This window comes from Salvelinus namaycush, chromosome 38 (genome assembly GCF_016432855.1).
Source record: "Salvelinus namaycush isolate Seneca chromosome 38, SaNama_1.0, whole genome shotgun sequence".
Lineage (NCBI taxonomy): Eukaryota > Metazoa > Chordata > Actinopteri > Salmoniformes > Salmonidae > Salvelinus > Salvelinus namaycush.
The window spans coordinates 16,235,311-16,307,399 of record NC_052344.1 but is presented as its reverse complement, the minus strand read 5'-3'; the positions used below and the strand labels follow the sequence as shown (position 1 = coordinate 16,307,399).

The 72,089-nt window shown below is 43.8% G+C and overlaps 1 protein-coding gene across 1 annotated transcript; it reads right to left on the bottom strand.

Moving 5' to 3' along the window:
• Window positions 1–41,231: 41,231 nt before the first annotated feature.
• Window positions 41,232–67,061, bottom strand: LOC120031932 (guanine nucleotide-binding protein G(i) subunit alpha-1-like). Its single transcript, XM_038977790.1, has 9 exons — window positions 66,605–67,061; window positions 57,321–57,363; window positions 52,805–52,946; window positions 52,415–52,572; window positions 51,200–51,328; window positions 47,905–48,034; window positions 45,899–46,052; window positions 43,020–43,240; window positions 41,232–42,146 (listed from the first exon to the last, which is right to left on the bottom strand). The coding sequence occupies exons 1-8, from the start codon at window positions 66,720–66,722 to the stop codon at window positions 43,050–43,052; spliced, it is 1,065 nt and encodes a 354-aa protein (XP_038833718.1). The 5' UTR covers window positions 66,723–67,061; the 3' UTR covers window positions 41,232–42,146; window positions 43,020–43,049.
• Between the last annotated feature and the right edge of the window lie 5,028 nt (window positions 67,062–72,089).

Here is a 72,089-nt window from a genome sequence, read left to right as displayed (position 1 = left end):
AGGGGGAGAAATGTGTCAGGGAATGATAGAACTGTGCTTGGCTCATTACAGACCTATTTGAAGTGGCCTATTTGGAGAGAACGCTGTCAGGGAAAGTGTATATATTTTTTTAATGGGTGTCAGTGGGTAAATGGCATCTGCTATCTGTGCCACCCATTGTCATGCCTTTGGGGATGGGATGGGACAGGGCCAATGATACGCCCTACGGCTATCAGTGGCGTGTATTCATGGATGCCACAGGAAGCCAAGCTTCCCCAAATATTTGACAAATACATTAAGATTTCTCTTTCATCTCTCTCTGTGTTTCCATAATCTCCAATAAATTTGCTTATTGTCTATATCTCATCATTAAGGACTGCACTGCTTTCAGATCAGTTTGTGTGGCCCATTCCAAATCAACATCACAGCCCATGGACTTTGGAGGAGTTCATGTGAAGAATTTGCTAAGATCAAAGTGAAGGTCAGTGCATATGTGCACGAGTACAAACGTACAGGGACACACACTGATGATACGCACTAGAGAGCAGTCGTTCATGGGTGCTTCTTGAATTACGGTGGCATTTGGGCATAGCATTTGGGAAAACATTTGCTGAATTTTTCTAGATTGTTATTATTTAAATGAATTTGAGTACTGTACGTCTTCAATCAATCAAGTTTATTTTATATAGCCCTTCGTACATCAGCTAATATCTCGAAGTGCTGCACAGAAACCCAGCCTAAAACCCCAAACAGCAAGCAATGCAGGTGTAGAAGCACGGTAGCTAGGAAAAACTCCCTAGAAAGGCCAAAACCTAGGAAGAAACCTAGAGAGGAACCAGGCTATGAGGGGTGGCCAGTCCTCTTCTGGCTGTGCCGGGTGGAGATTATAACAGAACATGGCCAAGATGTTCAAAATGTTCATAAATGACAAGCATGGTCAAATAATAATCAGGAATAAATGTCAGTTGGCTTTTCATAGCCGATAATTAAGAGTTGAAAACAGCAGGTCTGGGACAGGTAGGGGTTCCATAACCGCAGGCAGAACAGTTGAAACTGGGACAGCAGCAAAGCAAGGTGGACTGGGGACAACAAGGAGTCATCATGCCCGGTAGTCCTGACGTATGGTCCCAGGGCTCAGTTCCTCCGAGAGAGAGAAAGAAAGAGAGAAGGAGAGAATTAGAGAGAGCCAAGATGTTCAAAATGTTCATAAATGACAAGCATGGTCAAATAATAATCAGGAATAAATGTCAGTTGGCTTTTCATAGCCGATCATTAAGAGTTGAAAACAGCAGGTCTGGGACAGGTAGGGGTTCCATAACTGCAGGCAGAACAGTTGAAACTGGAACAGCAGCAAGGCCAGGTGGACTGGGGACAGCAAGGAGTCATCATGCCCAGTAGTCCTGACGTATGGTCCTAGGGCTCAGGTCCTCCGAGAGAGAGAAAGAAAGAGAGAAGGAGAGAATTAGAGAGAGCATACTTAAATTCACACAGGACACTGGATAAGACAGGAGAAGTACTCCAGATATAACCAACTGGCCCTAGCCCCCCGACACAAATTACTGCAGCATAAATACTGGAGGCTGAGACAGGAGGGGTCAGGAGACACTGTGGCCCCATCCGATGATACCCCCGGACAGGGCCAAACAGGAAGGATATAACCCCACCCACTTTGCCAAAGCACAGCCCCCGCACCACTAGAGGGATATCTTCAGCCACCAACTTACAATCCTGAGACAAGGCTGAGTATAGCCCACAAAGATCTCCACCACAGCACAAACCAAGGGGGGGGGGTCTTACCATTACCACCATTACCATTACCACATTACCATTACCTTACCACGTCTTACCATTCTAAATCAACTAATATGGTATCTACATGACTTTAAATAATTGTTACCATTATGATAACATTGTGCCACCATTAGGAATAGTAACACCAATGATGGTAACACCAATGAGATATTTGAGGTAAATTAGGATTTTCGAAAATGGCGGCCACAAATGCTCAAATCTAAGGTCATCAGTCCTTTCCAAATAATTGAGTTTAAAGTTATGCTAGACCATACTTGCGAACATTAGAAAAAGATGAAGTGAAAACTTTTTCTCTGTCTTAAAATGCACATCAGCAAATTAAAGTCGTTGATGTAGTTGCACGTGATCAAACGCTACATGTTAACTGTTTCCTTTAGATAAAATGCACATTTAGCCCTATGCTGACCTGCACAGCTGGCCGTGGTTATATGTAGGTACAAATTCTGTATCAGCCAATTATATTTGTGAAAACAGTTGAACGCAATCCAACACTTGTTCATGAAAGCATCCTTAACAGAAGTCCAACAGCACGTTCAAATAGCTTACAGTTTAGAGTGGCTAGTTATTGTCTCAGATTGGGGCAAGGATTGGAATCCCACATGAGTTCCCCCCCTATATTTATTTTATTTATTTTTTATTTAACCAGGTAGGCTAGTTGAGAACAAGTTCTCATTTGCAACTGCGACCTGGCCAAGATAAAGCATAGAAATTCGACACGTACAACAACACAGAGTTACACATGGAATAAACAAAACATACAGTCAATAATACAGTAGAACAAAAGAAAACAAAAAGTCTATATACAGTGAGTGCAAATGAGGTAAGATAAGGGAGTTAAGGCAATAAATAGGCCATGGTGGCGAAGTAATTACAATATAGCAATTAAACACTGGAATGGTAGATGTGCAGAGGATGAATGTGCAAGTAGAGATACTGGGGTGCAAAGGAGCAAGATAAATAAATAAATACAGTATGGGGATGAGGTAGGTAGATAGATGGACTGTTTACAGATGGGCTATGTACAGGTGCAGTGATCTGTGAGCTGCTCTGACAGCTGGTGCTTAAAGCTAGTGAGGGAGATATGAGTCTCCAGCTTCAGAGATTTTTGCAGTTCGTTCCAGTCATTGGCAGCAGAGAACTGGAAGGAAAGACGACCAAAGGAGGAATTGGCTTTGGGGGTGACCAGTAAGATATACCTGCTGGAGCGCGTGCTACGAGTGGGTGCTGCTATGGTGACCAGTGAGCTGAGATAAGGCAGGGCCTTACCTAGCAGAGACTTGTAGATAACCTGTAGCCAGTGGGTTTGGCGACGAGTATGAAGCGAGGGCCAACCAACGAGAGCGTACAGGTCGCAATGGTAGGTAGTGTATGGGCCAATTTGTTGAGTAGAGTGTTGGAGGCTATTTTATAGATGACATCACCGAAGTCGAGGATCGGTAGGATGGTCAGTTTTACGAGGGTATGTTTGGCAGCATGAGTGAAGGATGCTTTGTTGCGATATAGGAAGCCGATTATAGATTTAATTTTGGATTGGAGATGCTTAATGTGAGTCTGGAAGGAGAGTTTACAGTCTAACCAGACACCTAGGTATTTGTAGTTGTCCACGTATTCTAAGTCAGAGCCGTCCAGAGTAGTGATGCTGGACGGGCGAGCAGGTGCGGGCAGTGATCGATTGAATAGCATGCATTTCGTTTTACTTGCGTTTAAGAGCAGTTGGAGGCCACGGAAGGAGAGTTGTATGGCATTGAAGCTCGTCTGGAGGTTAATTAACACAGTGTCCAAAGAGGGGCCAGAAGTATACAGAATGGTGTCGTCTGCGTAGAGGTGGATCAGAGAATCACCAGCAGAAATATGAAATATGAATATGAAATGTATAATTACATTTACTGTGTTAGTGTGTTGAGAAGGGAGTTGCAGCCAACATCTTGAAAATTAAGATTGAGAATATATTGAACGAGGAGTTGCATAATTCCTATGAAAAAAGAAAGACTCGTCGTGGCACACACCTTCATTGTCGTGCATTATTTACATATAACCCATAGCCCCTCATTGATAATCCTTCACATATATTACATAGAACTTTGTGACATATGCACTAAAATACACTTAAATGTTGTATAGACCTCCATTATTTTATTTATCGTGAAAGCACATGGATGTGTGTGAAATGGATTAGCAAAACGTGGGATTTGGTCATACATGCAAAAATGTGCCTTTTTACTTTTGTCTAACGTTAGCAGCTAGTAGCGTAGTCAAGGATGCATCATGCAATATTGGCACTCAAATCGAGACAGACCAATTGGAACAAAAATAAACCTTTGGAGATTTAAAATATCCCTCTGGTGGCCAAGTTTACCTATTTTAAGAAATGCCATTGGTTGCTGGATATAAAGTCTAATATCTTTGATAAGCTGCTGCAGAATTTGTTACTGGAAATAATCAATGCCACCTGGTCGGGTTAGCGTAGGGATACATGTACCAGGTTACGTAATGGGAACAGCTAACGCGAGGTGTTTGATCATGTGTAACTACGTCAACTATTTGAATTGGCTGCATTTTGAGACAGAGAGAAAATGTAAACTTTTTATCATGTTTTCAAGTATAGCCCCATAGTATCCACGACTTGTACTCACCACCAGCCGCAGATTGTTTGTTTGTGGACTGATTCTTAGAGAGTGTGCTCACCGGTCCCGTGTGCATAGTTATCCAGCAGATGTGCCCGCTCAGTAATTAGAATTAGAAGATATTGAAATGTATTGGCCATTAATATTTAAACTATTGATAAGGGGGTATTTATTTGGGAGTGACATGTTAATTGTTTAGGTACATTTTTGATTAGTTGCTACTGTTAGGGGCTGGTTCCACTATTTCTCTCTCTCTCACTCTCACACACACACACACACACACACACACACACACACACACACACACACACACACACACACACACACACACACACACACACACACACACACACACACACACACACACACACACACACACACACACAATCTTGCATAGTCTCACTATTTGATATACAGTGATATACAGTGCATAACAGAAAGTATTCAGACCCTTGACTTTTTCCACATTTTGTTACGTTACAGCCTTATTCTCAAATTGATTAAATACTTTTTTCAATCAATCTACAGACAATACACCATAATGACAAAGCAATAACAGGTTTAGACATTTTTGCGAATGTATAAAACATTTAAAACTACGTTATTACGTTATTTATTACGTTATCTACGTTATTTACATAAGTATTCAGACTTTTTTGTTTTGAGACTCGAAACTGATCTCAGGTGCATCCTGTTTCCATTAATCATCCTTGAGATGTTTCTACAACATGTTTGTCGTCCACCTGTGGTAAATCCAATAGATTGGACATTATTTGGAAAAGCACACATCTGTCTATGTAAGGTCCCACAGTTGACAGAGCAAATACGAAGCCATGAGACAAGTTGTAGGAACATCTCAAGGATGATCAATGGAAACAGGATGCGGCTGAGCTCAATTTCGAGTCTCATAACAAAAGGTTTGAATACGTATAACGTATTTCTGTTTCCTTTTTGAAATAAATGTGAAAACATTTCTAAAAACCTGTTATTGCTTTGTCATTATGGTGTATTGTGTGTAGATTGATGAGGGAAAAAAATATTAAATCAATTTTAGAATAAGGCTGTAACTTAACAAAATGTGGAAAAAGTCAAGGGGTCTGAATACTTTTTGAATGCACTCTTAAGGAATTGTCCGTAGAGCTCCGAGACAGGATTGGGTTGAGGCACAGATCTGAGGAAGGGTACCAAAAAATGTCTGCAGCATTGAAGGTCCACAGTGACCTCCATCATTCTTAAATGGAAGAAGTCTGGAACCACCAAGACTCTTCCTAGAGCTGGCCGCCCGGCCAAATTGATCAATTGGGGGAGAAGGGCCTTGGTCAGAGAGGTGTCCAAGATCCCGATGGTCACTCTGACAGAGCTCCAGAGTTCTGTGGAGATGGGAGAACCTTCCAGAAGGACAACCATCTCTGCAGCACTCCACCAATCAGGCCTTTATGGTAGAGTGGCCAGACGGAAGCCACTCTTCAGTAAATGGCACATGACAGCCTGCTGTCACTCTCAGACCATGTGAAACAAGATTCTCTGGTCTGATGAAACCAAGATTGAACTCATTGGCCTGAATGCCAAGCGTCACGTCTGGAGGAAACCTGGCACCATACATACGGTGAAGCATGGTGGTGGCAGCATCATGCTGTGGGGATGTTTTTCAGCAGCAGGGACTGGGAGACTAGTCAGGATTGAGGGAAAGATGAATGGAGCAAAGTACAGAGAGATCCTTGATGAAAACCTGCTCCAGAGCGCTCAGGACCTCAGACTGGGGCAAAGGTTCACCTTCCAACAGGACAACAAGCGTAAGCACAGAGCCTAGACAATGCAGGAGTGGCTTCGGGACAAGTCTCTGAATGTCCTTGAGTGGTCCAGCCAGAGCCCAGACTTGAACCCAATCGAACATCTCTGGAGAGACCTGAAAATAGCTTGAGAGGATCTGCAGAGAAGAATGGAAGAAATTCCCCAAATACCGGTGTGCCAAGCTTGTAGCGTCATACCCAAGAAGACTCAAGGTTGTAATTGCTGCCAAAGGTGCTTCAACAAAGTACTGAGTAAAGGGTCTGAATATTTATGTGATATTACATTTTTTCATTTTTAATACATTTTTATTTTTAATAACATTTGTAAAACCTGTTTTTGCTTTGTCATTATGGATTATTGTGTGTAGATTGATGTGTAGATTGATTTTAGAATAAGGCTGCAATGTAACAAAATGTGGAAAAAGTCAAGGGATCTGAAAACTTTCCTAATGCACTGTATATATGCCTATAGTGGCATCCCCTTTTGCCCTCAGAACAGCCTAAATTCGTTGGGGCATGGACTCAACAAGGTGTCGAAAGCATTCCACAGGGATGCTGGCCCATGTTGACTCCAATGCTTCCCACAGTTGTGTCAAATTAGCTGTATGTCCTTTGGGTGGTGGACCATTCTTGACACGGGAAACTGTTGTGTGAAAAACCCAGCAACGTTGCAGTTTCTGACACACTCAGACTGGTGGATTTAACAAGTGACATCAATAAGGGATCATAGCTTTCACCTGGATTCAGAGACGCTTACAAAGCTCTCCCTCGCCCTCCATTTGTCATCCTCCTGATTCCTGCTTACAAGCAAACATTAAAGCAGGAAGCACCAGTGACTCGTCTAGAAAAAAGTGGTCAGATGAAGCAGATCCTAAACTACAGGCCTGTTTTGATAGTAAAGACTGGAATATGTTCCGGGATTCTTCCGATGGTATTGAGGAGTAAACCACATCAGTCACTGGCTTTATCAATAAGTGCATTGAGGACGTCGTCCCCACAGTGACTTACGTACAAACCCCAACCAGAAGCCATGGATTACAGACAACATTCACACTGAGCTAGAGTTTAGAGCTGCCGCTTTCAAGGAGCGGGACTCTAACCTGAATGCGTATAAGAAATCACGCTATGCTCTCCGACGAACCATCAAACAGGCAAAGCATCAATACAGGACTAAGATCGAATCGTACTACATCAGCTCCGACGCTCGTCGGATGTGGCATGGCTTGCAAACTATTACAGACTACAAAGGGAAGCACAGCCGGGAGCTGCCCAGTGACACAAGCCTACTAGACGAGCTAAATAACTTCAATGCCCGCTTCGAGGCAGGTAACACTGAAACATGCATGAGGGCATCAGCTGTTCCGGACGACTGTGTGATCACACTCTCTGCAGCCGATGTGAGTAAGACTTTTAAACAGGTCAACATTCATAAGGCCGCTGGGCCAGATGGATTACCAGGACGTGTACTCCAAGCATGCGCTGACAAACTGGCAAGTGTCTTCACTGACATTTTCAACCTCTCCCTGTCCGAGTCTGTAATACCAACATGTTTGAAGCAGACCACCATAATCCCTGTGCCCAAGAACACTAAGGTAACCTGCCTAAATGACTACTGACCCGTAGTACTCACGTCTGTAGCCATGGAATGCTTTGAAAGGCTGGTCATGGCTCACATCAACACCATTATCCCAGAAACCCTAGACCCACTCCAATTAGCATACCGCACCTACAGATCAACAGATGATGCAATCTCTAATGCACTACCGCTAACTGCTCTTTCCCACCTGGACAAAAGGAACACCTACGTGAGAATGCTATTCATTGACTACAGCTCAGTGTTCAACACCATAGTGCCCTCAAAGCTCATCAGTAAGCTAAGGACCGTGGGACTAAACACCTCCCTCTGCAACTGGATCCTGGACTTCCTGACGGGCCGCCCCCAGGTGGTAAGGGTAGGTAACGACACATCCGCCACACTGATCCTCAACACGGGGGCCCCTCAGGGGTGCGTGCTCAGTCCCCTCCTGTACTCCTTGTTCACTCATGACTGCACGGCCAGGCACGACTCCAACACCATCATTAAGTTTGCTGATGACACAACAGTGGTAGGCCTGATCACCGACAGCGATCAGACAGCCTATAGGGAGGAGGTCAGAGACCTGGCCGTGTGGTGCCAGGACAACAACCTCTCCCTCAACGTGATCAAGACAAAGGAGATGATTGTAGACTACAGGAAAAGGAGGACAGAGTACGCCCCCATTCTCATCGACGGGGCTGTAGTGGAGCAGGTTGAGAGCTTCAAGTTCATTGGCGTCCACATCACCAACAAACTAACATGGTCCAAGCACACCAAGACAGTCGTGAAGAGGGCACAACATAACCTATTCCCCCTCAGGAGACTAAAAAGATGTGGCATGGGTCCTCAGATCCTCAAAGGGTTTTACAGCTGCACCATCGAGAGCATCCTAACGGGTTGTATCACTGCCTGGTATGGTAACTACTCGGCCTCCGACCGCAAGGCACTACAGAGGGTAGTGCGTACGGCCCAGTACATCACTGGGGCCAAGCTTCCTGCCACCAGGACCTCTATACCAGGTGGTGTCAGAGGAAGGCCCCCCCCCCCCCCATATTTTACACCGCTGCTACTCGCTGTAGTTATCATCTATGCATAGTCACTTTAATAACTGTACCTACATTTACATATTACCTCGACACCGGTGCCCCCGCACATTGACTCTGTACCGGTACCCCCTGTATATAGCCCCGCTATTGTTATTTACTGTTGCTCTTTAATTATTTGTTATTCTTATCTCTTACTTTATTATGGTTTTCTTAAAGCTGCATTATTGGTTAAGGGCTTGTAAGTAAGCATTTCACTGTAAGGTTGTATTCGGCGCATGTGACAAATAACATTTTATTTTGACGTGATTTGATTCATCTGGTCAGTCTATATCATGGAAGAGCATGTTTTGTACACTCAGTGTATATATACATTGCTCATTCTGATATTTCTTAATATTTTTGAGATTATGTTTGTATTGCTAGGTATTACTGCATTACTGCTATAAACACAAACATTTCGCTGCACCTGTGATAACATCTGCAAATCTGTATACGCGACCAATATTTTGATTTGATTTGTAATATTTCATCATGTGGTCTAGTAGGCAAACAGATCTACAGACAATTCCACCCCATCATCCAGTTTGCAGGCATCTTAAATAATAAACTAACAATTCAACGTGTCTCCGGCAGTTTAAAAACACTGGATAATTGAAATAGCTTCCGACAAACCCTACGATCTTTAATTACTAACACACTGTGATAACGTTAACAAAGAGGTAAACACTAATCAACACACACAGAGTAATGAGGAGATGGACATGTAATTGGAGGCAAACAGCAGAAAACCTGGGTTCAAATACTGTTTGAAATGCTCCAAATGCTCTTGGAGCATTTGCTTTAGCCTATGTGGAGCACCAGGTGGGTGTGGTTTACACTTATGAGACAATTTTTTCATGGTTCCATTTCACCAGGCAAGCTCAATCAACAAGAGCTTATGTTGTTGAAATTATTTAAAGTACTATTTGAACCCAGCTCTGAACAGCAGAGGCTTCCAAGAGACCGCCCTCATTTGAGCTATGAAGTGAATTTAAGTATATATAACATAGCAGTGGCTTGAGGTAATAGGGAGAGCCCCCCACTGTTTGCTTGCAAGAATACAGGAGAGGCAGGCACTCAGTGGTGAAGTGGTTTTCTCTTCAGTCAACAACAACAACTGCAGAGCAGGAATACCAATGAGAAATTCATAACTAGGAAGGCTGCCAAAAAAGAGCTCTCAAAGTGTTGTTGTATAAATGGGTTCTGAAGTCCTCTCTCTCTCTCTGTGTTGTATAAATGGGTTCTGAAGTCCTCTCTCTCTCTGTGTTGTATAAATGGGTTCTGAAGTCCTCTCTCTCTCTCTGTGTTGTATAAATGGGTTCTGAAGTCCTCTCTCTCTCTGTGTTGTATAAATGGGTTCTGAAGTCCTCTCTCTCTGTGTTGTCTAAATGGGTTCTGAAGTCCTCTCTCTCTGTGTTGTATAAATGGGTTCTGAAGTCCTCTCTCTCTGTGTTGTCTAAATGGGTTCTGAAGTCCTCTCTCTCTGTGTTGTATAAATGGGTTCTGAAGTCCTCTCTCTCTGTGTTGTCTAAATGGGTTCTGAAGTCCTCTCTCTCTGTGTTGTATAAATGGGTTCTGAAGTCCCCTCTCTCTCTGTGTTGTATAAATGGGTTCTGAAGTCCTCTCTCTCTCTGTGTTGTATAAATGGGTTCTGAAGTCCTCTCTCTCTGTGTTGTCTAAATGGGTTCTGAAGTCCTCTCTCTCTGTGTTGTATAAATGGGTTCTGAAGTCCTCTCTCTCTGTGTTGTCTAAATGGGTTCTGAAGTCCTCTCTCTCTGTGTTGTATAAATGGGTTCTGAAGTCCTCTCTCTCTATGTGTTGTCTAAATGGGTTCTGAAGTCCTCTCTCTCTGTGTTGTATAAATGGGTTCTGAAGTCCTCTCTCTCTGTGTTGTCTAAATGGGTTCTGAAGTCCTCTCTCTCTGTGTTGTCTAAATGGGTTCTGAAGTCCTCTCTCTCTGTGTTGTCTAAATGGGTTCTGAAGTCCTCTCTCTCTGTGTTGTCTAAATGGGTTCTGAAGTCCTCTCTCTCTGTGTTGTATAAATGGGTTCTGAAGTCCTCTCTCTCTATGTGTTGTCTAAATGGGTTCTGAAGTCCTCTCTCTCTGTGTTGTATAAATGGGTTCTGAAGTCCTCTCTCTCTGTGTTGTCTAAATGGGTTCTGAAGTCCTCTCTCTCTATGTGTTGTCTAAATGGGTTCTGAAGTCCTCTCTCTCTGTGTTGTATAAATGGGTTCTGAAGTCCTCTCTCTGTGTGTTGTATAAATGGGTTCTGAAGTCCTCTCTCTGTGTTGTATAAATGGGTTCTGAAGTCCTCTCTCTCTCTGTGTTGTATAAATGGGTTCTGAAGTCCTCTCTCTCTCTGTGTTGTCTAAATGGGTTCTGAAGTCCTCTCTCTCTGTGTTGTCTAAATGGGTTCTGAAGTCCTCTCTCTCTGTGTTGTCTAAATGGGTTCTGAAGTCCTCTCTCTCTATGTGTTGTCTAAATGGGTTCTGAAGTCCTCTCTCTCTGTGTTGTATAAATGGGTTCTGAAGTCCTCTCTCTCTGTGTTGTATAAATGGGTTCTGAAGTCCTCTCTCTCTGTGTTGTCTAAATGGGTTCTGAAGTCCTCTCTCTCTGTGTTGTCTAAATGGGTTCTGAAGTCCTCTCTCTCTGTGTTGTATAAATGGGTTCTGAAGTCCTCTCTCTCTATGTGTTGTCTAAATGGGTTCTGAAGTCCTCTCTCTCTGTGTTGTATGAATGGGTTCTGAAGTCCTCTCTCTCTGTGTTGTCTAAATGGGTTCTGAAGTCCTCTCTCTCTATGTGTTGTCTAAATGGGTTCTGAAGTCCTCTCTCTCTATGTGTTGTCTAAATGGGTTCTGAAGTCCTCTCTCTCTGTGTTGTATAAATGGGTTCTGAAGTCCTCTCTCTCTGTGTTGTATAAATGGGTTCTGAAGTCCTCTCTCTCTCTGTGTTGTATAAATGGGTTCTGAAGTCCTCTCTCTCTGTGTTGTCTAAATGGGTTCTGAAGTCCTCTCTCTCTGTGTTGTCTAAATGGGTTCTGAAGTCCTCTCTCTCTGTGTTGTCTAAATGGGTTCTGAAGTCCTCTCTCTCTATGTGTTGTATAAATGGGTTCTGAAGTCCTCTCTCTCTGTGTTGTATAAATGGGTTCTGAAGTCCTCTCTCTGTGTTGTATAAATGGGTTCTGAAGTCCTCTCTCTCTCTGTGTTGTATAAATGGGTTCTGAAGTCCTCTCTCTCTCTGTGTTGTCTAAATGGGTTCTGAAGTCCTCTCTCTCTGTGTTGTCTAAATGGGTTCTGAAGTCCTCTCTCTCTGTGTTGTCTAAATGGGTTCTGAAGTCCTCTCTCTCTATGTGTTGTCTAAATGGGTTCTGAAGTCCTCTCTCTCTGTGTTGTATAAATGGGTTCTGAAGTCCTCTCTCTCTGTGTTGTATAAATGGGTTCTGAAGTCCTCTCTCTCTGTGTTGTATGAATGGGTTCTGAAGTCCTCTCTCTCTGTGTTGTCTAAATGGGTTCTGAAGTCCTCTCTCTCTCTGTGTTGTCTAAATGGGTTCTGAAGTCCTCTCTCTCTATGTGTTGTCTAAATGGGTTCTGAAGTCCTCTCTCTCTGTGTTGTATAAATGGGTTCTGAAGTCCTCTCTCTCTGTGTTGTATAAATGGGTTCTGAAGTCCTCTCTCTCTCTGTGTTGTATAAATGGGTTCTGAAGTTCCTCTCTCTCTCTGTGTTGTATAAATGGGTTCTGAAGTTCCTCTCTCTCTCTGTGTTGTATAAATGGGTTCTGAAGTCCTCTCTCTCTGTGTTGTATAAATGGGTTCTGAAGTCCTCTCTCTCTGTGTTGTATAAATGGGTTCTGAAGTCCTCTCTCTCTGTGTTGTATAAATGGGTTCTGAAGTCCTCTCTCTCTGTGTTGTATAAATGGGTTCTGAAGTCCTCTCTCTCTGTGTTGTATAAATGGGTTCTGAAGTCCTCTCTCTGTGTTGTCTAAATGGGTTCTGAAGTCCTCTCTCTGTGTTGTCTAAATGGGTTCTGAAGTCCTCTCTCTCTGTGTTGTCTAAATGGGTTCTGAAGTCCTCTCTCTCTCTCTGTGTTGTATAAATGGGTTCTGAAGTCCTCTCTCTCTGTGTTGTATAAATGGGTTCTGAAGTCCTCTCTCTCTGTGTTGTCTAAATGGGTTCTGAAGTCCTCTTTCTCTGTGTTGTATAAATGGGTTCTGAAGTCCTCTCTCTCTGTGTTGTATAAATGGGTTCTGAAGTCCTCTCTCTCTCTGTGTTGTCTAAATGGGTTCTGAAGTCCTCTCTCTCTGTGTTGTATAAATGGGTTCTGAAGTCCTCTCTCTCTGTGTTGTATAAATGGGTTCTGAAGTCCTCTCTCTCTCTGTGTTGTATAAAAGCAGCCAGGATTAAGTGTCGAGCTATGTGGTATTCATTTTCAATGAAGAATCCTGTTTTTTTTAACCATATACGTATGGATGTGAGGGTTAAGTACACATTAGTCTGGGATCAAAGGGAAGATGAGGCTGTGAAGTTACTCTAAATGCTAGCAAGCTGTAAATGTGTACGTCACTTGTAAATCCAGATGATAGAGTCTGGCTGCTGCAGCAGGGTAGTACAAAACACAGGACATCCAATATCAAGATCAGTGTTCCAATGCATTAAACTAACCGTGTAAGTTCCCTGTCATCTTGTAATCCACACGAGTCATACTGCCAAGGGGCCTTGTTGAAAAGATGGTGTGTATGATGCAGGTGACCCCAGCTGCAGTGAGTCTTCCCACCCTGCGGAGGGCAGTGTCTCAGCAACGGGCTGTTTTCACCACCATCAGTATAACCTCACAATCATGAATCTGTCACAGCCCCTGAATTCTCTGTTATTTTCCCTTCTTTGACACATAAGCATTATGTTGTGGTGTGATGTCTGTCACAAAGCCAGACATGATAGGAGAGTGTTTTAACGTGGAGAACAGCAGCACTTTGCAGGTGTGTCCAGTCGAGCCAGTGAGTATGTGTTAGCTCCAGCTCCAGAGGAACAGCACTCAGACAGGGCGTAACTGGCATTTCAGAAGGATAAAGAGAGAGCGTGATGGAGACAGAGAGAGGGAGAGCGAGAGGAGGAGAGGGAAAGCAGGGTATGGGGTACTGAGCAGTGAGCACTCAACTGGCTGCTTCTTACTTGAGTGGAGTTTCATGGCCCCCTCTCTAAGTACCACCTCTCTCCCACCTGAGTTCCCGCCTCACATGTTCTTTCTCTCCCCCTCTCACCTCTCTCTAGCTTGCTGTGTTTGTCTCCACCATTTCTCACATCTCTCTTCTTCTGTTTCTCCCTCCTATTCATTGTGTAGGGGTGTTTATCAGAGAGAGGCTAAGATAAGAACTGACCAGCATGAATGTTTTGGGTTGTTGTCGGTCCTGAGGTATGCTCTCAAAATACAGTTGATGTTTCTGTCCCTGATGAACTCACTCACCATCATCTGAGTTTATCCCCCTGAACTATTGACAGGAAGAGAGAGGGAGAGAGAGAGACAGGGAGATTAAGAGCACGTCAAGGGGTTCTGAGCAGTGCACTCACCTCACCTGCCTCTCACTTGAGTGGCCTTTCATAGGCTCCTCTCCGAGTGCAACCTCTCGCCCACCTGCTTCCATGCCTCAATCTCTCTCTATTTCTCCCTCTTCAGAGCTTGTTGATTTATCCCCACCATTGATCACGTCTCTCCGCCTCCTCTGTTTCTCCATGAAGAGGGGTAAGAGCAGAGCAGAATGAGTGTTGTGGGTTGCTGTCCGCGCTTTCAGAATAGTATTGATGTTTCTATCTGTGATTAACTCTCGGTCTCTCTCACCTCAGCTGCTATGGATGTGCTTTATATCAATATCCCTAACCTCAGTGAAAGTGATAGCTCTTTTTGAGCAATTTGGAGCTTAGGCTATCAGTCTCTTTCTATCGGAAGTGGTTCATTCAAACGGGCCCCCTCGCGAGGCTGATGATGATCTAGCCCCGGCAGAAGGTCAGACTAACAATTTCAGCTCGATGGGTGGAAATGTCATGATATTATCCACACAGCCTGCAAAGGTCACATGGATCTGTGACTCTAAAACACAGACGGGAAACACAGAGAGAGGAGAGGAGAGGTTGGTCTGTAGGCCGTCTGCCTGAGTGCCTGTCGCCACTTCAGTCCACTTCTAAAGAGCTCTCTTAGAGCAAAGTGTGCCATCGCCATAACTTCTCCCTCCTCTGCCCTCATTCAGAGCCATTTCACTCTCATAAACAACAAGGGGCGAGAGTGATGGTCGAGACTAGCCTAGCGCCATGCATAAAAGATGAGCTATGAAAGAATGTGTGTGGCTGTAACATAGAGAATGATAGAGGCCTCTAGTGGCCAGAAGGCTGTATCAATATGAGCAGTGCCATTGAGGGCGTCCACCATTTCAATGTAGTCAACTGGGTGGGACTTTCAACTTCATTGATTAATCCCTCCTGCTGACCCGGTTGGAGTCATGTCCAACCGGGTCATCAGGAGGGATCAGCCAATCGTGAAGAAGAACATTTACTACTTCAAAATAGAGATTGCCTCAACTCTGTGTCTGAGAGAGAAGAGAGGACAGCATGGACTGCTGAGTGTTGTCTTTCAGGAGTTTCTGAAACGGAAGGTAAAGTACAGACAAGGTGAGGAGAGACGAGGTAAAGTAAACCCTGCAGAATGTGGGACCAAAGGCACTCACACACACACACACACAAGGATGACTATGTGTGTGTGTATATGCGCGCATGAAAGATTATGCATTCCCCGCCCGGCCACAATCCCCATCTCTCAGGCCCACACAGGAGGAGGGAGAGAGAGAGGGAGGGAGGGATGACAGATCTCTCTCCCCTTGAGTGTCAGGGCCCTGGTCCCTGTGTGTGCAGATAACACACGCCGGGCTAATTAATTACCCACCGCTGCATACATCGTCCAGCACAAACATTCATAACAGTCACAGAGGCCTTCAGTACTGGGAGAGCCCCACACACACTGCAATTGCCTCAAGACAAAGTCACCCCACTCCTCCCCTCTGCAACTGGCAGCCTATGTCCCTAAAATGGAGAGGTGCTGAGGTGACATTTCTCTGTTAAATCCTGTTATTTATCAATAGAACAAGCCGATATGAGCCATATAAATTTACTATCTATTTTTCACAAGGATAGCGCTTCACAGGGGCGGAATTCTCTCTCCATCCATCCAGAAAGCACAGTAATGTATAGCTTCAAAGTGTGAATAAATGTTTGCGGCTACACTTGTTATTTACCAAGGCTGCTTGGTTGCTATGCTGTGTCAGTTTGATCTTTCTGTGTGATTGTGTTGGCTCAGCCTCTCCTCCTCCTCTTCCCACTCGTCTAGCAGTGAATCTTCACCATTATATACACTACCATTCAAAAGTTTGGGGTCACTTAGAAATGTCCTTGTTTTTGAAAGAAAAGCACATTACTTTTTGTCCATTAAAATAACATTAAAATGATCAGAAATACAGTGTAGACATTGTTAAGGTTTTTTATGTAATATCTACAAGTCCTCAACTGGCAGCTTCATTAAATAGTACTGCATATAGGCCCTCAACTAGCAGCTACAAATATCTACAAGTCCTCAACTGGCAGCTTCATTAAATAGTACTGCATATAGGCCCTCAACTAGCAGCTACAAATATCTACAAGTCCTCAACTGGCAGCTTCATTAAATAGTACTGCATATAGGCCCTCAACTAGCAGCTACAAATATCTACAAGTCCTCAACTGGCAGCTTCATTAAATAGTACTGCATATAGGCCCTCAACTAGCAGCTACAAATATCTACAAGTCCTCAACTGGCAGCTTCATTAAATAGTACTGCATATAGGCCCTCAACTAGCAGCTACAAATATCTACAAGTCCTCAACTGGCAGCTTCATTAAATAGTACTGCATATAGGCCCTCAACTAGCAGCTACAAATATCTACAAGTCCTCAACTGGCAGCTTCATTAAATAGTACTGCATATAGGCCCTCAACTAGCAGCTACAAATATCTACAAGTCCTCAACTGGCAGCTTCATTAAATAGTACTGCATATAGGCCCTCAACTAGCAGCTACAAATATCTACAAGTCCTCAACTGGCAGCTTCATTAAATAGTACTGCACATAGGCCCTCAACTAGCAGCTACAAATATCTACAAGTCCTCAACTGGCAGCTTCATTAAATAGTACTGCATATAGGCCCTCAACTAGCAGCTACAAATATCTACAAGTCCTCAACTGGCAACTTCATTAAATAGTACTGCATATAGGCCCTCAACTAGCAGCTACAAATATCTACAAGTCCTCAACTGGCAGCTTCATTAAATAGTACTGCATATAGGCCCTCAACTAGCAGCTACAAATATCTACAAGTCCTCAACTGGCAGCTTCATTAAATAGTACTGCACATAGGCCCTCAACTAGCAGCTACAAATATCTACAAGTCCTCAACTGGCAGCTTCATTAAATAGTACTGCATATAGGCCCTCAACTAGCAGCTACAAATATCTACAAGTCCTCAACTGGCAGCTTCATTAAATAGTACTGCATATAGGCCCTCAACTAGCAGCTACAAATATCTACAAGTCCTCAACTGGCAGCTTCATTAAATAGTACTGCATATAGGCCCTCAACTAGCAGCTACAAATATCTACAAGTCCTCAACTGGCAGCTTCATTAAATAATACTGCATATAGGCCCTCAACTAGCAGCTACAAATATCTACAAGTCCTCAACTGGCAACTTCATTAAATAGTACTGCATATAGGCCCTCAACTAGCAGCTACAAATATCTACAAGTCCTCAACTGGCAGCTTCATTAAATAGTACTGCATATAGGCCCTCAACTAGCAGCTACAAATATCTACAAGTCCTCAACTGGCAACTTCATTAAATAGTACTCGCAAAACACCAGTCTCAACATCAACAGTGAAGAGGCGACTCCGGGATGCTGGCCTTCTAGGTAGAGTTGCAAAGAAAAAGCCATATCTCAGACTGGCCATTAAACAGAAAAGATTAAGATGGGCAAAAGAACACAGACACTGGACAGAGGAACTCCGCCTAGAAGGCCAGCATCCCGGAGTCGCCTCTTCACTGTTGACGTTGAGATTGGTGTTTTGCGGGTACTATTTAATGAAGTTGCCAGTTGAGGACTTGTAGATATTTGTAGCTGCTAGTTGAGGGCCTATATGCAGTACTATTTAATGAAGCTGCCAGTTGAGGACTTGTGAGGCGTCTGTTCCTCAAACTAGACACTTGAATGTACTTGTCATCTTGCTCAGTTGTGCACCGGGGCCTCCCACTCCTTTTTCTATTCTGCTTAGAGCCAGTTTGCGCTGTTCTGTGGAGGGAGTAGTACACAGCGCTGTACGAGATCTTCAGTTTCTTGGCAATTTCTCCCATTTCGCCTTCATTTCTCAGAACAAGAATAGACTGACGCGTTTCAGAAGAAAGTTATTTGTTTCTGGCCCTTTTGAGCCTGTAATCGAACCCACAAATGCTGATGCTCCAGATACTCAACTAGTCTAAAGAAGGACAGTTTTATTGCTTCTTCAATCAGGACCACAGTTTTCAGCTGTGCTAACATAATTGCAAAAGTGTTCTCTAATGATCAACTTGGATTAGCTAACAAAACGTGCCAATTGAACACAGGAGTGATGGTTGCTGATAATGGGCCTCTGTACACCTACGTCGATATTCCATTAATTAAAAATCTGCCATTTCCAGCTACAATAGTCATTTACAACATTAACATTGTCTACACTGTATTTCTGATCAATTTGATGTTATTTTAATGGACAAAAAATGTGATTCTCTTTCAAAAACAAGGACATTTCTAAGTGACCCCACATTTTTGAACGGTAGTCCGAGGCTCCAGGCTCAATTTTCCCTTTTCATTATCCAGAAAAATAAATAATCAGTTGCTTCCCATTTGTTATGTTTGGAATACTTCGTCCTGTAGATCTTCACATAATGAGTGAGGCAGATAAGAGGGTGTGTGTGTGTGTGTGTGTGTGTGTGTGTGTGTGTGTGTGTGTGTGTGTGTGTGTGTGTGCTATCTTGATGCAAAAACAGACATAATGACCTGAAATTGATGGTTTATCAAGTTCTACAGTATAGGGAGATCAAACAGTGTGGAAAACACACATGTAAATGGTAAATGGTTACAGAATGAAAAACACATTACATTGCTGCTCTGTCCTTGGATATTCAACCTGTCCTCATCAGCTCCACTATATCCTAAAGAACACAGGGTCTCTTGCTAAGCATGGACTCTGACAGCCAGGGCCATGTTTGGACTGTTCCAGGCCCTTAGCTGTGAAATGGCTTTATTCAAGTGCAGGAGTGGGGATCTCTGGGCCACAAAGCCCTGAGGCTCAGTAGTGGGGATCTCTGGGCCACAAAGCCCCGAGGCTCAGTAGTGGGGATCTCTGGGCCACAAAGCCCCGAGGCTCAGTAGTGGGGAAAAGACAGTGCCTTCAGTCAATGTCTGAATTCAGAGAGAGCCCTGTCAAGGTTGCTCCCTCTCAGGGATGTCTGTCTGCCTCTCTCCCCTGTGTAGCCTCACTCACAGAGGTAGATAGACAGGGTCCATGACATGCATCCATAACAACATGAGGTGCAGAGAGGCAGAGCTGTCTCAAAGGTGTGTGCTTGTGTGTGTGTGTGTGTGTGTGCCCACTTGCTACTGGCTTTGCATAGTGATGTGTTATTCAAGTCCTTATTCCCCTCCTGATGCCTGTCTACCTCGATCCTTGACTTTCCTCCAGTGAGAGAGAGAGAGAGACAGAGACAGAGAGACAGAGAGAGAGACAGAGGCCGGCAGTCTGAGTCTCAGTGCACTAATCCATTGAGATTAGGAGTGAGATAGGGGATCATTAACAGTACAGCCGTACACTGATCCCACAACACTGACCCCAGAACAGTTCCATTATAACCCACACCAACAGGACGAAACGGTGCCAGAGTTTTTCACTGGCATCCATTTTATTTTTCCTTTCACCTTCCTCCCTCTTAAATCTCTGCCTCTCCTCCAGAACTCTCATTACAGATCTGCATCTGCCTTGTCTGTGCCGCTGCCAACTAACGGATTCTCACTCCACTGAGTTCTGCACTGGCAGGCTCTAAGGACTCTCTCTCCCAGACCCACACACTGCTGTCTCTGTCAAGGAGCTGTGAGGGGTACAGCTGAGGTGTATGTGGGGGTATGCTGGACAGGTAAACCTAGACCTGATTGGTTGAGAGATGGATGGTGCACTGGGATAATTCTAGTCTGCACATCTAAAGTGACCAATCGATCTATGGAGAGACGGAGGAGAAAAGAGGGAGGGTGGGACAGAGAAGAATTGAGTGTGTGGAAGAGAGTGAGCGAAAGAGGCAAAAAGAGAAGGGCAGTGAGAGGAAGAGAGCAGAGAGAGGAAGAGAGCAGAAAAAGAGAGAGAGAGGCAGAGAGAGAGGCAGAGAGAGAGGCAGAGAGAGAGACAGAGAGAGAGGCAGAGAGAGAGGCAGAGAGAGAGACAGAGAGAGAGGCAGAGAGAGAGGCAGAGAGAGAGGCAGAGAGAGAGGCAGAGAGAGAGGCAGAGAGAGAGAGGCAGAGAGAGAGAGAGAGAGAGAGAGAGAGAGAGGCAGAGAGGCAGAGAGAGAGAGAGAGAGAGAGAGAGAGAGAGAGAGAGAGAGAGAGAGAGAGAGAGAGAGAGAGAGAGAGAGAGAGAGAGAGAGAGAATTAGATATTATTGTATACTTGGAGGTACATAGGCCGTTTCACTGCTGCATACTATGCAAATTGCTTTCAGGGAGTAATCCATACTGTTAACACAAGCTGCTCATATTTAACACCATGTCATTACAGCCCGAGGGAGATGATTAGAAAATGAAGCATTACACAGAAGTAACAGTCAGACACATAAAGTGCATACACACAAACGCATCGATATCACAAGCCTGCCCTTGTCCCTGTAAGTGTGTCAGGCATGGTGTGGGCTCTACTGCTCTTATCCTCTCTCTGTGTGTGTGCTCACTACTGAACACAACGCATGTTCCCCTCGTGCTCCACTGATCCATGAAACACACTGGCCACTAGCAGCCAGACTCCTGGCTAAATCAACAGATGCAGCTCTCTCTCGCTCTCTCTTTGCAGGCAGAGCGTTTAACCTTTTCCTTCTCAGAGACAACCTATGAGAACAGAAAACTCAAATGAAAATCCATTCTCTCCTCCTCTGAAGGACCTTGGTCTGTGGTGAAATCTCTCTGAATGGGTGGGTGGAGCACCGATTCATAAAGGAAGGCTGTACTTGAACATTCAAAATATAAAGCAAAGGTAGGCTATCAGTTGGGACATCTGGATCATATTCAATCAAAACCTGCTGTCTGTGTTAAATGTTTATGGCTCATAATCTGTATTTATCTACTGTTCAACAGGTACAGTAATCTCATCATGTATATTTGATGATGTGACGGAAGGTATCTATTACAAGCCATCTCAGTAAGAGGCCAACAGCACACTTGGTGTTGCCTGATGCCCAGCATCACCTTCCACATTCAGTCTCTCTCAGGCTGTCACACAGGAAATGTTAGTAGCAAAGCAAATCAGAGCAATTTTCAAGGGATTAGGTTTTCAATTTCTAAAATGTCAATGGAAATTCAAATAGACTTGGCTGAGGGAGTGAAGAGCCCATGCCGCCACCTGGTGGCTAACATAAGCAGGTAGGCTCTGAAATACTGTGTGCTATACTGTGTGTAATCCTGAAGAACACATCTATGTAACATTGTGACACACCCACGTGCACACGCAAACAAAAAAACACACACTTGTAAACACAGTATGACCCTGAGCGTTCCCCATACTCCCTGAGGCAGTGGATGAGTGCATCATCGATTCAGCAGCATCTCCACACCGCCATCACCAAAACAGACTAGGACATCTCCTATTGATCTGTGTCCCCTGTACAGCCCCAGCCATGTGACTGGCCTATCACCATGTGAATTAAAGATACATTTCATAGCCATAATAAGATATTATCACTGCCTAGAGCCAGCCACTGCTTAATCCATTTAATATGCTTTCCTAATTACTAAAATGCGGGCAGAGAACATTACATCAGAATGCTATTAATTTTTTTAATGTGACCAGCGCACTGAAACAACTCATAGGCTGTCCCAAATAGCACCCTACAGTATATCCCTATGGGTCTTGGTCCAAAGTAGTGCAGTATACAGGGAATAGGGTACAATTTGGAACGCACACATATTCCTTTTTGAGATGTGCCCTGCACACTAAAACAACACATCGTCCATTTCATTCTCAGCCCTGTGTTGCACCTGTGACAGGGTTTTCAATGAGCGTCTGACAGACCAAGGAGGATTTCTCAGAAATGGGAGGCTGTTGTGGACTGATTGATAAACAGTAAGACATGATCCCCTTTGTGGGAAACAAGTGGGTATTGTGGAGCTGTAATCAGATCGATAAGGAGGACTGTGTGAGACAATATACAACATCCCACGTACGGATCAATGGCTGTTTACACCGACTGCACACACACACACACCGCACCCACACCGACCGCACACACACCCACACAAAGACACATGCACACATACTTGATAGGATCAACAGTCACTAGTCACTAGTTGAAACTACAGGTAAGATGAGAACCAGTGATAAGTGATTGATTTGAAAACATTTCTTATTTGCGTAACTGGTGCTGCTGATGCACACTGGGTCAAAGCTTCTGTTGGTTGGGATTGTAGGCTACTACACAAATCAGAGTCTATAGTTGGCATAACATTTTTGCTTTGCAGAGATAAACAGATTTTTCTAAGGGTCTGACATCATAACCTGTCAAGTGTTCTTGTGAGTATGAAGTGTAAACTGGTTTACATGACAATCACTGAAATGTTGTTCCTTATTTAATGGACATCTGTTAATTAAGTTTCTCAACTACTTTCCACCAGAATAAACAACCTTGTGAAGAATTCCACTTCAGACCTGTAGCTGGAACACATCTACAGTGATGAATTGAAATGATACTGCAGCAAATGGGTACATGCATTAGTGAACACTGTAGCGAACCATAGCAAACTGTTTCAAAAGTAAAATGAGTTTCTATTGCCAATTCAGGTAGGTCCCTCCCCGTTTGTTTCCATTTGGTTCCAAGTGAATACACTCCTGTTCCCACAGAGGCTGTGGTGTCTAGTTTCCCTCTCCCCTGGGTGCACGTTTTGGTTTTTGCCATATCACTACACAGCTGATTAAAATAATCAAAGATTGATAGTTGGTTATTTGAATCAGCTGTGTAGTGGCAAAAACAAAAACATGCTTCCAAAGGGGGGGACCAAATTTGGTAAACCCTAGAGTGGAGGACAGTCTGTTTGTTGGCGAGTCTCCCATGAACGTCCTTGGTTGATGTGCCGTTTCCACGGGCAACCAGGGTCCTTACCACATGGAGAGAGGGTTGCTATGCCAGAAAGCCAGAGCGGGCTCAGATAGTTACATTCAAAATATAAAGCAGAGGTAGGCTATCATTTGGGTAATCTGGATCATATTCAACCAATTCTTCCTGTTTGTTTACATGTATTTATGAGCCATGAACATTTATCTCCTTCTCAAGAAGTACAGTAATCTCATCATGTATATTTGATGATGTGAAGGAGGGCATCTATTACAAGCCCAAGCATCACCTTCCACATTCAGTCTCTCTCAGACTGGCACACAGGAAATATTAGAAGCAAGGCAAAACAGAGCACTTTAAGGGATACGTCTTCGATTTCTAAAATGGAAATTCAAAAATACTTGAGGGAGTGAGGGAGTGAAGAGCCCATACTGCCATCTAGTGGCTAAGATATAAGCAGACATGTCCATGAAATACAGTTTACAAACATTAAGAACACCTTCCTAATATTGAGTTGCACTCCCCTTATGCCCTCAAAACAACAACTTGTCAGGGCATGGACTCTACAAGGTGTCAAAAGCGTTCCACAGGGATACTGGCCCATGTTGACTCCAATGCTTCCCACAGTTGTGTCAAGTTGGGTGGAGGACAATTTTCTTTTTTTATGTAACCCCTTTTTCTCCCCAATTTCGTGATCACGATCTTGTCTCATCGCTGCAACTCCACAACGGGCTCGGGAGAGGCGAAGGTCGAGTCATGCGTTCTCCGAAACATGACTCACCAAACCGCGCTTCTTAACACCTGCCCGCTGCACCAATGTGTTGGAGAAAACACAGTTCACCTGATGACCGGGGTCAGCCTGCAAGCGCCCGCCCCACCACAAGGAGTCGCTAGAGCACAACGAGCCAAGTAAAGTGGATTTAACAGGTGACATCAATAAGGAATCATAGCTTTCCCCTGGTCATGGAAAGAGCAGGTCTTCCTAATGTTTTGTACACTATGTAGATCCTCTATGCTGTGCATGTAATCCTGTGAACAGAATATAATAGGGGAATATATAGTGATTGATAAACAGTAAGACATGATCCCCTTTGTGGGGGTATTGTGGAGCTGTAGTCGATGAGGGCTGTGTGAGATAAAATACAACACTCCACATACGGCTGGCTCACACACACACACACACACACACACACACACACACACACACACACACACACACACACACATTGGGATCAACAGTACACAAACAATAGTCACTTATTGAAACTACAGGTAAGATGAGAACCACTGATGAATGATTGATTTGAAAACATTGAGCGTTTTTTCCCCCAATTTGCGTAACTGGTGCTGCTGATGCACACTGGGTCAAAGCTTCTGTTGGTTGGGATTGTAGGCTACTACACAAATCAGAGTCTATAGTTGGCATAACATTTTGCCTTGCAGAGATAAACAGATCTTTCGAGTTTTTTTCTAAGGGTCTGATATGAAGTGTGAAGTGTAACCATGAAGTGTGAACTGGTGTACATGACAACCACTGAAACTGTGCTCCTTACCAAGTGAAAAGACATCTGTTCATTTTCTCAACCACTTTCCACCACAATAAACAACCTTGTGAAGAATTCCACTTCAGTCCTTCAGCTGGAACACATATGGTGAGGAATTGAAATTGTACTGTGGCAAATGGGTGTATGCATTAATGCTCACTGTAGCAAACCGTAGTAAAGCGTTTAGAAACAGAAACAAGTTTCTATTGGTGAATGAAGGTAGGTCCCACCCTGTTTCGTCCTGTTTACATAGGTTTGGTTCGTAGTAAATAGACACCTGTTCTCACAGAGAGGCTGTGGTGTCCAGTGGAGGACAGTCCGTTTGTTGGCTCCCATGAACGTCCTTGGTTGATGTGCCGTTGCCACTGGCAACAGGGTCCTTATGACATGGAGAGGGCTGCTATGCCATACAGCCAGAGCGGGCTCAGATAGGAGGCTTTAAATAGCCGTCTGTAGATTACTACTCCGCTCTGGCTGGCCAAGACAAGGGTTAACTGCCTAGGGCAATGTGAGCACCCTGCAAGCAAATAGCCCTGCCCTGTCTGGCCTAAACAACTCCCTGAAATAACCCTGACTTGCACACCTCTAGCCCTCTCATTGATGCCCAGTTAGGGCCAGAATGGTACGCACATTTCAGTAGCCTGATAGTCTGTTTAGCAGAACGGGCTGAATGTGTTTTTCTTGCTTTATTGCCTGTTGACAGATTCTGATGAGATAATACCATATTATGAGTCCTATATCAGAATTATTATTATTTTTACACTTGCTATATTGCTGTGAAGGCCTAGATCATAGTTCCGACTAACTGCAGTTCTATTTGCAACAGGCCACCATAGCTTCGGGGGGGGGGGGGGGCTTGTCTGTCTCTGACATTGGCTTGGTGTCGATTTACATCCTGAAGCTATTTTAAAACAAGCGTTTTAGTCGTTTCCATTAATTGCATGGAGTCCTTTCCACTCACCACACTGCAGCCCTAGAGACCAATTAATGGTTAGAAGACCCACAGGGTGGGACCATTAGTAGATGCTTACCATGCATTAGCATCTCCTTCTCAATTCCCCCTAAAAGGCTGTTATGTTATTTGAAGGTTATTTTTGTGTTCAGGATGACAAAAGTTTATAATGTAATCCTATTTGGACGGTGAATTTAAACTTGGATCTGAACCATCATCTTCCTTTGATGTCGTTATCAATCTAATCTCACACAAGCCCTTTTCTTCAACCCTCACACTAAAAAACAGCCGACTCATCAAGAAATGATGAAGACAGAAAGATGGCTTACTGTTAACACATGAACGGGTGCTCTGAATAGCAGGAAGCGTCTCTGCAAACAGAAAACAATTATTCCAAGGTGGTTACAGAAGGGTGAGAGGGATTTAATAAGAGTTTACAGTTCTGACGCGAGTTGGGATAGGAGGAGACGGCCGTGCAGTCTCAATCACCACGCTCATTAGTCAGAGCACATTATAGAACTATTGAAAAGACACAGGACATATTAATAACCATTCAACACTACTTCACAGACCAGTTCGGTCTGAGATCCCATTGTTTACTAAATATATTCTGTTTTTCTTGAACTATACATATTGTCCACTGAATGAATAGATTATAAAAATGCACTAGAAAAATAACTTGAAAAAAAATGTAAAAACACATATTTTGAGGGGGATGACTCAATTATTGGCACTTCATTCTTGGGATTGGTTGAATGCTCCAGTGACAATGCTGCTGATTTGTTATGTTTACAGCAGCATTTATAGGTCAATCCTTTCCTGAGAGAAATCAATGCTGTCATGCTGATGACGATAGCATAGCCGTGCCTTTAATTACATACAGTGAGAAGTTCCATCTCTCGACTCCAGGGTGTGCTATAGCCTATAACCAGGTGGTTTGCTGTCGAGTCCACAGCCACTGTTCAAGCCTGTCTAAAACCGTAAAACTGTACTGTTTCACAACAAGTGTGAAAGTGCCAATCTATTTCAATCCATCTCAAACTCTGATTTCAGGCTAAACATTTAGCAATCATTGCACCTCGTTATCAGACTCAGAACATTATGATTACTGTAGTTTTACCTTGGAAAGGACCCAAACCCACCATTAGCAGCAGCCTAAGTGCTAGACACCCTGAGCACTCAGTGAATGGTTTACAATAACACCCCAAACCTCTCTCTTTCACTCCCTCCTACCTCTGCTCAGGTCTACAGACACAGCCTGGTCTCATAGCCTAGGCGTACCATAGTAAATGTAAAACTGGTCACTCAAATTAGTATGATCGGTTACGTTTGGCATGGTTACATAAGACAGAAGGTTGAAACCCCCCTAGAGTCGACCGACGCACTGGTGCATCAATCTAAGTTACATAACAAAACAATCCCCATCAAATCAGTCAGTTGAAGCTTGAGATATGTTGTTTTGCATTGCATGTGTCTCAATCCACCTCATCTTCCAGTGTCGCGCTTCTGTATCTGTGGTGAAAGGTGGCAGAGCTAGAGCTGTGTTTCTCAGACAATGAGACATCCTGAAAATTGGTCTTCAAATCAAATGCTATTTGTCACATGCGCCAAATAGAACAGGTGTAGAACGTATAGTGAAATGCTTACTTACAAGCCCTTAACCAACAATGCAGTTCAAGAAAGAGTTAATAAAATATTTATTAAATAAACTAAACGTTTTTTAAAAATCTAATCAATGATTACATAACAATTACAAGGCTATATACAATGGGTACCGGTACCGAGTCAATGTGCGGGGGTACAGGTTAATCGAGGTAATTTGTAAAGTGACTATGGGGGGGTTCAATGTAAATAGTCTGGGTGGCCATTTGATTAGTTTAGTTGTTCAGCAGTCTTATGGCTTGGGGGTAGAAGCTGTTAAGGAGCCTTTTGGTCCTAGACTTGGCGCTCCGGTACCGCTTGCCGTGAGGTAGCAGAGAGAACAGTCTATGACTTGGGTGACTGGAGTCTGACAATTTTTGGGGCCTTTCTCTGACACCGCCCAGTATATAGGTCCTGGAGGTCAGGAAGCTTGGCCCCAGTGATGTACTGGGCCGTGCTCACTATCCTCTGTAGCGCCTTCCGGTCAGATGCCGAGCAGTTGCCATACCAGGTGGTAATGCAACCGGCCAGTCTTCTCAAGTAAATGTATGTAGCGTCTGAACGGTTTGACCTAAAAACTATTATGACCACTCTATGGAAAGAGGAGGTTCTCGTGAGGTGCTCTACGACCTTCACAAGTGTCACGGGACTCGTCTGAAGGTAACCGGTACCGGTTTAAAAAACGGAATGGAAGTATGAAGGTAGTTTTGTGCCTACCCCCCAAAAATATACACTGTATACATTTCCTGAGATTTAGGACAGACACTTAAAAACCTTGTTTCTTATGATACATTTTTTTACTCTACTTTTTGGCATTTTTGAATGTTATTCAATGCGTTTCTATGGCCTTTAGTAGTAAAGGCCAAAATCAATATTTTATTAAATAATAGGTTACGATTTTTTGCTTCGTAAAGCAGGTCCTAAAATTCAAACTCAAATAGCTAAATTATCCATAGTATGGTCATCTTAAAACAACTTCATATTTCAGCTTAGCACCCCCCCCAACATCTTAGACCATCAATTAAGGAAAAAACAAAAAGATAGGATGGTTGGTCGGGTGTATAATGTGAATGTCTGGCAAACCAAATTTTGCATGTTCAAATCTCAACAACTTTAGCAAATTTTCAACGTAATACTTTTTAACTACTTATCATGATCGGTACCCCTTCCCCTTCCCCTTTAACACAACTCCTATACTTACCCTTAGACTAGCTAACGTTAGCCAGCTAGCTAATGTTAGCATTAATCACCTAGCTAAAGTTAGCGTTAACCACCTAGCTAACATTAGCCACAACCAATTGAAATTTGTAACATATCATACGTTTTCAAATTCGTAATACATTGTACCTTTTGCAAATTTCATAATGTATCATATGAATTGTAATTCGTATATCATACGAAATGGATGATGGACATCCACAAATTAATACAGACCATAAGAAATGTAACATATCTTAATAAAAGCAGTGTCTTGGATTTATGCACAGAATAATACGAAATGCTCTGACACCAGGTTGACAGACAACACTTCCCGGAATAACCACCAAAGAGGCCCGTAAACAATCATGCAATGCCATGAATAATGAAAGTAAATTGCTATAGACATTAAAATAGACGTGGGAGCTGGACAGAGAGGTTGATAATTACTGGCTCTGTGTTATGTAACGGTAGCCTATTTTTCCTTTTTTGTAATTAGGCATCAGGTTCCAGTGGCTCTAAATGGTCAATTATCTTCTGAAATATAGATGGGCTCCTCTCTGGCTCCATGCAGCCATTAGGCCCTTTATCTATTCATGATGTATAGAGGATGAATATTAATTAAGGATCTACGTGTTGGAACACATCTGGCTGCATTAGCAATTCCATTATCCTCCTTTACAGTATTGGATGTTTTGAATAATTTACTACATTTGTAAAGCTCTTTTCATTATAGAGCATAGTCTCAAAGTGCATAAAATGTCAACGAAACAGAAACAAATGGAAACAACTAGACAGGGTAACCAACGCAAAGACAGCGGATGCTACACGGGACAAGGACACCAAGGAGCACAGCTATCAACAGAAGGCCGTCCTAAAGAGAAAGGTCTTTAGGCCCGTTTTAAAGGAGCCTTCAGGTAGTAGTATTTATTAGGATCCCCAACTAGCAGCTGCCGAGGCAGTGGCTAATCTTCCTGGGGTCCAAACAGGAATCAAACAAATAAAATACATAGCACTACATTTACATTAGAATTGAGTCATTTAGCAGATGCTCCCATCCAGAGTGACCCACAGCTAGTGCATTCATCTCAAGACAACCAGGCGAGACAACCACATATCACAGTCATATCACTACATAATAAAATACACAGTGCCCGTCATGTTTTTGAATCTGGTTTTATTGCTATCTTGAGTTGCCTGGGGTGGCAGAGTTCCATGTAGTCATGGCTCTATTTAATACTGTGCATTTCCCAGCCTCTGTTCTTGACCTGGGGACTGTAAAGAGACCTCTGGTTGCATGTCTTGTGTGGTACCAATGAGTGTCTGAACGGTGTGCTAACTGCTTGAACTGACAGTTCTGTACAATCAACACCTCGCACAAGGCCAATAGTGATGCAGTCAATTTCTCCTCAACTTTGAGCCAACTTTGACATGCATGTTGACATTCGCCCTACGTGTACATCTAAGTGCATACGTGCTGCTCTGTTGTGGACCAACTTCAATTTGCATATGTCCTTCTGCAATTTGCATATGTCCTTCTTTGCCACACAACTGGGCAGTAGTCTAGGTGAGACAAAACTAGGGCCTGTGGGACCTGTCTGGTTGATTGAGATGTCAAGAAAGCAGAGCAACGCCTTATGGACAGACCTCTTCCTATTTTAGCAACCCTTGAGTCCATACGTTTTGACCATGACAGCTTGCTATCTAGGGTTACACCCAGCAGTTTAGTCTTGCTCAATGGCCACATTATTCAATAATAGATCTAGATCTAGATGAGGTTTAGGTTTGATTTGTCCCAAATATGATGTTTTTAGTTTGAGCTATTTAGCACCAGCCTATTGTCATGACTGTCCTGTGAGGATCTGAATGGGTCAGATCAGCTCGGAAATGGATGACAATAACCAGTCCCTCTCTCACCCACAGAAGAGGGGAGGAGGGAACTGCTGCATGTTCCACAGCTCACACCCTGTCGTAAATTAAAGGAGAGGGGATCTAGGGTTTTCCCTACCAGTATTAACCAAAGGAATGTCTTTGTTAACAGAGTCTTCCCGCCGAAACTCTAACATGTTCTAAAGCGAATACTGGAACAATATTTCTAACATAAGAACATGGGGAATGGTCAGAAATGACCTATAGAAAACAAATGTCATATTGGTTTTTATTTTGTGATGTCATTAAAAAGGTTATAAAGGAAATACTGTAACTTGGAAAGTATATCCCCTTTATCTAACAAGTTTCCATCCTTAACATTGTCTATGAAATAGGACACACTATGAAAGTGTTTTTGTTAAGATAGTAATGTTATTTTAGGAGGTATAAGATAATCGATCTCCTATAAACTGTGGATAGTAAGTAGCCACGCCCCGAGTGAGGTCAGAGAGCGAGTCAGACTGACGGAACCATCCCCTTCGGCCAGGATGCATAAAAGGATTGGTAACAGAAATTAACATAAATTTCTTGTTGTGGAGTGTGAAGGAAATAAACTCGCCTCCCAGACTAGACCAGAACATCACCGGGCTGCAGCTACGAGTGTAAAGTGGTGCAAACACTATCAACATGAGGTGGAGAGAGGAGAAAACTCCCCTCTCGGACAATCGCTGGTACGGCTGATTAGCTGTCATGAGTCAAATATCTAGAAAAGGGAATCTAAGTGGGACCATCCTACTACTCTTCAAATCATCCTACTTTACTACTCTTCTCAAATCACCTTATTACGCTACTCTCATCACCCAGGGGGAACCATTGACATGGCTGGCTAGCTATCTTCCCAGGAGCATCGTCCAGAGTGAACAACAGTAGAAGAGACGGGTCCGGACCCTTTCGGACAATCCGAGCCTTACAAGTGTGACGCTGAAAGGCCAACCCACCCCCCTTCCTAAGGAGGGCTGGTTCCAACAGAGATAAGGCATTCACATGTAAATACATTCATGATTTTTTACTCCAAACGGGCAGCGTATCGTGTGCAAAGTTTATGATTACTGTGAGAATAGTTCTAAAATGAATCAATGATGTGTCCCTTTTTCTCTCTCTCTTCATTCCACCACCTCTTTATTCTCTGTGTAACAAGCCGCCATGTGTTGTCGGTCAGTTAGGGACCCATTTCTCATGTATTAAGTTAGTAAATAAATAATTAAACCAATTTGTGTAGTACTGAATCATGAGTGAGGCTGTTTTTTTTGCAGATGCATGAGGTTACGACTGTTCAGAATGATATGATAAGAGGTAATGATTAATACATTGACTGTTTTATGGATGTGATAGAAAAAGACCTTTAGAGTTTAATTCGGGAGATGGTAACGCTTTAAACAAATGCTCTCGTGGTGCCCCAAATCCTAAAAAGTTAATTGTTACATGATTAATTTAAATCAGGTAACAATTAAACATAGTTAGTTGATTAAATAAATAACAGTCATCAGATTAATGAAAGTAAAGTCACAACACTATTGCTAGTTACACATTTTAAAACTGACTGTAGCTATATGTTAAAGGTGTAGGTCATTTATTTTACTGTTGTAGCTGACGTGTATACTGTTGAGTTGTCAGCGTACATAGACACACAGGCTTTATTCAAGGTCAGTGGAAGGTTATTAGTAAAAACAGAAAACAATGACCCCTCCCCCCACCCCTTTGTTTTTACACTGCTGCTACTCGCTGTTTATTATCTATGCATATTCACTTTACAAATTACCTCAACTAACCTGTACCGCCGCACATCGACTCGGTACCCCCTGTATATAGCCTCGTTATTGTTATGTACATTTATTGTGTTACTTTTTGATTGATTTGATTTCTTTTGTTTATTTAGTAAATATATTACTAACTATTTCTTGAACTGCATTGTTGGTTAAGTGCTTGTAAGTAAGCATTTCACTATAAGTTCTACACCTGTTGTATTCGGCACATGTGACAAATACAATTTGATTTGAGGCTTCCATAAATTAAAACACTGCTCTATTAGATTGGCAACTCATCCATGATGAGACAGAGGATGGACATCCATAACACCTACGTTTTTTCAGCAGTAGGTTATGATCAATGATATCAAAAGCAGCACCGAAGTCTAACAAAACAGCTCCCACTTATACATTTCTTTCAGCCAATCATCAGTCATTTGTTTCAGTGCCAAGCATGTTGAGTGCCCTTCCCTATAAGCATGCTGAAAGTCTGTTAAGTTTTTTTCTGTAAAATATAATTGTATTTGGTCAAACATTATTTTTTCACAAGCTTGCTAAGCACCGGTAACAGGCTGATTGGTCAAATGTTTGAACCATTAAAAGTATACTTTGCTATTCTTGGGCAGCGGAATGACCTTTGCCTCCCTCCAGGCTTGAGGGTGCACTCTGTCTACTAGGCTTAAATTGAAGATGTGGCAAATAGGAGTCGCAATGTATAACGGACCAAATAATGAAAGACAAGCACTGTAGTTTTAAATTCCGCAAAGTTAGTGTGGAAGAGGTGATAACATTATTGCTATCAATAAGGACAAACCACCTAGTGCCTACAACCTGGATGGTAAATTACTGAGGTTGGTAGTGGAATACATGAATATGAAGGCTCAGCATTTATTTGCTTGTCAACAAGAAAATAAAAGTGGTTGCAATATCAAAGGGTTTTGTTATGATCAAGCCATCTGCTCAATGAAGGATGGAGCTAGCTTTAGTTAGCTTTTTTGCCTAGAATTTTATTTAAGGTACTCTAGAGATTTTTACTATCATTCACCTTTGTTCCATAGTATAGTTTCTTATTTTTGTAAAGTTATGCGATTTCTCAATTTATAGTATGTTTGCCAATCTGCTGTGTTGCCAGACTTATTTGCTATTCCCTTTGCCTCATCCCTCACAGCCATGGAGTTTTTCAATTCATCATCTATTCATTGGGATTTGGCAGTTCTAACAGTGCGTTTCTTGATGGGTGCATGACTATTATCATGACGTGTCCCAGGTTCTGTTATCTCAGGTCATAAATTCCTGGTGGAGACTCTCTCCCCCTGGTCATGCAGAGAGACCACAGAGGTAACAAAGGGTGACCTCATGAAGGGAAGGAAAAACACAACTATATCTCTGAATGTGTACATTTCTCAATTATGGGGGTTGCATCTAATTCTTGTATAAAATGAATGAGTAAAGATGAAACTATTTGTGAAATGATGTGATGTTAACCTTTAATTTGAGAGAATTGTATTCCATGTAAAGGTTAACTACTCAACGGCCACGCCCCGTGAGCGCAGACATGATCTGCCGTCATGGAACCGCCCTTTTCCATTGTTACGAATAAAACCCACTCCTGAGGAAATTCACATCAGACCACGCAAACTCCGGTGTAAGCTAAGGTTGCAAGGATGGAATACCAACAACAGCCGAAACATCTATTCTAAGAACAACGCCTGACGTTATTATTACTACAGACACTATCAGGAGCCGCCAATAGATCTACAACCATGAAAGACATTGTGACTTCTGGGGAAGTAACCAGAGACTCTGATGAACTGACTCTACAGCAGACGGACCGACAATTCCAACAGAGAAGACAACAACGACATATGGGCATAAATATATTGATTGAAGTTATTCCCGAATGAGCGAGCGTTCATGTGCAAAGGATTAGCATTTCAATTAATATAATTATTAGAGGTTGACCGATTAATCGGAATGGCCGATTAAATTAGGGCCGATTTCAAGTTTTCATAACAATCGGTAATCGGTATTTTTGGACACCGATTGTGGCAGATTTAAAAAAAAATTTTTTTACACCTTTATTTAACTAGGCAAGTCAGTTAAGAACACATTCATATTTTCAATGACGGCCTAGGAACGGTGCCTTGTTCAGGGGCAGAACGACAGATTTTTACCTTGTCAGCTCGGGGATTCGTTTTTGCAACCTTCCGGTTACTAGTCCAACGCTCTAACCACCTGCCTTACATTGCACTCCACGAGGAGCCTGATTGGCAGGCTGACTACCTGTTACGTGAGGGCAGCAAGAAGCCAAGGTAAGTTGCTAGCTAGCATTAAACATCTTATAAAACAACAATCAATCTTAACATAATCACTAGTTAACTACACATGGTTGATGATATTTCTAGTTTATCTAGTGTGTCCTGCGTTGCATATAATCGATGCGGTGCCTGTTAATTTCTCATCGAATCACAGCCTACTTCGCCAAACGGGTGATGATTTAACAAGCGCATTCGCGAAAAAAGCACTGTCGTTGCACCAATGTGTACCTAACCATAAACATCAATGCCTTTCTTTAAAATCAATACACAAGTATATATTTTTAAACCTGCATATTAAGTTAATATTGCCTGCTAACATGAACTTCTTATAACTAGGGAAATTGTGTCACTTCTCTTGCGTTCCGTGCAAGCAGTCAGGGTATATGCAGCAGTTTGGGGCGCCTGGCTCGTTGCAAACTGTGTGAAGTCCATTTATTCCTAACAAAGACCGTAATTAATTTGCCAGAATTGTACATAATTATGACATAACATAGAAGGTTGTACAATGTAACAGCAATATTTAGACTTAGGGATGCCACCCGTTAGATAAAATACGGAACCGTTCTGTATTTCACTTAAAGAATAAACGTTTTGTTTTCGAAATGATCGTTTCCGGATTCGACCATATTAATGACCAAAGGCTCGTATTTCTGTGTGTTATTATGTTATAATTAAGTCTATGATTTGATAGAGCAGTCTGACTGAGCGATGGTAGGCAGCAGCAGGCTTGTAAGCATTCATTCGAACAGCACTTTCGTGCGTTTGCCAGTAGCTCGTCGCTGTGCTTCAAGCATTGAGCTGTTTATTACTTCAAGCCTATCAACTCCCGAGATTAGGCTGGTGTAACCGATGTGAAATGGCTAGCTAGTTAGCAGGGTGCGCGCTAATAGCGTTTCAATCGTTGACGTCACTCGCTCTGAGACCTTGAAGTAGTTGTTCCCTTTGCTCTGCAAGGGCCGCGGCTTTTGTGGAGCGATGGGTAACGATGCTTCGAGGGTGGCTGTTGTCGGTGTGTTCCTGGTTCGAGCCCAGGTAGGGGCGAGGAGAGGGACGGAAGCTATACTGTTACACTGGCAATACTAAAGTGCCTATAAGAACATCCAATAGTCAAAGGTATATTAAATACAAATGGTATAGAGAGAAATAGTCCTATAATTCCTATAATAACTACAACCTAAAACTTCTTAACTGGGAATATTGAAGACTCATGTTAAAAGGAACCACCAGCTTTCATATGTTCTCATGTTCTGAGCAAGGAACTTAAGTTAGCTTTTTTACATGGCACATATTGCACGTTCACTTTCTTCTCCAACACTTTGTTTTTGCATTATTTAAAACAAATTGAACATGTTTCATTATTTATTTGAGGCTAAATTGATTTTATTGATGTATTATATTAAGTTAAAATAAGTGTTCATTCAGTAGTGTTGTAATTGTCATTATTACAAATAAAATAAAAAAAATCGGTATCGGCGTTGAAAAATCATAATCAGTCGACCTATAATAATTATCCACTGTGTGTAGTGATCCATTTAGTCTTTCCCACTATCGGTCCACACCCCCTTTTCTTTGTATACCAAGCATTCATATCGGTTTAGTCCACTAGGGGATCTTCCCTATCATTGTTAGTAACCAATATCTACTGTCTGTTTGTTATGCATTTCTGTTATTATTTAGTTAGTTAGTAAATAAATGACTAAGCCAATTGGTGTATGGATGATTCATGGTTTAGGCTGAGTTCGGTCAGATAACCAAGAATTCTACGACGTTTGAAATGAGACTGACGTAAGGTAAAGAATAATTCATTAATAGAAGACTAATTGATCAGATATTAAAATATCTGAAGAGTTATATTCTGAAATGTATAACTTTGTAATCTGAAGATTTTCCATGGTGCCCCGACTTCCTAGTTAATAAATATACACGATTAGTTTAATCACGTAATAATAATTACAGAGAATTGATTTGATAAAATAACAGTCTTCACCTTTAATGATATGTAAGACATGACATTATTAGTAACTGGAAGAAGCAATTTCAGAATCAATGTTCCGAGAAGGAATTCCATATCATATGTACAGTGGGCTATTAGGCTACTTAGCTTGGCTGAAGTAGGTGCTCTGGTCTGAGTACAACCCATCCCTCTGTCTGAAAGGAGAAACCTGAGTCCAAAGGGCTTCCAGTAGCCTACAGCCTGAGAGTTACAAAGTGGACAGTTTGGTTTCTATGAGGATAGTACACAAACAAATACATGACATCACCATTGCCCCCATTTTCCCAAAGTAGGACAAAACAAGTACATGAGCCATAATCTTTTGCATAATGAATGATTCATTCACAGGAAAGCAGCAGAGGCCCGCCCACAGACAGAAAGACAGCGGGAGCTTGAGAGCTCCTCAGCAGTGGCCCAGTGAGCAGCAATAGTGGTAAGCCTATCTACACCGCCTGGCTCTGGACTTCATCTCCCATAAGGCTTTGCAGCAGCCTCGTGGGCACAAACTCCTGTCCGGAAGTGGGTAACCCTTCAACCCTCCATGACCACCACCCTACCCCAGCCAGCTCATGTGACTGGACCCAGGCAGTGGGCACACAGGAATGTTAAGAGTCTGCAAAGGCTGTTTAATCCCAGGCATTTCACATCAAGGCACAGAGAGAGCTAACTCTCTGTGCCTTGTTCAGGCTGCAGAAAGGAGTGGATGGGGTGTTTGAGCTGTAAGAGCTGTAACTGTTCCTAACACATCTGGATCCCTGGGCTCTCCCTGCACCAAGGACTGTGAAGAAGATGGGTTCTTCACCCCACCCCCCCACACACGTTGTGCTATGGATTTGATGTGGGTGGTGGTGGCGGCATAGTGTAGTACACACTTGTTACTAGATTTAGGCACACTGCAGTGGAGAAGTGATCAGTTGGTGTGTCTGTGTCAAACTAAATTAAGCATTATGACAGAGCAGTCAAGGACAGGAAAGAATGAATGACAGAACTATAAAAAGAACTATAAAAAGAACTGGAAAAGAAAAGCAGAATTAAAAAGCTGGAAATGATAACATTGCTCAATGCAGTTGTGACGATTACGTGAAGTGCTTTTCTTGGCTCAATGCATGCACTCTACTTGAGGAGGCGTGTTGTCATTGATAATATTATTATATTTTTTTTTTTACTAAATCTTGGGTCGGCGTCATTCTTCAATTGGCCCCGTAGAGTCACATGGACGCCTCGTCACAAAGACCCAATGTTCCATTGGCAGAAAACAGCTTGGTGATGAAAGATGGCGTTTTACATCCCATCATTGTCTAACACGTAGAAACATCAGGAGCTATTTATAACACGTCTGTTCTCCACTGAGCTGAAGGTAATGCCTGTCTAAAGGAATATCTCTGCCTGTTGCCATGGAGCCCAGCGCCGATGACATCACGGGGAGAGGACGAAGATGAAAGCGAGTCACGGGGACTGAACAAGAGCAACAAAGGACCAAACAATTGATTCCCATTCAAAATCATTTTTGTGGGGTGGAGAAATGCTTTCAGTTTTAAAGCTAATTCACTGCAATTCTACACATTATGCCATGACTAATGCCATGTTGATGATATCCGAATGAGAGTGACTAACAAAATCTGGAGGTCAGGGCCCCTGGGCACGTGCCCTGCATGCCTGGATGGTATTCGGCCATGATTACTACAAAATTAGATAGCTGGCTAGACTAACTTCCCAATCAACATTTATTTTGCTGACATGGCTAATTTATTGACTTTCACGCTAACTATGCCACATCTGTTGAAAAACAAAACTCCTTCAGGGAAACATTGTCTCACACACACACACAGAAAAAGAGAACATCCATACACAATATCAACAGGTCCTCTGATTGGTAATAACAGGAGAACTGGTAAGACCAGGGTTGGTCAGCTGTGGACAGTTTCCAGGCGTTGGGAAGTGACATTGATCAATTTCTCCTCATGTCACAGCTTCAGTGGTGTATCATATAGAATTGCTAATACCGACACTGATGCTGTGCACTGACTATAGTCTCCAATCAGCTGTGCCCCTTATTGCATGCAGAAGTTTGTGTTGGTGCTCCCTGGGGTTATAATACAAACAAAGTGTGTGTGTGTGTGGGGGGGGGGGGGGGGGGGGGTTGAGTCCTTCCATGAAGGTGAAGAGTCTACACCGGTAGACTGAAAGGAAACATTGCAGATTGTGTGTGTGTGTGCGTACGTGCGAGTGAATACAGCACCCCATGATGACTTGGAGGTGGCAGCCAGACAGACAAAGTGTGGCTAGTTTAACTATGTGGCCGGTCCAACACAGCCACCACCAGGCCCAGATCCCACCGATAAGCCTGTCTTCTCCCTCCAACGGCCAGCTGCTTCATACAGAGATACCAGACACAGTAAACAAAGAGTCAACGCTGTACAGTTCCAGGCAGCACAGGAATAATGTGTCCATTGTTCTCACACACACACCACAACCTCCCTCTGTTCTTCAGCGTTAACCATTCATTAACAGTGTCACTATTGTTTGTCAGTATTTCACACTGCCGCAGCCCGCCACCCCTGCTCTCCCAGTTTTTTTTGTTCTCATATTTTCGGGGTGCTAAATATATACCTCCCCCAACCGTGGCGCCCATGGGAGTCAAATCCCTGAGCCCCGCTTCACATAAATACATCTTCCTCCCTCCGTCCGTCGGTCACACATCTGTCTCTCCCTCCTTCTCTGTCATATTGTAATGACAGCTAAACTATGCAAATGTAGCTTCCCTGCACAGACACGCTGCCACAGGGATGTGCACGCATCTATAGATGCAAATCAGCGTGTCTATCATGTGCACACATTATGCAAAATATGGTGCCCAACCCAGTCCTTAGAAATTTCTTAGAGAATAGAGATCCCCAGGTGGAAGACAATCTGGCCAGGGATGGAAGGACAGAAGAAGTAGTGAACGCTCCACAGTGTTGAAGGGTTGTGTGGCTGCTAAGGGGCATCTGTGCCAGTTCAATGTCTGGCCAGATCTGAGGTGAGGTGGCCCAGATCTGACTTGGGTATGGGAGTTCACAAGAGTGTGTCACAGAAGTGGACAGTAGTGGTCTATGCCTATGGAAAGTGCCAACTCATTTACATTGCAAACAGTATATCTGGGATAACATCTATGACCAATACAAATATGTATCAGATAATCTGAACAAGCTCACACGATATGGGAACTGAATAGGGGTCTCTCACACACGTCAATTCAATGTCTATTCCATGTTGGTTCAACGTAACTTCATTGAAATGACGTTGGAAACATTGATTCCACCAGTGTGCCCCCAGTGGGAGGTTACTGAGGAGATTCACCATAGACTACCTTGTCTCTCATGACAGGCTGTTCTGAGTTGTAAGGTTATAAAGAACCTGTCAATTCCCTGAAAGGTTATAAAGAACCTGTCAACTCCCTGAAAGGTTATAAAGAACCTGTCAACTCCCTGAAAGGTTATAAAGAACCTGTAAACTCCCTGAAAGGTTATAAAGAACCTGTAAACTCCCTGAAAGGTTATAAAGAACCTGTAAACTCCCTGAAAGGTTATAAAGAACCTGTAAACTCCCTGAAAGGTTATAAAGAACCTGTAAACTCCCTGAAAGGTTATAAAGAACCTGTAAACTACATGAAAGCGTTTCATTTCCCCCAAAAACCCAAACCAACAATAGTTCTGCAGGGTAATCTGGCTAATGAGATTAGAGATAATGGAATAGTGATTTTTTTGTGTCATTATGACCAAACATGTCACCATGGCCACTGACCAGACTCTGCCTCTCCTCAAGTCACCCACAACCCAATGACAACAGGCTGTCAATCATTCAACAAACAACAGCAGTGCCACACTCCAGACAGCTGTATATTCAAACAGACAGGGAAATGCCACCAGAGGAGAATAATCTAGACAAGGAGAATTGTCTCCAGTTTGCCAGTTTCCTTGATCACACACACTATGATCTGATGTGTTTTGTATGCGTTTGTGCCAAACACTCAAGAAACACTTGAATTTCAAAAATGTAACGCTACGTTAAAGTAAAAAAATGTAAGGAACAAAGACACTGGGAATTAGCATGGTGGGAAAATCACTCCCGTTATACCACTGTTTCACAGTGAAGTGTGTCACACCTTGTGAAGTAAAACAAAAGTTAAACAGAAGGATACATTTTGGGGTTTCCCCCAGCAAGCTGGGCATGGCAGCCAGGAAGCATGTGACATCAGTGTGACATCAACATGGCATAAAGAAACAGGATGGTAAAACATAAAAATGATGACTACATAAGGATGAATAGATGAGGGTGACTACATGACATAAGGATGAATAGATGAGGGTGACTACATGACATAAGGATGAATAGATGAGGGTGACTACATGACATAAGGATGAATAGATGAGGGTGACTACATGACATAAGGATGAATAGATGAGGGTGACTACATGACATAAGGATGAATAGATGAGGGTGACTACATGACATAAGGATGAATAGATGAGGGTGACTACATGACATAAGGATGAATAGATGAGGGTGACTAGAGGAAATTCTCAAACTCACCTGCAGTAAGTTGACTCCCTCCCCCTTTTCACCAACTAACTCAGGAGAGCACTGAAGACGCCAGATTCACTGAATGGTTTGTAAAGGGTTTTATTAGCAAAATAAGGGAATGAGTGTACAAAGGCTCCCCGTCTGTTGGAGAACACACAAACAGCTGTGGCTGGTTACAGACAATAACCATGTGTTTGTTCCCCATCCATTTTTACTTTGCTTTACAATTGTGATTCTGCAGTGATCGCAGAGACCAAGTCCCCGAAATCTCTTTAAATAAATCTTAAAATATACAGTAAAATATGACTCCGGTTTAGCTGTTCTTTAATTCCACAGCATAACGTAAGCTCCTTGACCTAGCTAGGGTTCATATTGGATACACATTGGATTTGGTGTACTGTTAAAAACCACATCCCTTTGTCAGTATGGGACAGCCTGTGGGCGGGGCTGTGTTGGTCACCATCAAGAGAGACACACACACACACACCTTTGGACCACGGGGAATTCCGCCACTAAATTGGTTGGGAATGTGCAAAAAGATTGTTAATATCCCTCAGGAAACGTTTCACCTTTTATGTTGCAACAATTTTAGCAGGCAAAAAAACTAGCATTTTGGTCAGTGACCGCAGAGAAAAGGACATGCAAAGGCACAGTATCAACAAACTGAGCTCAAATCAAATCCTTTTCCCCTAACAATTGGGGAGGGAGAAAAGGAATATTTCCACCAAAAGCCAAGCTTCCTTTTCCAGAGGGCATAAAAAAAGGAACAAACTAAATAAAACAAGCTTCTTCTTCCATAAAAGAAGTGTGAAAATGATTTTACAATGATAAACATCAAACACAAATGTTTAAATGCAAATTCAAAATGTTAAGACAAAAACATAAATAAATCCATTAAAAGTGGAATATAGTACAGCAATGGTCCATAATTGATTCTCCCCACTCAGATTCTCCTGATCTTCTCCCCGAAAATGCACATTATGCTGGCTTTTCACCGCCTAGAGAGAGAAATAGAGAAAGAGACACCATTAGATCGTATTATATGCTTGGCAGTACAAAAGGCCGTTCCATTCAAATATCCTGAAAATATTGTTTGACCATGCCATGATCATCCCCCAAACATATTAATGGAGCAGAACATTTAATTAGACTCCCAAATAAAGTGGGCCTTGATTTCAGATGATTAGATTTAACAAGCAGTTGATAATGAAAGGGTTAAACAGCATCTCCAATGCAGCCTGGAAGCTGCGCAATTCAAAACACGTCAATTGATTTTAAAACGTTTGAAGTTTGATGCCAGTCTTCAGAAGGTAGAGATACACACGACAACAAGAGCTCCTGAGGATAACTCACCATCTGGGAAAACTAGCATACTAGTTTAGCACACTGGCAATGCGGACAACACGGTGCAGCCTGCCTGAAACCGCCCCTGGCTATGACTGCAGCACGCTATTGTAACGGACGTCAGCGTGCTGCTAACAGTTTGGCTTCCTCCACTCTCCCTGTCCCCATACTGAGCTTGAACCAGTGATCCTCTGCTTCGCAACACACGTGACCTCCCACATTGACAACATACCAACCATTTGAGGTATCGAACTGGTGGCTGCGACATTTCAAGCTATGGAGTGAGCATACGGTATGTTTGTAAGTCCTCAACACTGGCACTGTGAGCACTCATGGCAGCCACCAGTCAGACATGTGCCCTCAACCATGTAGCGCCAACATTGATCCCCCAGCACTCTACACATACAGACACAAGTTCACAAGTCCGCATTGCGTGGGCAGGGCTATGTTGTACAAGGAGAAGCGATGAGAATGGAGAGACAGAGGGAAAGACTGATGAAAAAAAAGAAAGAAAAAAGTGGGCTCACCAGGAAACTTCCATCGATCAAATCCAGGTCTTAGAAGAGTCCACAGTCCTTCAGGTTGTTCTTGATGATGACGTCAGTGACGGCGTCGAAGACAAACTGCACGTTCTTGGTGTCGGTGGCGCAGGTGAAGTGGGTGTAGATCTCCTTGGTGTCCTTCCTCTTGTTCAGGTCCTCAAACTGACACTGGATGTAGGCCGCAGCTTCCTCGTATGTGTTGGAGCCTGGCCGCAAGACAAGAAGAAAACCCCCACATTTGTAATGGTGTTCCTCATAAGGGGGGAATCCCAACCTCTACTTAAGTCATTCTCACTATGTCATGAATTGATGTCAATAGGAGACTAAGTGAGAATTGAAGAGCAAGTTAGAATTCATCCCATAGTTAAGACAGTACATACAGTTGAAGTCGGAAGTTTACATAAACTAGTTTTAATGACTCCAACCGAAGTGTTTCAACCACTCCACAAATTTCTTGTTAACAAACTATAGTTTTGGCAAGTCGGATAGGACATCTACTTTGTGCATGACACAAGGATTCTTTCCAACAATTGCTTACAGACAGATTATTTCACTGTATGAGAATTCCAGTGGGTCGGACGTTTACATACTGTGTCTTTACACAGCTTGGAAAATTCCAGAAAATTATTTCATGGCTTTAGAAGCTTCTGAAAGGCTAATTGACATCATTTGAGTCAATTGGAGGTGTATCTGTGGATGTATTTCAAGGCATACATTCAAACTCAGTGCCTCTTTGCTTGACATCATGGGAGAATCAAAAGAAATCAGCCAAGACTTCAGAAAAAAAATTGTAGACCTCCACAAGTCTGGTTCATCCTTGGGAGCAATTTCCAAATGCCTGAAGGTACCACGTTCATCTGTACAAACAATAGTATGCAAGTATAAACACCATGGGACCACGCGGCCGTCATGCCGCTCAGGAAGGAGACGCATTATGTCTTCTAGAGATAAATGTACTTTAGTGCGAAAAGTTATGTTTGGAGGAAAAAGGGGGAAGCTTGCAAGCCGAAGAACACCATCCCATCCGTGAAGCACAGGGGTGGAAGCATCATGTTGTGGGGGTGCTTTGCTGCAGGAGGGACTGGTGCACTTCAAAAAATAGATGGCATCATGAGGATGGAAATGATGTGGATATATTGAAGCAACATCTCAAGACATCAATCAGGAAGTTAAAGCTTGGACGCAAATGGGTCTTTCAGCCAAGACTTCAGAAAAAAAAAATGGAGACATCAACAAGTCTGGTTCGTCCTTGGGAGCAGTTTCCAAACGCCTGAAGGTAACACATTCATCTGTACAAACAATAGTACGCAAGTATAAATACCATGGGACCACGCAGCCGTCATACCGCTCAGGAAGGAGACGCATTCTGTCTCCTAGAGATGAACGTACTTTGGTGCGAAAAGTGCAAATCACTCCCAGAACAACAGCAAAGGACCTTGTGAAGATGCTGGAGGAAACAGGTACAAAAGTATCTACATCCACAGTAAAACGAGTCCTATATCGACATAACCTGATTTGCAACTGCACATGGGGACAAAGATCGTACTTTTTGGAGAAATGTCCTCTGGTCTGATGAAACAAAAATATTACTTTTTGGCCATAATGACCATCGTTATGTTTGGAGTAAAAAGGGGGAGGCTTGCAAGCCGAAGAACACCATCCCAACCGTGAAACATGGGTGTGGTAGCATCATGTTGTGGGGGTGCTTTGCTGCAGGAGGGACTGGTGCACTTCACAAAATAGATGGCATCATGAGGTCGGAAAATGATGTGGATATATTGAAGCAACATCTCAAGACATCAGTCAGGAAGTTAAAGCTTGGTCGCAAATGGGTCTTCCAAATGGACAATGACCCCAAGCATACTTCCCAAAGTTGTGGCAAAATGGCTTAAGGACAACAAAGTCAAGGTATTGGAGTGGCCATTACCAAGCCCTGACCTCAATCCTATAGAAAATGTGTTGGCAGAACTGAGAAAGCATGTGTGAGCAAGGAGGCCAACAAACCTGACCCAGTTACACCAGCTCTGTCAGGAGGAATGGGCCAAAATTCACCCAACTTATTGTGGGAAGCTTATTGAAGGCTACCGAAACGTTTGACCCAAGTTAAACAATTTAAAGGCAATGCTACCAAATACTAATTGAGTGTATGTAAACTTCTGACCCACTGGGAATGTGATGAAAGAAATAAAAGCTAAAATAAAATCACTCTCTACCATGTATTCTGACATTTCACATTCTTAAAATAAAGTGGTGATCCTAACTGACCTAAAACAGGGATTTTTTACTAGGATTAAATGTCAGGAATTTGGCTAAGGTGTTAGTGAACTTCCGACTTCAACTGTTTACAACAAGCATATGTCATCCATACAAAATAAAATAATAAACCAACCATGAAACAAAAGATCAACATGTGTTATACTCCCCAGTATAGACAACACAATTACACAGGAAGTGACCACATGGGAATTGTGTTGAAATGGGATATCCTCCCTGTGGTGTTATGGAGGAACAGGTGATAGAGAAACACTATGTCCTGCCTCCTGGCTTTCCGCTATTTGTTTTGTTCTCGTTGGTCTCTTTAAAAGGTAGAAGTGACTAATGTCTGTTGAACGTCTCCTGTCACACCACTGATGCTGTGGAACATACCATCTGCATAGGTTCAGTAACTACACTATATTACCAGCGCTATATGTTTATATGAGATCCTCTTTCCACTCATGGAGACATTCAATTATATTTGTTCAGTTGTGCAAATGACAAAGAAATCATAGAAAATGTACAGACAACTCCAGTGATAAGTCACACATTTATCACCTATCATTCAATAGACAGTCTATCATGGCTGGTTGGCTGTGTTACTGTACCTGCGTATTCTGGGTAACAGATAGTTAGAGGACTCTTCTTGATCTTCTCCTCAAACAGGTCTTTCTTGTTGAGGAAGAGGATGATGGAGGTGTCTGTGAACCACTTGTTGTTACAGATGGAGTCAAACAGCTTCATGCTCTCATGCATCCGGTTCTGGGGAGAGAAAACAGAAACATTGGACAAGGGTTTTTGTGGGGATTCGAGCTACAGGCCTTCATCTGCACTGATGTGGAAAAACGGGACAGGTGAAAGCAAACACCTGCTAGGACGTCCACCATATAGCTTTATCCTATGTTTTCAGATCAGTGCAGATGAAGGAAAGGAGTTGAGGAGAGAAAGCCTCAGACTATCGAGATATACTCAGAAACATGTTTGGACTCGTAGAGACAGTTTCACAGACCCAGAATGAAGCTTAGTCCAGCACTAAAATGCATGTTCAACGTAAATATTATATTGGTAACGATTTTTTGTTCAGGACGTGGCTGGTTTCATACAGATATACAGTACCAGTCAAATGTTTGGACACACCTACTCAATCCAGTGTTTTCTTTATAAAATAATAGCGAAGACATCAAAACTATGAAATAACACATATGGAATCACGTAGTAACCAAAACAGTGTTAAACAAATCAAAACATATTTTATATTTGAGATTCTTCAAAGTAGGCACCCTTTGCTTTGATAGCTTTGCACATTCTTGGCATTCTCTCAACCAGCTTCATGAGGTATTCACCTGGAATGCATTTCAATTAACAGGTGTGGCTTGTTAAAAGTTAATTTGTGGATTTTCTTTCCTTCTTAATGTGTTTGAGCCAATCAGTTGTGTTGTGACAAGGTAGGGGTGGTACTATGGCAAGAACAGCTCAAATAAGCAAAGAGAAACGATAGACCATCATTACTTTAAGACATGAAGGTCAGTCAATCCGTAAAAGTTCAAGAACTTCGAAAGTTTCTTCAAGTGCAGTCGCAAAAACCATCAAACGCTATGATGAAACTGCCACAGGAAAGGAAGACCCAGAGTTACCTCTGCTGCAGAGGATAAGTTCATTAGAGTTATCAGCCTCAGAAATTGCAGTCCAAATAAATGCTTCACAGAGTTCAAGTAACAGACATCTCAACATCAACTGTTCAAAGGAGACTGTGTGAAATCAGGCCTTCATGGTCGAATTGCTGCAAAGAAACCACTACTAAAGGACACCAATAAGAAGACACTTGCTTGGGCCAAGAGACACGAGCAATGGACATTAGACCGGTAGAAATCTGTCCTTTGGTCTGATGAGTCCAAATTTGAAATGTTTGGTTCCAACCGCCGTGTCTTTGTGAGACGTAGAGTAGGTGAACGGATGATCTCCGCATGTGTGGTTTCCACCGTGAAGCATTGAGGAAGAGATGTGATGTGTGCTGGTGCTTTTCTGGTGACACTGTCAGTGATTTATTTAGAATTCAAGGCACACTTAACCAGCATGGCTACCAGAGCATTCTGCAGCGATACGCCATCCCATCTGGTTTGGGCTTAGTGGGACTATCATTTGTTTTTCAACAGGACAATGACCCAACACCTCCAAGCTGGGCTATTTGACTAAGAAGGAGAGTGATGGAATGCTGCATCAGATCACCCGACCTCAACCCAATTGAGATGGTTTGGGATGAGTTGGACCGCAGAGTGAAGGAAAAGCAGCCAACAAGTGCTCAGCATATGTGGGAACTCCTTAAAGACTGTTGGAAAATCATTCCAAGTGAAGCTGGTTGAGAGAATGCCAAGAGTGTACAAAGCTGTCATCAAGGCAAAGGGTGGCTACATTGAAGTATCTAAAATATATTTAGATTTGTTTAACACTTTTTTGGTTACTACATGATTCCATAGTTTTGATGTCTTCAGTGGTATTCTACAATGTAGAAAATAGTAAAAATAAAGAAACCCTTGAATGAGTAGGTGTTTCCAAACTTTTGACTGGTACTGTACATGTACACTTATTTAATGTCCATGGTTGGACAGGAACTCACCATCTCCTCATCCTCAGCCAGCACCAGGTCATAGTCGCTGAGCGCCACACAGAAGATGATGGCAGTGACACCCTCGAAGCAGTGGATCCACTTCTTCCTCTCTGACCTCTGACCTCCAACATCAAACATCCTGAGGAGGAAGTGGTGGATAATGCACCAGACAATGTAAACGGAGTATGTTTCCAGGCATGTCGCACACAAGACAAACAACTTTATTGGCCATTGGCCACTAGGGAAAACATGGGTTTAAGTGTTAGTTGGTTAAACAGGCCACCAGGTGGAAATGACAGAGAATACATACATTTTCTTTTTGTGGAGGCTTTTCTGTGTTGTGGAGAGATGGTATACAGTAGAAATGCTCAACACAGAATACAATATTTAGAAGGGGAGGGTATAATTTTTACATATTTTTTGTGGGGTATAAATGTATAAACTTTGTTAAATGTAATGTTTTTGTATTTTAAATAACATTCTTGTTTATACCCTTACTAATTTTCACTTTGAGCTGTATAACACATTAACGCAACCCAAGGGAACAAGCCCTAATAATGTCACCCGCTTTGTGAGCCAGTTTCCACCCATTGGCACACAGACGGCTGTGGGGCTCTAATGTACTTAGATATGGTTTGCATTGGAATGGCTAAACATAGTTCTCTCTGCTGAGTTGCACTGAATGGCTTGGCTGAACAAACTGCTGAGAAAGAGCATTTTTAAAGGGCTTGATATCCGATTGGACGTGGAGTGGGGGACAGACGTGATAAAACAACTAAATATGCGGTGTTGGGGAAGCTACTCTGAAAATATAGTTTACCAAGCTCCCAATTACTTCACTATAATTTTCTTAACTAAAGTTACTTTTAATATGTAATTTAGCCTATTTAACACAAAAAAAACTGTTTCAAGTGACAATTAGGCAGGTATTATTTTTTATTTTTGCAAAAGAAGTAGTGTAGTTCCAGTAGTTAACTACACCGCTACATGGTAAAGAAGTAGTGTGTAGTTCCAGTAGTTAGCTACACCGCTACATGGTAAAGAAGTAAAGAAGTAGTGTGTATTTCCAGTAGTTAGCTACACCACTACATGGTAAAGAAGTAGTGTGTAGTTCCAGTAGTTAGCTACACCACTACATGGTAAAGAAGTAGTGTGTAGTTCCAGTAGTTAGCTACACCACTACATGGTAAAGAAGTAGTGTGTAGTTCCAGTAGTTAGCTACACCAATACATGGTAAAGAAGTAGTGTGTAGTTCCAGTAGTTAGCTACACCACTACATGGTAAAGAAGTAGTGTGTAGTTCCAGTAGTTAGCTACACCGCTACATGGTAAAGAAGTAAAGAAGTAGTGTGTAGTTCCAGTAGTTAGCTACACCACTACATGGTAAAGAAGTAGTGTGTAGTTCCAGTAGTTAGCTACACCGCTACATGGTAAAGAAGTAAAGAAGTAGTGTGTATTTCCAGTAGTTAGCTACACCACTACATGGTAAAGAAGTAGTGTGTAGTTCCAGTAGTTAGCTACACCACTACATGGTAAAGAAGTAGTGTGTAGTTCCAGTAGTTAGCTACACCACTACATGGTAAAGAAGTAGTGTGTAGTTCCAGTAGTTAGCTACACCAATACATGGTAAAGAAGTAGTGTGTAGTTCCAGTAGTTAGCTACACCACTACATGGTAAAGAAGTAGTGTGTAGTTCCAGTAGTTAGCTACACCGCTACATGGTAAAGAAGTAAAGAAGTAGTGTGTAGTTCCAGTAGTTAGCTACACCACTACATGGTAAAGAAGTAGTGTGTAGTTCCAGTAGTTAGCTACACCACTACATGGTAAAGAAGTAGTGTGTAGTTCCAGTAGTTAACTACACCACTACATGGTAGAGAAGTAGTGTGTAGTTCCAGTAGTTAGCTACACCAATACATGGTAAAGAAGTAGTGTGTAGTTCCAGTAGTTAGCTACACCACTACATGGTAAAGAAGTAGTGTGTAGTTCCAGTAGTTAGCTACACCACTACATGGTAAAGAAGTAGTGTGTAGTTCCAGTAGTTAACTACACCACTACATGGTAAAGAAGTAGTGTGTAGTTCCTGTAGTTAGCTACACCAATACATGGTAAAGAAGTAGTGTGTAGTTCCAGTAGTTAGCTACAAAGCTACATGGTAAAGAAGTAGTGTGTAGTTCCAGTAGTTAGCTACACCAATACACGGTAAAGAAGTAGTGTGTAGTTCCAGTAGTTAGCTACACCAATACATGGTAGAGAAGTAGTGTGTAGTTCCAGTAGTTAGCTACACCAATACATGGTAGAGAAGTAGTGTGTAGTTCCAGTAGTTAGCTACACCAATACATGGTAGAGAAGTAGTGTGTAGTTCCAGTAGTTAGCTACACCACTACATGGTAAAGAAGTAGTGTGTAGTTCCAGTAGTTAGCTACACCACTACATGGTAAAGAAGTAGTGTGTAGTTCCAGTAGTTAACTACACCACTACATGGTAAAGAAGTAGTGTGTAGTTCCAGTAGTTAGCTACACCACTACATGGTAAAGAAGTAGTGTGTAGTTCCAGTAGTTAGCTACACCACTACATGGTAAAGAAGTAGTGTGTAGTTCCAGTAGTTAGCTACACCACTACATGGTAAAGAAGTAGTGTGTAGTTCCAGTAGTTAGCTACACCACTACATGGTAAAGAAGTAGTGTGTAGTTCCAGTAGTTAGCTACACCACTACATGGTAAAGAAGTAGTGTGTGGTTCCAGTAGTTAGCTACACCACTACATGGTAAAGAAGTAGTGTGTAGTTCCAGTAGTTAACTACACCACTACATGGTAAAGAAGTAGTGTGTGGTTCCAGTAGTTAGCTACACCACTACATGGTAAAGTAGTGTGTAGTTCCAGTAGTTAGCTACACCACTACATGGTAAAGTAGTGTGTAGTTCCAGTAGTTAGCTACACCAATACAAGGTAAAACAGTTAACTACAAAAAACACGACCTAGATTTGAATTTAGTTGAACTACCACCAAGCTACTGTAAAATGCAGTTCAATTACTAGTTGAACTACATGTACTGGAAATATGGGTATTGACCAGTGAGCCAACCAGTGAGCCAACCGTTCCCCTTTTCTCTCTGGCATCAGCCAATGGAACACTAGAACAGATATGATTCACTGCTGATGTCGTATGGTCAGCTCTGTCATCCAGTCATAATGAAACCACTGGACTAAGGACATGTCTATGGGTTTGAGAGATTCAAGTAGATTGAGTTATCCTATTTAAAGTATGGAATATGACTACACTTAAAAAGGGATTTGGAGGAAGTGCTCACTTAAAGTGGAGGTCCTTGAAGGTGAAATGTGTCTCCACAATGCCTGTGGTTTTGACTCTGGTCCTCAGGACATCCTGCTGTGTCGGGATATAGGTGGCTTTGGATATCCTGTCCAAATCGTTTAAGTAACTGGAGAAGGGAGGGGGAGAGAGAGAATGTTTAGATGGGAGTCAATGCATCCAATACACATACTTCAATGGAACAATAAGCTATTCAAATAATAAACAGATCTTGTTTGGCCATGAACCATGTCGGCTTCTATATCTTGAACTGGGAAAAACAAGTGACATTTTTTTCCACTCTTCCACACTATCGGTGCCCCCTCAGAATGGTCTGTACACTGTATTACTCTTCCAAAAGATTACGGTTACGGCAGCAGTAATTACACACGACTCAGCAGCACAGGTGTTTCAACCCAAACAAACAGCAGGGATTGGGGTCAGCAGCCTCGCTGTAGAGGCCAGTCGGCAGGCTACGTGATGCTGGTCTGTGGGTGTGTGTGTGTGGTAGCCCTGGCCAAAAGGATTCTGGGTATTGATTTGGAAATGGCCAGCAGCTGCGGCACCAGAGACCAGAGAGCCAATCGATGACGTCTGTTCCGTTCCAAAACAAGGTGGTGGGGTTTCTCATGACACACCGCAGGGGCCGCCCCTCTGGTGACTTCATTGGCTAATGGAAAGGCGGTGGCACAATGCGGACGAAAAAAGAACAACCACTTCAGGAAAAAAAACAACTGAACCGAGGGAGTTGAGCTCAAAAGCTGCCCACTGACAGAGGGATTTGGACATGTTTTCTAGCTCTGCTGTCTGTGGTGTTTTGCTACCAGGGTTTGGTAAACACAACAGCCCTGGGCAATCTTCTGTTTGACAGCTATATGAGATAAATGCTAAGATTAAGGAATCAGCAGACACGCTGCAGCCTGCGTGTTACAGTCCTGCTACAGGGGTGACACCCCCACACAAAACAAATATTGACAGTCTCACTCAAGGTTGAAACACCAAGCGGACTGGACTGTAGGCAGTAGAGATGTCTGCCAGAGAGTGGGCGGGCATCTGTAATAAATGGACTGCTCAAGGCCTTTGGTTATTGCAGAAGAGAATTAGAGAGGAAGAGGAACTGCAGGAGCTGTGTGTGTGTGTGTGTGTCAGACCAAGCTGAGCAGACTGTGTGAGCAGGACAAGGTGGTGTGTGTGTGTGTGTGTGTGTGTGACCCACTATGCTGCAGAGTCGTTGAGCTGGTACTCTCGTGAGCGGCTGAAGCAGGCCTGTACTCCTCCGTCCTTCCACAGGCGTTTGATGACCCCGGCCAGCTCCGCCGTCATGAAGCCTTCCTCTGCCGACCCCGCCAGCACAAACAGCTGTCTCGCATCATCCTGGGAGAGAGCAGTCCGTCAGCACAACCATCACTATTACCATCAAACCGTCACCATCAGTTCCACTGTGAAAATCATCCCTACCATCATAACCATCAATAGCATTAATAATACTGCCATGGCATCAGTGTTGGGCATGGGATTGGGTGTGTTAGGTGATAATAGTTTTAGTCAGAAGGCTTTGATAAATGCAATCCATCATCATCATCATCATCATGTCTAGCCCACTCACGGCTCTGGCGGCGTCTCCAAAGTCGATCTTGAGTCGTCCCATGGCTCTGATGACAGCGATGATGGACTGGATGGTGTTGCTGTAGACCACAGCCCTGTACTGTTTACACTCCTCCTCCGAGTAGCCTGCCTCGTGGATGATCCTGACACACGGGACGGAGGACACAACTACAGTCAGTCACCATGAGGAACACGGAGCAACACAACTACAGTCAGTCAGCCACCATGAGGAACACGGAGCAACACAACTACAGTCAGTCAGCCACCATGAGGAACACAGAGCAACACAACTACAGTCAGTCAGCCACCATGAGGAACACGGAGCAACACGACAGTCAGTCAGTCACCATGCGGAACATGGAGCAACACAACTACAGTCAGTCAGCCACCATGAGGAACACGGAGCAACACAACTACAGTCAGTCAGCCACCCTGAGGAACACAGAGCAACACAACTACAGTCAGTCAGCCACCATGAGGAACACGGAGCAACACGACAGTCAGTCAGTCACCATGCGGAACATGGAGCAACACAACTACAGTCAGTCAGCCACCATGAGGAACACGGAGCAACACGACAGTCAGTCGTGCGGAACATGGAGCAACACAACTACAGTCAACCACCATGAGGAACACGGAGCAACACGACACAGTCAGTCAGCATGAGGAACACGGAGCAACACGACAGTCAGTCAGCATGAGGAACACGGAGCAACACGACAGTCAGCCAGCATGAGGAACACGGAGCAACACGACAGTCAGCCAGTCACCATGAGGAACACGGAGCAACACGACACAGTCAGTCAGCATGAGGAACACGGAGCAACACGACTACAGTCAGTCAACCACCACGAGGAACATGGAGCAACACAACTACAGTCAGTCAGCCACCATGAGGAACATGGAGCAACACGACTAGTCAGTCAACCATCATGAGGAACACGGAGCAACACAACTACAGTCAGCCACCATGAGGAACACGGAGCAACACGACTACAGTCAGTCAGCCACCATGAGGAACACGGAGCAACACAACTACAGTCAGTCAGCCACCATGAGGAACACGGAGCAACACGACTAGTCAGTCAACCATCATGAGGAACATGGAGCTACACAACTACAGTCAGTCAGCCACCATGAGGAACATGGCGCAACACAACTACAGTCAGCCACCATGAGGAACATGGAGCAACACGACACAGTCAGTCAGTCACCATGAGGAACACGGAGCAACACGACACAGTCAGTCAACCACCATGAGGAACATGGAGCAACAACTACAGTCAGCCACCATGAGGAACACGGAGCAACACGACACAGTCAGTCAGTCACCATGAGGAACACGGAGCAACACGACACAGTCAGTCAACCACCATGAGGAACATGGCGCAACACAACTACAGTCAGCCACCATGAGGAACATGGCGCAACACAACTACAGTCAGCCACCATGAGGAACATGGAGCAACACGACACAGTCAGTCAGCCACCATGAGGAACACGGAGCAACACGACACAGTCAGTCAGTCACCATGAGGAACACGGAGCAACACGACACAGTCAGTCAACCACCATGAGGAACATGGCGCAACACAACTACAGTCAGCCACCATGAGGAACATGGCGCAACACAACTACAGTCAGCCACCATGAGGAACATGGAGCAACACGACACAGTCAGTCAGCCACCATGAGGAACATGGAGCAACACGACACAGTCAGTCACCATGAGGAACATGGAGCAACACGACACAGTCAGTCAGCCACCATGAGGAACATGGAGCAACACGACACAGTCAGTCAGCCACCATGAGGAACATGGAGCAACACGACACAGTCAGTCAGCCACCATGAGGAACATGGCGCAACACAACTACAGTCAACCACCATGAGAAACACAACTACAGTCAACCACCATGAGGAACATGGAGCAACACAACTACAGTCAGTCAGTCACCATGAGGAACACGGAGCAACACGACACAGTCAGCCACCATGAGGAACACGGAGCAACACGACACAGTCAGTCAGCCACCATGAGGAACATGGCGCAACACAACTACAGTCAACCACCATGAGGAACATGGAGCAACACAACTACAGTCAGTCAGTCACCATGAGGAACATGGCGCAACACAACTACAGTCAACCACCATGAGGAACATGGAGCAACACAACTACAGTCAGTCAGTCACCATGAGGAACACGGATCAACACGACACAGTCAGCCACCATGAGGAACACGGCGCAACACGACACAGTCAGTCAGCCACCATGAGGAACATGGCGCAACACAACTACAGTCAGCCACCATGAGGAACATGGAGCAACACGACACAGTCAGTCAGCCACCATGAGGAACATGGAGCAACACGACACAGTCAGTCAGCCACCATGAGGAACATGGAGCAACACGACACAGTCAGTCAGCCACCATGAGGAACATGGAGCAACACGACACAGTCAGTCAACCACCATGAGGAACATGGAGCAACACGACACAGTCAGTCAACCACCATGAGGAACATGGAGCAACAACTACAGTCAGTCAGCCACCATGAGGAACACGGCGCAACACAACTACAGTCAGCCACCATGAGGAACACGGAGCAACACGACACAGTCAGTCAGCCACCATGAGGAACACGGAGCAACACGACACAGTCAGTCAGCCACCATGAGGAACATGGAGCAACACGACAGTCAGTCAGCCACCATGAGGAACATGGAGCAACACGACACAGTCAGTCAGCCACCATGAGGAACATGGAGCAACACGACACAGTCAGTCAGCCACCATGAGGAACATGGAGCAACACAACTAGTCAGCCACCATGAGGAACATGGAGCAACACAACTAGTCAACCACCATGAGGAACATGGAGCAACACAACTAGTCAACCACCATGAGGAACATGGAGCAACACAACTAGTCAACCACCATGAGGAACATGGAGCAACACAACTAGTCAACCACCATGAGGAACATGGAGCAACACAACTAGTCAACCACCATGAGGAACATGGAGCAACACAACTAGTCAACCACCATGAGGAACATGGAGCAACACAACTAGTCAACCACCATGAGGAACATGGAGCAACACAACTAGTCAACCACCATGAGGAACATGGAGCAACACAACTAGTCAACCACCATGAGGAACATGGAGCAACACAACTAGTCAGCCACCATGAGGAACATGGAGCAACACGACACAGTCAGTCAGCCACCATGAGGAACATGGAGCAACACGACACAGTCAGTCAGCCACCATGAGGAACATGGAGCAACACGACACAGTCAGTCAGCCACCATGAGGAACATGGAGCAACACAACTAGTCAGCCACCATGAGGAACATGGAGCAACACAACTAGTCAACCACCATGAGGAACATGGAGCAACACAACTAGTCAACCACCATGAGGAACATGGAGCAACACAACTAGTCAACCACCATGAGGAACATGGAGCAACACAACTAGTCAACCACCATGAGGAACATGGAGCAACACAACTAGTCAACCACCATGAGGAACATGGAGCAACACAACTAGTCAACCACCATGAGGAACATGGAGCAACACAACTAGTCAACCACCATGAGGAACATGGAGCAACACAACTAGTCAACCACCATGAGGAACATGGAGCAACACAACTAGTCAACCACCATGAGGAACATGGAGCAACACAACTAGTCAACCACCATGAGGAACATGGAGCAACACAACTAGTCAACCACCATGAGGAACATGGAGCAACACAACTAGTCAACCACCATGAGGAACATGGAGCAACACAACTAGTCAACCACCATGAGGAACATGGAGCAACACAACTAGTCAACCACCATGAGGAACATGGAGCAACACAACTAGTCAACCACCATGAGGAACATGGAGCAACACAACTAGTCAACCACCATGAGGAACATGGAGCAACACAACTAGTCAACCACCATGAGGAACATGGAGCAACACAACTAGTCAACCACCATGAGGAACATGGAGCAACACAACTAGTCAACCACCATGAGGAACATGGAGCAACACAACTAGTCAACCACCATGAGGAACATGGAGCAACACAACTAGTCAACCACCATGAGGAACATGGAGCAACACAACTAGTCAACCACCATGAGGAACATGGAGCAACACAACTAGTCAACCACCATGAGGAACATGGAGCAACACGACACTTTCTGTTTTTGAGAACATGTTATGTTCATTTTTATTAACAGCAACAAAATAAGACAGAAAAATAGCAGACCAATAACCCCCAACACAATGGCAACCTTTCCATCATAAAATCACAGGGGGGGAAAAAAACGAACATTGATAACAACACTATCCAGGTAACAATGTTTACAGCATCTGAATTGAATGGGGCACGAGGACAATAACAATGACTCATTTCTGAATACTGTCCCCACAGAAAGGCAAAAACAATGCTTTGTTTTGATTGTGTGGCAGATATGGCATCTGGAAGAATGGAAGGAACATACTCACTTCATCTGCTTGACTATTGTGCTCTTCCCCGACTCACCAGCACCTGAGAGAGAGAACACATTTACCAAACCAGTCAAAGCCTATAATTTAACTAATTGCAATTATACGATAAGAGCGATGTGTTCCGAATCTGCAGTGGAATTTCAAGCCAAGACTGAGCATAATGTTGATTGCCTGGTATGGGATTACACTGACAAACAAACTGAGAAAGAAAAGTCCAATTGTAAAGAGCTACTCATTACAGGCCATTATCCAACCCCATTTTAATTGGAGCGTAGTGTAGAACCCAGAGGTGGTCAAACACACTGATCATTTCCCTTCCTGTGTTTCTGTATTGACATCTCTGACCCACAGCGTTGCTCTGCAGCCGCCCGGTTGATACAGACCCTCCCCACCTCTCCCTTTATGAGCACATTTCGACAGCAGCACTAACACAGCATTATGGAACTACCTACTGCAGCAGGAACCAACGACGCATCCCAGGCAGCGTCGCAAGACTCACTGAATGAGCAGCACCATAGCAAAACACAGTAACATTCAGAGAGTGCAGAGTGATAGTGTGTGTGTGCGTTGGGATGGAAGTACAGTGAAGGGACAGAGGTGAATACAGCATTCTCAGTATTATCGCAAAGGCCAAATCACAGGCAGTACAATCCTCATCATCTACATTAACAGCAGTGAAGCATGCAGCCTGCAGTAGTTCCCAGCAACCACTAACACACAATGCTTGATAGTGTGTTATCTGGTCATTGGGTCTTTGTACATTAAATGAGTTAGTTGTCAGCTCTGATATACCACCAGAAAGACAACGATCACCAGTTGTAACCAGGGTTTGCCTTAAAGGGCCTATGAGCACATATTATGTTACTTCAAGATGGTACAAGCCTTCTATATTGAATTACACATTACTGACTGATAGGCTGTGTAAACCACTCACACATGAGGACAAGAGCCGGGAGGGTGGACACTAAGCTAACAGCCAATGAGTGTGAGGCGGAGAGGTGATTGACATGGCAATACTCCTATGAGAGAGGCAGGGAACACAGAACAAGCGTTGCTTGGGCCTGGCTGCTGCTCAGGGCTCCGTACCTCCGTCACACTGCCATGGCAACCGGGTCCAGTACCAAAGCTCTCCCCACACGGTCACCTGAGGAGGGTTGGTGGAGGTTGTGTAGCGATGGCTCATCTCCATAGCCAGGGCATGTATTATTGATAGGCAATGTCCCCAAAATGCACGCAATGTCCCCATAACGCATAAGTAGAGGCTGTGTCATGGAGATTGACTAAGGCAGGCCCCTCCCCCTTGACATAAAACCCACCGGTGGACATTTCCACTCAGGGAGAGTCAGACCACTGGGAAATATGTGTTGCCCCTGTAAACACACTCATGTTTTCACTCGTTTCGTGGGCTTGCTAAGTCCCTTCCCATAGGGGTTGCTCAGCTCGGACACAAACACAGTCAGAAAAAAGGGGAACTATAGCCATGTCAGTCTAAACTTTACTCATTAGTATTACTTTGTAATTCTATAGAAGTTCAGTAGTGGAATAAGACAGTCCCAACTCATGTGGTGTAATTACAAACGCCATTGCTATGCAATAAAATGCAATTACCAAAGTAGTATATAACATTTTATTCCAATGTTGTTGTTACTAGTGTGATTAAAGTTCTTTACTGTTTATTCAGAACACCAATCTGAGTTGCCAGGAGGAAGCTAGTTCTGTAACACCCAACCTTCCCATCTCACAAGACCCAGCTAGTATTGCAATACAGCAAGACAATGAGCACATGCACGCCACACACACACGCCAGGGCTTCTCGTTGTGGCAAGTGAAACTTAGGGGCCTGGAACTTTCCCTAACGCAGAAGAGAACCTGAAACCAACATGTAGAAGTGAATTCCTGTGGACAAGCCTTTCTCCAGAGCCTTAGAGCATGCTGATACAGAGTGAGTGTGTGAGAATGTGTGTGTTTTAACAGTGTGCACCCCAGGCAGGTACCTCCCACTGTTCAGCCTAATGGAATGGCTTTCACCGGAGGACAAATTGATTTAATTACATGTCACTGCTGTGGTTCTGGCCCCAGAGAGGAGGACTAACACGTCTCATTGCTCCGGAGCCAAACACTAAGAACCCCAGAGGGACGACGAGACAGCAGACACACGTGCACTGTAACACACATAAAAACACACATGCGCGCACACAGACACACAGCATTGGCAGCAGGTAAAGTCACCTCCCTCCTTCTGCTAAGGGCCTCAGTGCCAAGGCAGCGACACAACACAGCATTCCACTTCCTACCACACACTGGCTGGCTGCTTCTCAATCTAGAATAAACATACCCTCTTTACAGGCTGTTGTGTGTTCACTGAACCCTCCCTCTAGATATGTTTTACTGTCTGACCGACACACACTTGATTTCTCAATATGGAACAAAAAACCCTGCATAGGGTCAACAAAATGTACGCTAGCAAGTCATAGGAATAATTATTAGATGATATCGCCAAGGTACTGTTCCCTTACGACATTTCTTTAATTCAGTCTAGACTGGAGCGTTTGTTTGCCTAACTGACCTTGCCCTGTCCTTCAACTCTAGTGATGTCATAGGGGTGTGGCCCCACCCCAGTAACTTTAAAGTCTAAATGGCCCTGATTTGAGCCACATGGCCATTAGAGAAAGCAACGGCAGAAAAGTGGACCTCGTGGGCTGGGACAGACAGAGTCATGTTACCCACCCACAATTTGATACACCCATCAAAGAGCCAGACCAAAACCACAGCGAGGCAGCTGCTTTCTGGCGGTTGGGAAACGACTGTATTTTAAGAAAAATTGTTGAGGCCTGCAAACAAAATGGACGTTTATAGAACAGTACTACTAAAGCCCACCAACCATCCAATCCATCTCTCCTAGAACTTCCCCCAAGGTGGTTTTCCACAGAGTAAAAAGAGGACATGAATGGAATGCATGTCAACAATGAAGGAACATTTTTCAAAGTGCTGTGGTGGGATTGGCTACAATCAGGTCTTGATTCCAAATGACAGCTCTGTTGTATTTTAATCTTAAATTATGATTTAGTTGGAGCTTTTATTTAACACTAGGGTGGGGAGAATAGCTTTTGGAGTTCCTCCCACTCTCTCTCTCCCTTGCTCACTCTCAGAGCTCAGTCTCTCTGCCTGTCACGGAGTTGAGGAGAGCTTTCAGATCAATTGAGCCGAGGGGTTATCGGTCTGGGTCACTAGAAGAAACCAGGGCCTGTCCTGCCTGGGTTTCAGTTAGGCTGGCCAGGGCATACAGTCCTCTGGCCAGGCTGTCCTGGTAAACAGGGAGCGAAGGACACGGCTGAGGGGGAGCGAGGGACACGGCTGAGGGGGAGCGAGGGACACGGCTGAGGGACAGGGGACAGAGCTGAACGGGCTTATGGCTAGGCCTGACTCACTCTCCAGGAACCACATTAGCGACATGAGCTGGCACCATCCCTCTCTCTTTTCCTTGTTACCTTCGGGAGCTGTTGAGCCTGTGAGTGACTCACAAGTTACAGTAGCATTAATTAACCAATCAGGGAGTCATGTAGCTAAATCAGCTGGATTCATCTGCCCACATCCAGATCAATGGATAATAGAATGTTTCCTCAAACTCCATGCAGGCCGATACTTTACTGGAAGAGACTAGTAGCAGATCTAACGGGACGGTGCTGGAGAAATGGAAGCTTTTGAATTCCTCATAAGCACTTCAGTTTACAGTAGACCTACATAAAATCACCAGATGTGATGACTGACATGGTAAAATAGCAGATACAGTGATAAACAAGCAATTCCTAGGTTATTTGAGAGTTATTGCTACAAATTTGGTAACAGGTTATTACCATGTGTTGAACTATTTGAAGTTCAAGAAAGACACACAATTTCCTATTAAACATCAGGGAAATACAAGTGGAAGCATTAGTACTGTAAAATAAAGTACTACCCATAATGCTTTACATAGAACACCTACAGAATCCTCTTGACACCAACGTGGTTGGGTCTAGTCGGCCTAATATAGACAAGATATTGCTTGTACAGACTTGACAGCATACACCCAAACATTCATAGCACTCCTCATACAAATGATTGTTCCTCTGACAGCAGGATGCCGGTATACTCCGCTGACAGATTGCTCATTATGCTGTGTGTGTATTATTAGTCGTATGTACAGGATACACATGGTATACACTGGCCAATGAAATGCTTACATGCATCTGGACAATGCAACAATTGTCTTATGTGTGCGTGCTTCCTACAGTATGCCACCCCCCATGAAGTCCACAGCACAGACATGGACAGGGTCAGCCCATCAACGCCTACCAATGTAAAACATGGATGTTTGATGGTTGGTGTCCTTGAATTGATTTAGTAGTCAATATTCACCACCATTTCTGAGGTGCTGCCTGTGCCGATGTATGCACCATCAGCGTCACTGATATGGTTGTGACCTCTTGACCAGGATGTAATTAAACAAAGTATGTTTAGTGGGGCGGCTAGGAGGCAGATGAGAGGAATTGAGACTTTTGTGATAGAAGTATAGTAACTGAAAAGACTAATAGGTAAACAAACCGCAACCAAACATCTTATTCCTCTCCATGAGTATACCTTCTCAATTCATAATGAATGTTAGGGTTTAAAATTGATCTAGAACATTCTTTCCTGTTGCGCCTCTATTAGCATATCTCACAGTCATCTGACGAGGCTGGGTGTGTTACCTGGTTACCAACCTGAACGGCTGACACAGGAAGCATGTCAGGGTGCCAACGCGCAAACAAGTTTCAATGTCACGCGCACAAGTACAGTGAAATGCCCTTCTTGCAAACTCTAACAAGCTGACCTTGTGTTGCAAAATAAATTGACACATACATATTAGTCAATCATTTCATCTAAACTTCTCACGCGCGTCAACAAACATCTGCACAACCAGATGCTAAAATAGAACTTGGTTCGATTTTTGACGTGCTGCAAGTCCCACCTCTCCTCATTGATTTTTAGGAGCATATAGCCACGTGGGTTATTGAGAGAGGAACTCCAGTCAGTGGTGGCAATACACCTTAAAGTTGGTTGCCAACCGACAAAGTCCGACGACCACCACTACTACCACCACCACATTACTATTAGGATTAATAGTTGGTGTCAGACTTGATGCACCGGTACCGCTTGCCGTGCGGAAGCAGAGAGAACAGTCTGTGGCTGGTTTTCCGGGCCTTCCATTCACACCGCCTGCTATAGAGATTCTGGATGGCAGAGAGCTTGGTCCCTGTGATGTACTGGGCTGTCTGCAACACCCTCTGTAGCGCCATGCGATCGAGGGCGGTGCTATTGCCATACCCAAGCAGTGACACAGCCAGTCAAGATGCGCTCAATGGTGCAGCTGTAGAACTTTGAGGATTTGAGGGGCTATGCCAAACCTTTTCAACTTCCTGACGTTGAGGGAGAGGTTGTTGTCCCCTTGCACCACACTGCCAGGTCACTGACCTCCTACCTGTAGGCTGTCTCCTCATCACCGGTGATTAGGCCTACCACAGTCATGTCATCTGCAAACTTGGTGTTGGAGTCATGCGTGGCCACGCAGTCGTGGGTGAACAGGGACTACAGGAGGGGACTAAACACAGTCCACTGCGGGGCCCACGTGTTGAGGGTGAGCGTGGTAGCCTGGGGTCAGGAAGTCAGGAAGTCCAGGATCCAGTTACAGAGGGAGGTGTTTAGTCTCAGGTTCTTAAGCTTGGTGATGAGCTTTGAGGGGACGATGGTGTTGAACGCTGAGCTGTAGTCAATGAACAGCATTCTTACATTGGCATTCCTCTTATCTAGGTGGGTGAGGGCAGTATGGAGTGCAATTGAGATTGCGTCATCTCCAGATCTGTTTGAGTGGTATGCAAATTGGAGTGGGTCTAGGGTGTCTGGAATGATGGAGTTGATGTGTGCCATAACCAGCCTTTCAACGCACTTCATGATTACAGAATGATGGAAGTCATCTTAAAATGTGGGGATAAAAGACTTGAACAAGAAGAAGTTGAAAATGATGCCTGCCAGCTGATCTGCACATTCCCTGAAAACGAGCCCTGGAATACTCTCCGGACCCACGGCCTTGCGTTCGTTTACCTGATTAAAGACCTTACTCACGTCGGCCTCGGCGAGCGTGATCATCAACAAAGCAACAGCATGTACATAGCACCTATTTGTATAGGTATGTATGATATTGGGAGAGACCATTTATTTTTCTTATTAATACATTGAACAAAAATAAAAATGCAACAATTTCTAAGATTTCACTGAGTTACAATTAATATGAGGAAATCAGTCCATTGAAATAAATAAATTAGGCCCAAATCTATGGATTTCACATGACTGGGAATACAGATATGCATCTGTTGGTCACAGCTATCTTTAAAATAAAGATATGGGCGTGGATCAGAAAACCAGTCAGTATCTGGTATGACCACCATTGGCCTCATACAGCATGACACATCTCCTACGCATAGAGTTGATCAGGCTGTTGATTGTGGCCTGTGGAATGTTGTCCCACTCCTCTTCAATAGCTGTGTGAAGTTGCTGGATATTGTCGGAACTGGAACACTTGGTCATCCGTACACGTCGATCCAGTGCATACCAAACATGCTCAATGGGTGATGTGTCTGGTGAGTATGCAGTCCATGGTAAAACTGGGACATTTTCAGCTTCCAGGAATTGTGTACAGATCCTTACGACATGGGTCTGTGTATTATCATGCTGAAACATGAGGTGATGGTGGCAGATGAATGACACGACAATGGGCCTCAGGATCTCGTCACAGTTTCTCTGTGCATTCAAATTGTCATAGATAAAAGGTAATTGTGTTCGTTGTCCGTAAGCTTATGCCGGCCCATACCATAACCCCACCACCCTCTGTTCACAACATTGCCATCAGCAAACCGCTCGCCCACACAATGCTATACACGCTGTCTGCCATCTGCCCGGAACAGTTGAAACTGGGATTCATCCATGAAGAGCACACTTCTCCAGCGTGCCAGTGGCCATAAAATGTGAGCATTTGGCCACTGAAGTCAGTTACGACGCCAAACTGCAGTCAGGTCAAGTGGTGAGGATGACGAGCATGCAGAGGAGTTTCCCTGAGACGGTTTCTGACAGTTTGGGCAGAATCTTTGTGTTGTACAAACCCACAGTTTCATCAGCTGTCCAGGTGGCTGGTCTGACTACCCCGCAGGTGAAGAAGCCAGATGTGGAGGGCCTGGGCTGCAATGGTTACACATGGCCTGCAGTTGTGAGGCCGGTTGGATGTACTGCCAAATTATCTAAAACTATGTTGGAGGCAGTTTATGGTAGAGAAATTAACATTCAATTCTCTGGCAACAGCTCAGGTGGACATTCCTGCAGTCAAGCATGCCAATTGCACACTCCCTCAAAAGTTGAGACATCTGTGACATTGTGTTGTGTGACAAAACTGTACATTTTAGAGTGTCCTTTTATTGTCCCCTGCACAAGGTGTACCGGTGTAGTGATAATGTTGTTTAATACAGTTTATTAATATGCCACACCTGTCAGATGGATGGATTATCTTGGCAAAGGAGAAATGCTCACTAACAGAGATGTAAGCAAATTTGTGCACAACATTTTAGAGAAAAGCTTTTTGTGCGCATGGAAAATTTCACTTTACATGTTGCGTTTATATTTTTGTTCTGTATATGATATTGGGAGAGACCATTTTCAAAAGAGTTCAAAATATTGGACGTCACAGGTCTGGTATTGACTTTACAAACTTTATAATTTCACTCAGAGGAATAGTTGGAGACCTCAGTCGCAGCCTGCAGCCATAGTACTTGACCCGACTTGCTTCGAATCAGTTTCATCATTCATAGCAAGACAGATGAATGTAGCCTAGGCTCTCAACAACAAGGAAGAAGCTTATACCATATAACCATACACCACAAACCTCTAAGTGCCTTATTGCTATTATAAACTGATTTCCAACGTAATTAGAACGGTAAAAATAAAATCTTTTGTCATACCCGTGGTCAGCCAATCAGCATTCAGTGGTCTAACCACCCAGTTTATAAATGGTAAATATCAACATGTAAAACCAGAAGAAAATAGCAGAAAAACAGAACAGGGACAATGTCCTCACCAAAAGCTTTCATAGCCATCTACTGACAGGCCTACAGTTATACAGGCATTTCAGGACAGCCGTTCTTGCTCATGGCATCAGTGAAGAATAGCCTTATTTATAGAGAAGACACATCCAGTCCTTGTGACCCATACTCAACATGAAAATATTATATGACATGCGTGTCAACTCTAGAGATCTCTTCCCCAATGGAATGGATGGTAGAGCAGTATTTCAAAAACAATCACTCGTTTCTGTCCAGGGAATGGGCTTGTTTGTTTGTCAATGGAATTTCCACGGTTTTAATTGATTTTAGGTAAAACCTATTGTGCAGTAGGCTAAGCTCGGGGATAAGTCCATCCACTATTGCACCAACCAATGAGGGTAGTGGTAAGAAAGAGCCTCAAGTTTAATTTAGACCTATGTTTATCTAAGCAATGGCGGAATCATAAACAGTCTACATCTATGCCTGAAGTAGCAAAAAAGGTGATGAAGTCTCAAACAAATGTTTTGAACATAGTGGTATAGTTATTGCAATTCTTTATTCCAACAGTTTCTGGGCCAATTACCAAATTGGAAACATCATATGCACTCAGCTGGACATAGCATTCAAACACAATGCTGCAGACAGGCGACAAAGTGTCAAATAATGGGAGGATTAAGCCAATGAATATGGCCCAGAGAAACCATTTGTGTTGCTGGACAAGCGTAACAAAGGGGGCTACTTTGTTGCAACTGCCTGCATGGGTGGTTACACACCGAAGGCTGGAACTGATGAGCCAGCGTGGACAACGACCATTGTTCTGCCTATAGGCTAAATCGGAAATTATTCTTAAATTTTTGTTAATTAGGCAATCCACTGTAGCCAATGTGCTTTGTGATTTCAAGGTAGTCTATGCAAAAGTTGACAATGTTTTAAATTTGATGACGACAGCTTGTGTGCTATGCGGAATTGTATGAAATCGTGCAAGAATTCTCAATACAAATTGTTGCCATTATATGTATGCAGACCAATTCTATATCACTGTAAATAGTGCGTTTGACATTTAGTTACAATGTCGCAATCGCAGATAATATTACAGTTAGTGAAGTTCACGGATAACCATTGTTTCGTCCCCCAATGTATCACGTTGCGGGACGAAGCAAGGACAACCACTTCCCTTACCGAGGAGCAGTAGCTTGACCTCTCTTGCGGCTTTCTCCCCGTCGTCCCGCAAATTCCTGTCGATCATTTTACTGCGCTCCACCGCCGCCTTATCGTCCGTGCTCAGGGTACACCCCATCCTCAAGCAAATCCTCCGGACCCAAGTGATGCAAAAATATCAAATATATACAGTAACAACATGCAAGGGATAAAAAGCGAGCCAGTGCTCCCCGAGACCCACACACGCCCTTGTGTGAAAGCTATCGGGTCGCTTGGATTGACACTTTTATTCAAGATTTTTTTTTAAAGGACCAGGAGTGTGCTTCTCCAGTCCACTATATTCCTATGCTTTCTGTCAGTGTAAGCTATTTCTCTTGTCGTGGCATAAATAGTTTTAAATGAAAACAGTTCCACGGCGAATTGCTCTCTGTCTCAGCGCGTCCGTCTTTCACTGCCACAGTGAGCTCTGCTCATTCAACTACAATTACCATCAGCTGGCTACACGAATACTTCCTGTTTCAGTTTTTTTTCTGTCAAAATACCAGATTGACCGTTGAGTCAATATATTGTGGTCTTTGGAAATGCCTAATACTGCAAGTGACATTTGATATCACATGAGAAAACAATGCACTGTACTTTACTGCTTTCTTGTCTGTGTAGAAAATATTATAGGGTACACTGGGGCCATCCCACTTCTGACACAGATATAGCTAAACCAAGGAAAACACGCTAATCACCCCCATGAGAGACCTCAAGAGTTATAGCATACGGTTCCGGGAGATTATTAGGCTACTAGGGTGTTATAATATATTTTCATCATCAAGCCATGAGGGTTGTTATAGGATACGTGATTTCTTATTCCACGGCCTTATTCTGTGATTCTAGTAGCCTACTCCAAAAGTTAATATACAAGCTACAGTACAAATATAATTAATTAAAACGTTTTTAGTTCCCAGAATAAAACAATATCAAAAGGGTATGCAATACCTGAGTTGTAGTTGCATTTCTGCCACCTGGTGGTTTTATAGAGAAAAGACTGATCTCCATGGACAGACCCCTTCTCCACCTTCTGATAGAGATACCATATGAATAGTCTGCATCACAGGAGACTGCTGAGGGGAGGATGACTCATAACAATGGTGGGAATGGAGTGAATGTAATACACGTTTGATACCATTCCATTTCTTTCCAGCCAGGCATGCAGGGAACATTTCCAGCATATCTTTTACATAACATTTTACTTTCAAATGGGGATGTTTAGGAGTACATGCAAAATAATGGTGGTGACCCCTGCTATTCTAATGGTTTCCTATAAACAGATTTCCCTTTGTGACCACAGATACAGGCCATGTGCTGAGGAGAGTAGAAGAGGTAGATACAGAATTATAACGTGGTATGAGACAGCTCCATACAGCGTTACAGCTTGGCTAATGGAAAGCCACAGCACCCATTTTTCAACTAATCTGTTCTTGGTGATACTTTCTTCGTTCTCGAATGTCCGTGCCCAGTTGGAGGTGGTTCCCCACCTGTGGTCTGTCTGTCTGTCTTACAGAAAAGCCAGGAAGATGTGGTGAAGGAGATGGTGAGCCTGGCCAGAGAGACCATCGGACCAGAGGCTGCTTTCAGGAAGGTGCTGATTGTCAGACGACTCCCCAAGACCGGCTCTGGGAAGATCCCCGTGCCAACCTCGTCAACGGGAATCCATACTCTCTTCTCTCCTCGTCAACGGGAATCCAACTCCCTTCACCAGCCATTCACCTAAACTACATTTAGGATGAATTCAACAAGCCCATTGAATCATATAAAAAAAGTGAGACATTCAGGCACACTTTGAGGGATGGTTGCATAGAATTTAATAATGGTTGTTTCAGGACAACAAAGGTGGAATTATTCAGTAAGATTCCTGTACAGCTGCCAATTCAGTTTTCTGGTGAGCCAGTTGTTGGATAAATTGAATTCATACAAACAAATTGGATAAAAGTTTGAGGATCATATCAAATATAAAATGTAATTCAATTTAAGCTGATTTAATATACACTGCTCAAAAAAATAAAGGGAACACTAAAATAACACATCCTAGATCTGAATGAATGAAATATTCTTATTAAATACTTTTTTCTTTACATAGTTGAATGTGCTGACAACAAAATCACACAAAAATTATCAATGGAAATCAAATTTATTAACCCATGGAGGTCTGGATTTGGAGTCACACTCAAAATTAAAGTGGAAAACCACACTACAGGCTGATCCAACTTTGATGTAATGTCCTTAAAACAAGTCAAAATGAGGCTCAGTAGTGCGTGTGGCTTCCACGTGCCTGTATGACCTCCCTACAACGCCTGGGCATGCTCCTGATGAGGTGGCGGATGGTCTCCTGAGGGATCTCCTCCCAGACCTGGACTAAAGCATCCGCCAACTCCTGGACAGTCTGTGGTGCAACGTGGCGTTGGTGGATGGAGCGAGACATGATGTCCCAGATGTGCTCAATTCGATTCAGGTCTGGGGAACGGGCGGGCCAGTCCATAGCATCAATGCTTTCCTCTTGCAGGAACTGTTGACACACTCCAGCCACATGAGGTCTAGCATTGTCTTGCATTAGGAGGAACCCAGGGCCAGCATATGGTCTCACAAGGGGTCTGAGGATCTCATCTCGGTACCTAATGGCAGTCAGGCTACCTCTGGCGAGCACATGAAGGGCTGTGCGGCCCCCCAAAGAAATGCCACCCCACACCATGACTGACCCACCGCCAAACCGGTCATGCTGGAGGATGTTGCAGGCAGCAGAACGTTCTCCACGGCGTCTCCAGACTCTGTCATGTCTGTCACATGTGCTCAGTGTGAACCTGCTTTCATCTGTGAAGAGCACAGGGCACCAGTGGCGAATTTGCCAATCTTGGTGTTCTCTGGCAAATGCCAAACGTCCTGCACGGTGTTGGGCTGTAAGCACAACCCCCACCTGTGGACGTCGGGCCCTCATACCACCCTCATGGAGTCTGTTTCTGACCGTTTGAGCAGACACATGCACATTTGTGGCCTGCTGGAGGTCATTTTGCAGGGCTCTGGCAGTGCTCCTCCTGCTCCTCCTTGCACAAAGGCGGAGGTAGCGGGCCTGCTGCTGGGTTGTTGCCCTCCTACGGCCTCCTCCACGTCTCCTGATGTACTGGCCTGTCTCCTGGTAGCGCCTCCATGCTCTGGACACTACACTGACAGACACAGCAAACCTTCTTGCCACAGCTCGCATTGATGTGCCATCCTGGATGAGCTGCACTACCTGAGCCACTTGTGTGGGTTGTAGACTCCGTCTCATGCTACCACTAGAGTGAAAGCACCGCCAGCATTCAAAAGTGACCAAAACATCAGCCAGGAAGCATAGGAACTGAGAAGTGGTCTGTGGTCACCACCTGCAGAACCACTCCTTTATTGGGGGTGTCTTGCTAATTGCCTATAATTTCCACCTTTTGTCTATTCCATTTGCACAACAGCATGGGAAATTTATTGTCAATCAGTGTTGCTTCCTAAGTGGACAGTTTGATTTCACAGAAGTGTGATTGACTTGGAGTTACATTGTGTTGTTTAAGTGTTCCCTTTATTTTTTTGAGCAGTGTATAAAAAAGGCTGCTGTGGAAGCCTCTGTCTCCACAGATCACTCCTACCATTGAGGACCCAGACGTAGGCAAGGACATTGAGAGGATGGTGAAACAGGAGCTGAGACCTGCTGGACAGTGACTCTCTAGGCTGCTCCTGTAACCTCTAACCTGGGCAGCAGTCTAATTAGCTATACTGTCCTTCGCCTGAGTTGTGATGCTGTGAATGAACATTCTAACCTACTTTCTACAGTTGGGGGCCATCTTCACAAACCAACACTCGACCCCAAGCAGTAAGCTAACCAACAGAATATGCTTAAGGGAAACAGCACTCCGAAAGACGTGTCACAAAACAAACAATACCTCACAGTGATGGGTTGCAAAGAACTGAACTAAATAGTGTGTGATAATGACATACAGGTGAGTGAACAGGTGATTAGAATTCAGGTGATTGGGATCTGGAGAGTGAGCTGCGTTTAGTGGATCTAGGTGTTTGAGGGTGTGAGTTGGAAAGTGGGATGGAGAGTGAGCTGCGTTCAGGGGATCTAGGTGTTTGAGGGTGTGAGTTGGAAAGTGGGCTGGAAAGTGAGCTGCGTTCAGGGGATCTAGGTGTTTGAGGGTGTGAGTTGGAAAGTGGGATGGAGAGTGAGCTGCGTTCAGGGGATCTACGTGTTTGAGGGTGTGAGTTGGAAAGTGGGATGGAGAGTGAGCTGCATTCAGGGGATCTAGGTGTTTGAGGGTGTGAGTTGGAAAGTGGGCTGGAAAGTGAGCTGCGTTCAGGGGATCTAGGTGTTTGAGGGTGTGAGTTGGAAGCAGATGTTACAGTGATATCAATTAAAAAAATTAAACTTGGCCATGAACAGGATCTTTTTCACTTACTAATACACTGGAGCCTTTAGTGGCCTCTCAGTTAAACTGCACAGGATCATGCTGCTGGCCATCTGATGGAGAATACAAGTGAAGAGAACATAGTGATGAATACTCATTTGAAGCTCTGAACCCCTGAGTTCTTCGATAGCTCAACAGGTTAGTGCTGGAGATCAAGCCAACTCCAACACGGGTTTGAATGCTAGCTTTTCCCAAGATGTTTGTATTTAAGTTTTCGAGACTTGTCTGGTTAAATATCACGGAGGAGCACTTGTCAGATCTCAAGAGTGGCTCATGAGGTATATGCTGGGTTTTACACACCTAGCACTTCAAGGTCACATTTCTCGCAATGTGGGTTTGAGCCCCACTCAGTCTGTCTCTCCTTCACTGTGAAGTGGAAGGAGGTGTTGCTGGATCCAGGATCTGGTAAGTGGGCTGGGGTTGCCCAGGATGGTGCACTGGTAGGGATACCCCATAGGGGAGGGGTAGATGGGGGCACTGGCTCCCCTGCGGATAGTGGGGAGGAAAGGAGGGGCTATTAGCAAAGGTGAAGACAAACAGGGGTATTAGAGAATCAGAAAGAACAGGACAAGGGCTAACGCAGGCATCTACTACATGTGAGGCACGGGTTCAAATCCTGCAATTATTATCTTCAATCCTCTGATCATTTGCATGGTTAGATATGATGTCATGTCTCAATGGGTTAATGCACACTCAATCAATTCCTAAACAACCAGCTCATTGACAGACACTATGCGCCACAGAGGTACATCTCACAGCACATTTTTTTTTAACCTTTGACAGCTCTTCCTACCTATGTGAAATGAAAAGCAAACGAGACTGATCTGAGAACCTTGCGCCTGTTAATAATCATGGCAGTAGTCTGAAATGGTAATGTTAGTCATGACCCCAGTCTTGCAATGCCATTAAATATAACTATATTCACTAGATTTAATTGAATATATCTTCTAATGTAATTTCTAATATATTGTAACTATTCCAATAGGTTTCACATGAAGAGAGGCATGCTTATGTGCCTGTTTGCAAAGCAA

What these genes read in the sequence shown, in the direction of transcription:
- LOC120031932 (XM_038977790.1), bottom strand. Translation starts at nt 66,722, where the DNA reads ATGGGGTGTACCCTGAGCACGGACGATAAGGCGGCGGTGGAGCGCAGT. An exon ending in ACAATAGTCAAGCAGATGAA is followed by an intron (nt 52,947 to 57,320) that starts GTGAGTATGTTC and finishes CCCGTGTGTCAG; the next exon opens with GATCATCCACGAGGCAGGCT. An exon ending in TTGGAGACGCCGCCAGAGCC is followed by an intron (nt 52,573 to 52,804) that starts GTGAGTGGGCTA and finishes GCTCTCTCCCAG; the next exon opens with GATGATGCGAGACAGCTGTT.